The following is a 72,089-nucleotide window of genomic DNA, read 5'->3' as shown; positions in this document are numbered from 1 at the left end:
ATCCAGCCAAGTGTGCCATAGCAAAGAGGGAAACAGAGTATCTGGGCTTTGTCATCAGAGGAGGATTGGTGAGGCCATCCTGTCCTGCCCCCTTCCTCAGACAAGAAAACAACTTAAATCCTTCTTGGGTATGTCTGGTTGGCATCACAGATTTATCCCTAATTACTCTGTTAGAGCTTCTCTTCTCACAGACATGACCAGTCTTCGGGGGCCCAAACATTCTACAGTGGTCTAAAAAAGCTAAGCAAGCATTCAGAGACATTCAGCAGACATTAAGTAGAGATCCTGTGCTCCATTGCCCTGACTTCCAGCAGGAGTTTATCTTACAAACCGATGCATCAGATAAAGGTCTTGGTGCTGTGCTCCTTCAGGGTTCTCCAAATGGGTCATCCAATCGCCTTCATCAGCCGAAAACCTTTTCCTAGAGAAACCCGTTATTCCACAATAGAGAAGTAATGTCAGGCTATAAAGTGGGCATTGGACTCACTTCGCTACTATCTCTTGTGACGACAGTTTGTACTGGAAACTGACCACAAAGCTTTAAAATGGCTGGAGAATATGAAGGACGCCTATAGTTGAACAACCCGCTGGTACCTTGCCATACAGCCCTACAAGTTTGAGGCAAGGCAAGGCAAGGTAAATTTATTTATATAGCACAATTCAGTACAGAGACAATGCAAAGTGCTTTACATGATTAAAATATAGGAATAAAAGCAAGTAGGGATAGAATGTAGAAACAAAAAAGAACATTAAAAACAGTAAAACAGTTTAACTAGAACATTCAAAGGCAATTTCAAACAAATGTGTTTTTAATCTCGATTTAAAGGAACTCAGGCTTTCCGCACTTTTACAGTTTTCTGGAAGTTTGTTCCAGATAAGTGGAGCATAGGAACTGAATGCTGCTTCTTTTTGTTTAGTTCTGGTTACAAGTTCTGTAGTTCTGTTAATAATAGGCTGAAGCCAGAAGACCTGAGCGGTCTGGATGGTTGATACACTGATAACAAGTCTGTGATGTATTTAGGTGCTAAGCCATTCAGGGATTTATAGACTAACAGAAGTATTTTAAGGTCTATTCTCTGAGATACAGGGAGCCAGTGTAAGGACTTTAGAACTGGGGTTATGTGCTCTACTTTCTTAGTCTTAGTGAGGACGCAGGCAGCAGCGTTCTGGATCAGCTACAGCTGTCTGATCCACTTTTTAGGCAGACCTGTGAAAACACCGTTACAGTAATCAATTCTACTAAATATAAACGCATGGATTAGTTTTTCCAGATCCTTCTGAGTCATTAGTCCTTTAATCCTGGAAATGTTCCTCAGGTGATAGAAAGCCGACCTTGTAATTGTCTTTAGATGCTTTTGAAGGTTCAGGTCTGAGTCCATCACTACACCCAGGTTTCGGGCCTGATCAGTGGTTCCTAGCTGAAGCGACTGAAGCTGTGTGCTAACTTTTGATCTCTCCTCTATTGGTCCAAAGATTATTACTTCAGTTTTGTTTTTATTCAATTGAAGAAAGTTTTGGCACATCCATGCATTGATTTCTTCTAGGCATTTACTCAGTGCCTGAACTGGTTCATAGTCACCTGGTGACATGGTGATGTAAAGCTGTGTGTCGTCTGCATAGTTATGGTAACTGATGTTGTTTCTTATGATCTGAGCTAGAGGGAGCATGTAGATATTGAATAGGAGGGGACCCAGGATGGACCCTTGGGGAACCCCGCATGTGATTTTTCTCATCTTTGATGTAAAGTTACCTACTGATACAAAAAAGTCCCTGTCCTTTAAGTAGGATTTAAACCAGTTGAGAGCTGTACCAGAGAGACCGACCCAGTTCTCCAGGCGTTCTAACAGAATGGAGTGATCGACAGTATCAAATGCTGCACTGAGATCCAATAGAACCAGCACAGTGGTTCTTCCACAATCTGTCATTATATGGATGTCATTAAACACCTTGATAAGGGCAGTCTCTGTGCTGTGGTGAGCATGGAAGCCAGACTGGAAAACGTCAAATCGGCTGGTCGTTGTTAAGAAGGTGTTTAATTGTTGAAATACAAATGTACAAATAAGTAATTCAATAATCTTACTGATAAAGGGGAGGTTTGAGATGGGCCTGTAGTTCTGGAGTAGAAGTTTGTCTAAATTGTTCTTTTTCAGCAGTGGTTTGATAATTGCTGTTTTTAGGGACTGGGGGAAAACACCTGACAGAAGGGACGTGTTTATTATCTGAGTCAAATCAGACGCCATGACAGGTAAAACTTTTTTAAAGAAAGCTGTGGGTAGAACATCACGGCAGCAGGAGGAGGAACTTAGCTGCTGAATGATCTGCTCTAAGCTTTTGTGGTTTATTTGGCTGAATTGGGACATTTTGTCAGAAGTAGTTCCAGCTGAATACGGCATTGGTTCTGGTGTTGATATGGAAGTACAAAGTGATCCTCTAATTTTTTAGGATTTCCTCAGTAAACAAGGTACATCACATCCCTGGCAGACAGAACATTACTGCTGACTACTTGTCCCGCTGTGCCAGTGAGCCTTCAGAGGAAGGGGAGTGTGAGGTGGATGATCCTCCCACCACCACATCATGTTAGTATTTTTTCTTTCCTTATATTATATTACAGTTTATATGTTTAAGTTAGTTATTTCATTTAGACAGGTATTTTCTAATGGGTGCACACTTTAGTTTATGTCTGTCTGAATGGTTTATCTACACTTGTTTTTTGTTTGAGGTGCTGCTGATACAAACCAGCTGGAGGAGGAAACCTGGAGCATACCATTTGTTTTTTGAAAGACCGACGGGGGCAGACTTGTTTCAAGTTGTTTTTACTGTTTCTGCTAAGTAAAAGTTAGTTTTGCTTTATTTGTTTCATAGAATGCTTTAGTTAATTTTGTATTTATTTGTTCTTTTGTTATGCCGTGCCTCCCTCATGTGGTAGACTTAGGTTACTCCATCCCTATTTAAGCAGCCTTTTGTTATTTGCTTGTAGGTCAGTTTTGTTTGTGTTGAGTTAGAGTTCAGTTGACCTCAGTTAAATTGGGCCCAAATTTGTTATTTATCCTTTGATTTATTCTTACATTAAATCTTTGTTTTGTTTACTATTTTTGGAAGAATTAAATGGAATTCTTTTCTACTTTGAAAATTTTTTTTGTACTTGTTTGAGTCTGGTCCCTCACATAACCCTCATTTTTGTCCACGTGTCCTCCAATACATTGGGCCCTTTTGGGACATAACAGTGACCAAGACTCTTAGAACTACGGCCTAGGGTGTCCTGGTGCCAAGAGCACATATGGGCACTCTTATGCTTGAACATGGTGTTGGTTATGGACAATACATGAGCACAGAAGTCCAACAGAACACCCCTCAAGTTCAGATCAGGTGGGCCGTTCCTCCCAACCATACCCCTCCAGGTCTCACTGTCATTGCCTATGTGAGTGTTAATATGGGTTATTTATTTAGCATTTATTTGCACACTTATTTAACTAGCATTTGTGATTCTGTTGAGAAAGCATGTTCCATCTTGAGATCAAAAAACGTGAGTTTTTTTATGGCAATAAAATCTTTTTATGCCTTTAATTATTTGTCATTTTTATCCCCATGGTATCGAAAATGTTATTGAGTATCAAATAGTTTCCTGGGGATCATAATCAAGTTTGAAATTTTTGTATCGTGCCTAGCTAGTTTGCAACACATGGAAATAGCTAAGCTTTAGGTAAACCAATAGATGAGTATAAATGAAAGACCTACATAATAATAATTTGTAGAACCAAAAGCAAAGTTTAGGCTTATATGCTGGCTAAACGTTTAGCCAAGGCTAGCATATTTAAACACCTAAAAGAGAAATCTGTGAAATTTAGATTATATTTTCTAAGTAAGAGGCAATGGTTGCTTTTTTTGTCTGGAAAAAAACTCCTGAAATGTGTATTAGCACATGTTATATACTGATTTGGCATTAGGGCTGCGCTGTTGCCTTGCAGCAAGAAGGTTCTGGGTTCGAGTCCAACCCTGGGTCTTTCTGCATAGTGTTTGCATGTTCTCCCTTTGCATGCGTGGGTTCTGTCCTGGTACTCTGGCTTCCTCCCACAGTCTAAAAACATGACTGTTAGGTTAATTGGTCTCTCTAAATTGTTCTTAAGTGTGAGTGTGTGCGTGAATGGTTGTTTGTCCTGTTTGCGACCTGTCCAGGGTGTTCCCTGCCTCTTGCCCATTGAACCCCTGGAGATAGGCACCAGCACCCCTCATGACCCCATGAGGGATAAAGCGAGTAAGAAAATGAATGGATGGATGCTTTGGCATTACAAATCTCATGATCCTGGTGTGGGAGTGTAATGATCTTGGAGGGAGATGAACCTGGTATTCAGCCAACACACTAGCAATGCTTTTAACGGGGTTTATTAACAGAAGAGAGGATGAGTAGGAATCAGACAGAACAGGATCCAACGTATGGTACAGGGCGGACATCCAGGCAACACTTGAAAGTAACAGGCAAACTGAGAAGAGGCAAAACAGACAGAACAGGTTAGCTGACGGACAGAATCAAGGTGCTGGGATGCTCTTACCAACAGTGGAGAACTGAGAAACGAAATGGCAACAAGTGACGAACCAACGGGGAGCAGATAACTAAAGCAGGATTAAATAGACGAACAGACAGGTGAGCGGGGTGAAACCAATCAAGGACAGCGTAGAGTGATTAAGGGAAATGACAGGAGCCGGGGAATAAACCAAAAACCGAGGATAATAATGAAAACAAGGCGCAGGCTAAAATCAGAACTAATACAGAAAACAGAACAACAAACATAATGATCCGGCTAAACAGGAGTCCAAAACCATAAAGCAGAAAAAGGCAACAAAACCAAATCATAAACATGAACCAGAACATAACATTACAGGGAGAGGGAATTTGTGTGCATGCATGAGATCGTTTCTGAACAGATCTTTGCTGGAAGGTGTGGCCACAAGCTGCAGACTGCACGCACTAATCTGAAATCTTCTCATCAGGCTGTGGAGATGTCAGGAGCTGTGAGATGCCATGTCTTTGCTTGTTGCTCAACCTACCTAGGTATGTACAGGGGTTGGACAATGAAACCGAAACACCTCTCATTTTAGTGTGGGAGGTTTCATGGCTAAATTGGACCAGCCTGGTGGCCAGTTTTCATTAATTGCACATTGAACCAATAAGAGCAGAGTGTGAAGGTCCAATTAGCAGGGTAAGAGCACAGTTTTGCTCAAAATATTGCAATGCACACAACATTATGGGTGACATACTAGAGTTCAAAAGAGGACAAAGTGTTGGTGCACGTCTTGCTGGTGCATCTGTGACCAAGACAGCAAGTCTTTGTGATGTATCAAGAGCCACGGTATCCAGGGTAATGTCGGCATACCACCAAGAAGGACGAACCACATCCAACAGGATTAACTGTGGACGCAAGAGGAAGCTGTCTGAAAGGGATGTTCGGGTGCTAACCCGGATTGTATCCAAAAAACATAAAACCACGGCTGCACAAATCATGGCAGAATTAAATGTGCACCTCAACTCTCCTGTTTCCACCAAAACTGTCCGTCGGGAGCTCCACAGGGTTAATATACACGGCCGAGCTGCTATTGCCAAACCTTTGGTCACTCGTGCCAATGCCAAACGTCGGTTTCAATGGTGCAAGGAGTGCAAATCTTGGGCTGTGGACAATTTGAAACATGTATTGTTCTCTGATGAGTCTACCTTTACCGTTTTCCCCACGTCCGGGAGAGTTACGGTGTGGAGAAGCCCCAAAGAAGCGTACCACCCAGACTGTTGCATGCCTAGAATGAAGCATGGGGGTGGATCAGTGATGGTTTGGGCTGCCATATCTTGGCCCTATACTTGTGCTAGATAGGCGCGTCACTGCCAAGGACTACCGAACCATTCAGGAGGACCATGTGCATCCAATGGTTCAAACATTGTATCCTGAAAGAGGTGCCGTGTATCAGGATGACGATGCACCAATACACACAGCAAGACTGGTGAAAGATTGGTTTGATGAACATGAAAGTGAAGTTGAACATCTCCCATGGCCTGCACAGTCACCAGATCTAAATATTATTGAGCCACTTTGTGGTGTTTAGGAGGAGCGAGTCAGGAAACATTTTCCTCCACCAGCATCATGTCGTGATCCGGCCACTATCCTGCAAGAAGAATGGCTTAAAATCCCTCTGACCACTGTGCAGGACTTGTATATGTCATTCCCAAGACGAATTGACGCTGTATTGGCTGCAAAAGGAGGCCCTACACCATACTAATAAATTATTGTGGTCTAAAACCAGGTGTTTCAGTTTCATTGTCCAACCCCTGTATGTTCAAGGCAATATAGTCTTCATGTGCATTTTTTCGATTAACATATGAGAGCGTTGTTTTTTTTTTTGCAAATAGTATATTGCGCATCAATCTTTTTACATGTTTCATTCACAGAGTTCATAAACTGAATTCCTGTGACATTTCTTGTTTCTTGTCAATGTCGCTGTAGTAATTTGAAGAGGACCATTGACAATCCAGCCCAGTTCGAACGGCATATGGACCATAATCTTCACTGTGGATGATCTGCCATGGTTCCGTAGCCTTGTCAACATCACATCCTATCAAGGATCCAATTTCAGCCTCTATATGTGGCAGCTGTAATTTACACTGATGGGGCCACCTTCCCAGATCGTTCAGCACTGGAATGTCAAAATGTGTGTAGACATCAGGCAAGTCAAAATGAATCTTTCTTTCAATCCAAATGTTGTTAATAAAAGGATGTCAGTTTTAGGCCAGTTAATGCACATCACATATAAATAAATTAAGAATCAAACAGATCAAACCCCTGTCACACGCATGAGCGGTGACTTCGACCAACGAGGTAGAGTCGGCTAAGCAGGACGTCATTTCAACAGAGCAACAGGTGGCTGCGTTTTTAAACTCAAGGGGAATAGACACATGCCACCCACTTCCAAGAAGGAGTGCAAGCAACACACCAGAGGTGATATTAAAATTTGTAAGCAGAAAACACAAAGTAGCTCTGCTCAAACAAGGTCCTAAACACAAAGGATCCAATGTTTACATTAATGAACACCTCACTAAACAAAACACGGAAATTGCAAAAATTCAAAACTAATGGACAGAAAACTGTAAAGTTTTCATGGAGCTCAACGGAACACCTGAGCAGACACAGATCCTTGTCGTCAAGAGTATGGAGGAGCTGGAAATGTACAAATAAGTAATAAGAAATAAGGTAAATACATGAACATAAACTCAACTACAATTGATTACTCAGAAGACTTTATACAAAGGATCACACATTGTGATAATTTGGAGCTACAGACCTAAGGCTACACAGATTATGTCAAGTCAAGTTTGACTCAAAGTGCTTTACCTCATAAAAACATCAGAAAACATAATAAACACATTGAAACAGACACTGGTTGTGAGACCAGTGACAAACATTAAATTGTATGAGGCAAAAACATCAATACACATCAAATGTGTTGGTCAATGGTCCTGTTATTATGCGCCGAAAGCAACTCTCAACAGGTGGGTTATCAGTTTTGATTAAAAAGAACTCAGTGTTTCGGCTGATTTGCAGTTTCCTGGAACTTTGTTACAGATTTGTGGAGAATTTAAACTAAATGCTGCTTTTCCATGTCTGGTTGAGGTCCAACAGATCAAACACTGTGTTTCTTCCACAGTCTGAGACCACCAACTTTGACAAGGGTGGTCTCAGTACTGTGTTGAGCATGGAAACTGGACAAACACAAAGCAGCTGGTTATTGTAAGGAACCTATTTAATAGTTGAAACACAGCTTTTTCAATAATTTTACTGAGAAATGGCAGTTTGGAGATTGGCCTGTAAGGTTGGAGATTACAACACACAGGATGTGAAATATAATATTGACCCAGGTAATATTATCCCCTACAGTTGACAGCACTTGTCTTTATTATACAGAGATGTAGTTCAAAGCAGGCATGGACTAGTAATCGGGCGCACCGGTAATTTTCCCGGTGGGCCGACATGCTGTTTGGGCTGGCAGACCCGACATGTATATTATTATTATTATTATTATTGTTATTATTATTATTATTATTATTATTATTATTATTATTATTATTATTATTATTATTATTTTTATTTTTTTAAATATCGGCCTCGTTATATTTGCATAATGCATGAAGAAAAATAAAATCAGCAGCGCAAGAGTCTGTTCCGATCATCCGGCCCTTACCACAGGCTACTGCAGCCCATTGGTTATCATCCCTGACAGTCTAAAGGGCTAGGCCAATCATAAAGTAGAAAAACACCTTCACGCTCCATGTGGAACTTTGTGCAGCAGTGTTTACAGTAGTAATGGATAAGAAACGCAAGGGAGGCGCATAGAAACTGCGCGAAAAAAAGAAACAAGTTCTTTAAACGGACGCTGCGAAATGTGTCAAACTGACTGACATGTTCTCAACAGCAGGCCCTTCATCTGCTCCGGTGTCTGATGTAAAATATGGTGGTGGTGGTTGTAGTCAGTGACGTATGTGAGGTAGAGTTCATAGCTGGCGAGGCACTGACGTAATCAGAGTCAGATTTACAAATATATACACTCTACAGAGTAGACTCATTGCAAAGTGCTGAAGGAGACTGATTGAGCCAAATCAAATCACCAAGAGACATGGAAAAAATATTGATTCTTTGATGAAAAAAACTAATACTAAATTATTTGTCATTTGACTGGTAACAGTTTATGAGTTATGATGGATTTCTGCATGTGTAACACATTTAAAAACTATAACCCACATTACGCACATTTAATTACAAAAGCAAAACATGAATAATTGTCGCTGTCTTACCTCTACTTATAAATTAAGTCCATACGGCGCTCTTTCTGAACAAAAATATTGGTCATTTTCCGGTAAAAGTCCTCTTTATCTTCTTCAGTTTTAAAACTCAGTCTCAATGGAGATCACTGCCAGGGAGGAAAGCCTTCCCTGATCAGTCCTGTTCTGGCTGTATGTTTTGAGTATTTTTAGTGCTTTACTTGTTTAGCATAACTCGCTAATAAAACATCCATAACTTGCTGTCACTGTACAGTTTTGGGATCACAAGCGGTGTCCCTTGAGCGCCCCCTGCCTAGAGGCCAAGGAACTGCCGGCCACACCTACAACCAGTTCTTTGCTGTTTATGATCGGCCAGCAGCACGAAAACATGTTACCTGCACACAGTTTGATGACCAAAACACAATAAGCTATCCACATACATTAAATTGTGGAAAATCAGTTCATAACTGTTTGAACAATTGAATTTATGATCTAGAGACAGGAAGATGCATTCACAGAATGGAAGCCAGCGCAGTTAACATGGGATTGCGCAATCTCAGGGATGCCAAGCTCGCTGCGGCCTCACCGGCTTCACTATCAAGCGCCACCAAGGATTTACATGAAAAATAGAGAAAAGTCTGCGATTTTAAAGAAAATATGATCAAAAATGAGGAAATTAGATAAATAAAATACTTATTACAAATGACTGAGTGAATCAAATTTTATATTATGTTATTATATATATTCTTTCTTTCCATGATGACAAGTAAGGCCTGGCTGAGTTTACATTTTACAGTGTTAATAAATTAAGACTTTGGAAGTATTTTAGGTGTCCACTCTCACTAATTTCCATTAACCTGGCCTCAAGGTATTGCACAGCTGGTATACACGTTCAGTACACAAAAAAAAAAAAAAAATGTGGTGGGCCAGTCTAATCCAAAATGCCAGGGCCGATTTTTTGTCCCAGTCCACCCCTGGTTCAAAGGGAATATACAACTAACTGCATGTGGTTATGAGTAGTGCTGGAGAAGCCAATATTCAGAGTTACGTTTTTAAATAGTTTTTTGCAAGGATGAGTAATGATAGACTAGGCAGGCAAGCATAACCAAACTGGGTGGATGAGTAATGGATGATGAGGCAGGCAAAACCAAACAGACCAGGAGATGCTGGCAGTGACAGACTTGAACCAGTGATGAAGGTAGGAGCTGACCAGAACAGGCGATGCGGACCAAAGAACCACTAGAATGAGCAGAGTAAGCAGCTGGAACTCATGAGGAGACAGGACAGACTTGTGCAGCACGCAGACACTGGCATCTTACAACACAGTGAGGGCTGAACACAAACAGAACAGAAGAGGCCAGCTGGCTGCTCTCACAGAAACTGGTAGAGGCACGGCGGCAGTGCAGATAAAGCAAGGCGAGACATTGTGGCAAGGAGTGGTTAAGTGAGGCTGGTGTAAATAGCGAGAATGACAGGTGGACAGGGTAAGCACTATTTAGTGGCAGCAGGTGGAACTGATCTGAGCTGATTGACTGGTGACTGAGGAATGGACTGGGCTGATTGGATGGTGACACATGGCTGTTGACTAAAGGGACTGAAAACTAATAAATCCAGAAAAGTCCAAAAATAAAGACAAAAACCCAAAACCATGACAAGAGCTCTTTACTATTCAGTTCAGTAGTTGAAGTCTTTAAGCTAAATTTGAACACAACAAGCTCTACCATTCCAACATCGGTTCAATGCTATTGCTATATCTGAAACATGGATAACAGAAAGTAAAGGAGGTAATTTCGAATTGAAAGGATATTAAACCATATAAACAGGCAAAATAAAGGAGGTGTGGATTGGCCCTGTTTGTGGAAAAAAACCTGAATAACAGGATCAAAGGCAAGTGGACGATAACACTGAACAATTTGTTGGAATGCATAACTATTGAGCTCATAATGGAGGGAGGTACAGAGTACCTGGCTCAAATGTAGAGTTACTTAAGGACTGGATGGAGGAAACATTTACAAGGAGAAATAACAGAATGTATATATGTGCAGATATTAATATTGATTTGCTTAATCCATGTAACCACAGTCCCACAGAAGAATTTCTGAATACTATTTACAGTTTGAATTTCCTTTAAAAAATAACTAAACCGTCAAGAATTACAACACAGTGCAACTCTTATTGATAAGAGTTTACCAATTACGAACAGTATGGTAAGTCGTTTGTTGATAAATGATATTACAGATGAATCACTGATATTTACAATAATAAATCAACCTAGTAAAAATAATAACTCGGAGAGAAATTAAAATTATAGACATATGAGATCAGTGTATCAAAGCATTTGAGAATGATTTAATGGAACACACTGGACTGCAACATATAAGACAATGGAGACTGATGAGGCATATGAGTCTTTGTTCCTCCAATTTATGTTAAACAGCTCCCATTAATAATATTAGATTGTTCTTGTCAGGCTGCCAGAGTAATTCATTCATCATTAAAACACATTCTGCATTTGAAGGTCTATATGTTATGATAACATTTACATAAATCCTCAAATTCATTCAACCTAGTTTTCATTTAACCGTGTTATTTGTTCATAATTAATGTTCTCCTTGAAATTAAATAACACACCTCTACTACCCTGGGTTTGCTAGATTATGTCAGCAAGCCCAGGGACACTTTTCAAATGTCATTCGTCTCTACTTTCTTTCATGTTTTGTTTTAATCCAAATCCATGTGAAATTTTAACATGTTCTACATTTTCAACTGAGTCACTGAGACACAGTAAAATAACTCAGATTAAGCCAGTTTTCTGGATCAATCCTCTGCCGACAGACCTAACGCTGCTTCCCTGTAAGGTGCAGCCATTACACAATATGAATTTATAATTTAACGTGGATTGTATTATTTAGAATGATTTATCTATATTTTAATATTGATATTTGTGTAAAATTGTAGTTAAAGAACAACAAATGCACAGAGACGTCTGTTCTTTTTGAATTACCAAAGTTGTTCATTGTCATTTTTTAAACAACAGCAGTTAAAATTTATATAAGATCTTCCAAATATCACATGCAATTTCAGGGGTTACTATGGGAACAATGATTCCAAGTTGTCTCTTTGCCATGGTTACGTTTAGAAAACAAATGATTTAAAAAAGTTGCATTTTGCTGAAACTATCCAGGGTTGATCGATAAATTCGGTGCAGTGATATTTAATCACATCAGCGCTCTCAAAGTGATCTAAAAAGTCTTCAGGCAACACTCAGAGTTTGACTGCGATTGAAGTGAGGGTAAGAAATCAAAACAATCCTTTAATATCGACATTATTAGTTCAATGATTTGAAAAGTAGTTATTGAACCTCTAAAACTCTTCACTTAATGTTTTCTACAGTTGAGTTATAGTGCTTTGCTAAAGTATTCACACCCCTTAATTGTTGACAAAATACAGTTTATTTCATCAGGATTAAATATGACAGACTAACACATGGTAGTGCATAATTGTAGGGAAGAATGAAAATATCTACCCCTCCATCAAGCCCTCCATTTTCTGCACCTGCTAATCCTTGTGGGGAGGATGGTGTGTATCTCCAGAAGTCACCGGGTGGGTGGTGGGGTATACCATGGACAGGTTGCTAGTCAATTCGAAGAAAGAAAATTGTTGACGTTTATTTTATATATATATTTTTTTATAAAAGTCTATTAAAATGAGTGAATATTTGAAACAGTAAATATTTGAAGAAGTGTAAACATTTTGTTGAACCACTTTTCTCTGCAATTGGTTTAACTTTTTCCCATTCTTGTTTGTGAAATACTTAAAAGTCCAGTCAGAATGTATTGAGGGCATCTGTGGAAATAATTTTCCAAGTTTTGTCACAGATTCTCAATACAACTGAGGTTTGGACTTTGACTAGGCCATTTTCAGTCATGTTCTTTAGTTTGGCTGCCCTGCTGGAAGGTGAACCTCTGCCCCAGACACACATCTTTTGCAGCCTCTAACAGGGTTTCTTCCAGGATTGCCCTGAATTTGGCTCCTTCCATTTCCCCATAAAGTCTGACTAGCTTCACAGTTCCCTTAAAAAAAAAAAAAAAAAAACAAGTCCCACGTACTTCTGCAAGGCAATGCAAATCAATGACTTTATCTAATGACTTTTATCTGATGAAAAACCACATTTTGCATTTGAAGGTCTATATATTATGATCAAAATGAAACATCAATCCTCGAATTCATTAAACCTAATTTTCATTTAACCGTGTTATTTGTTCATAATTTATGTTCTCTTTGAAATTAAAAAAACACACCTCTATTACCCTGGGTTTGCTAGATTATGTCAGCAAGCCCAGGGACACTCTTCAAATGTAATTCGTCTCTACTTTCTTCCATGTTTTGTTTTAATCCAAATCCATGTGAAATTTTAACATGTTCTACATTTTCAACTGAGTCACTGAGACACAGTAAAATAACTCAGATTAAGCCAGTTTTCTGGATCAATCCTCTGCCGACAGACCTAACGCTGCTTCCCTGTAAGGTGCAGCCATTACACAATATGAATTTAAAATTTAACGTGGATTGTATTATTTAGAATTATTTATCTATAATTTAATATTGATATTTGTGTAAAATTGTAGTCAAAGAACAACAAATGCACAGAGACGTCTGTTCTATTTGAATTACCAAAGTTGTTCATTGTTGTTTTTTAAACAACAGCAGTTAAAAATTTATTTAAGATCTTCCAAATATCACATGCAATTTCAGGGGTTACCAGGCAACAATGATTCCATGTTTTCTCTTTGCCATGGTTACGTTTAAACATAAAACAAAACAAAATGTTTTGAAATAGTTGCATTTTGCTGAAACTATCCAGGGTTGATTGATAAATTCGGTGCAGTGATATTTAATCACGTCAGCGCTCTCAAAGTGATCTAAAAAGTCTTCAGGCAACACTCAGAGTTTGACTGCGATTGAAGTGAGGGTAAGAAATCAAAACAATCCTTTAATATCGACATTATTAGTTCAATGATTTGAAAAGTAGTTATTGAACCTCTAAAAGTCTTCACTGACTGTTTTCTACAGTTGAGTTTTAGTGCTTTGCTAACGTACTCACACCCCTTAATTGTTGACAAAATACAGTTTATTTCATCGGGATTAAATATGACAGAGTAACACATGGTAGTGCATAATTGTAGAGAAGAATGGAAATATCTACCCCTCCATCAATCCCTCCATTTTCTACACCTGCTAATCCTTGCGTGGAGGATAGTGTGTCCAGAAGTCACCGGGTGGGTGGCGGGGTATACCATGGACAGGTTGCCATTTATTTTACTTTATTCTAAAAAAAAGTCCATTAAAATTAGTGAATGTTTGAAATAGTAAATATTTGAAGAAGTGTAACATTTTGTTGAACCACTTTTCACTGCAATTGGTTTAACTTTTTCCCATTTTTGTTTGTAAAATCATTCAAGTCCAGTCAGAATGTATTGAGGGCATCTGTGGAAATCATTTTCCAAGTTTTGCCACAGATTCTCAAAACAACTGAGATGTGGACTTTGACTAGGCCATTTTAAGTCATGATCATACTCTGTTCTCTAGTTTGGCTGTTGGTTTAGGTTTGTTGCCCTGCTGGAAGGTGAACCTCTGCCCCAGACCCACATCTTTGCAGCCTCTAACAGGGTTTCTTCCAGGATTGCCCTGAATTTGGCTCCTTCCATTTTCCCATAAAGTCTGACTAGCTTCACAGTTCCCTTCTAAAAAAGAAAGTCCCACATACTTCTGCAAGGCACTGTAAATCAATGACTTTATCTAATGACTTTTATCAGATTTTGCATTTGAAGGTCTATATGGTCACCGTGTGAGGCAGAGACACTTTCTAAATGTCATTCCTCTTTACTTTCTTTCATGTTTTTTTTAATTCAACTCTGTCAGATGTGAAATAATCAATAACATGTTCTACATTTTTAACTGAGTCACTGAGACACAGTAAAATAACTGAGATTAAGCCAGTTTTCTGGATCAAGCCTGTTCTGTTTGAATAACCAGAGCTGTTCATTGTTGTTTTTTAAACAACAGTAGTTGAAAATTAATATGGAATGTTCCAAATATCACATGCAAGCTCAGGGGTTACCATGGAAACCACATTTCCATTTTATGTCTGTGCCATGGTTACGTTTAGAAAACAAAATGATTTTAAATAGTTGCATTTTGCTGAAACTTTCCAGAGTTGATAGATAATTCAGTGGAGTAAATTCATATTTAATTACGTCAGCACTCTCAAAGTGATCTGAAAAGTCTTTAGACAACACCACTGAAGTAAGGGTAAGAAATCAAAACAATCCTTTAATATCTACAATTTATTGTTCAATAATTTTAGGTATAGCATAAACTCTGATATTATGTAGCATGCATATTAAGGTGACAGCAGCTCAAGCATTTTTTTTTAAATTGACATGATTAAAACTTGACTACATGTTCTTTATGGGATTTTTAAGGGAGCGACATGCTCCAAAATACAAGATTAACCTCACAAAAAACACTGTGTTAATCTATAAAACAACAGCAGTCGCATTAGGTTTAGTCCGAGGATTTCTGAGCAGGCTGCTATTCCACCAGAGGATGGCTAATTTAATAAAATAAAACAACCCAGAACCCAGAGTTAGTTTCCTATAAGTGCATGTTTGGACAATGAGGAGAGGCAATGTGAGACAATATGGCTGACAGCGTGGCTAGCTGATGATGGGATCAGGTTTATAGACACTAATGTCCAGCAAAATGATATGGTTATTTCACCCCGATACATTTAAAACATTTCTAGTTTACAGTTTTAAATCTTTACACTGGTCAACCCCAGATGGTTGTATTGAACACTGATTACAAAATCCTTTTAACACACTTGATTTGTTACACCTTGAATCTGAAAATGGGTATCATGAGCAGGATCAGACGCTCACCCAGGCGGCCATTCATTCAGGAAACAACGCTGACAAAAGATTTAAGTTTATTTAAATAGATTTTCTATCTATACAGATATGAGGAAAATGTCTCTATGTGGAGAAAAATGGTTTATTCTACCTCTTTGGAAACACAAATAACAGTGTTTATGGTGAGAAGGTAAACAAGATGTTTCTTGGTTGATATCAGCTTAGTTTAGTACAGTTCAATTCAAAAACAATTCAGAGGTTTTTATTTAGGACTCCAATAAAGCCTGGACAACAAAAAAAAGGCCCATTGTGCTCATACAGAAGGATGTGTATTCAGTTGTTTTTCCTGGGGACTGTTTTATGGTTGTATGGCTGTTTATTTAGTATGTTGTATGAGTAAAATTTCAATATCGATATTAATAATGATGGTTTAAAATCTTCACGGTTTTATTTCACAATCATGCCTCCTAGATGTTTGAAAGCAACCTTCAGTTCTCTTTGACTCTCCTCCAGTTTCAGCCTGTTTGGTGGTGTCTTCTGCCACTAAAGAAGAGGGTTCCAGTCATGATGACTGGGACCCAAGGTCCAAGGAGGGAGCAGCCTAATGCAGAGGTCAACATGGCTGGACCAGGAGAGCAGCAGCCCGACCAGACCACGGCCCCCCTGAGGTGTTTTGGTTGGAGGCCAGCCGTACCGTTCCGTCAGCGGCTCTTTCAGTTTGTCTTTAGTACATATCCTTTGCTGATGGCTTCAGTCGCCATTTGCTAAAACCAATAACGCTTTTCAACTCTAACCTGTCTAACACTACTTTACATTTTTCAGTCTAATCATTTTAAAAAGGTTGGTCCAGTGTGTGAGCCTCAACCTCAGTTATAATGAAACTGTTTCATTTTGTTTTGTCCTTAACTTCTGACACTGGGTTAAACTGCATCTCCATCCTGATCATCCTTATCAACTGCGTTGTTCAAGGAATTTTCCAACCCTGCATTTTCCAGCAGGACCACCTGCTGCAGGATGTAAGATCTGAACTCATTTAGCCACATGTAACCATGAACTATTGTCACTGCCTGTCTGTAAAGCACGACGTTTCCTTCTTTCCAACCAGATTTTGGTATGCTTTGTCTTTGCCTACTTCCTGGCGGAGATGCTGATCAAAGTGACGGCCGTGGGCCTGACGGCCTACCTCCAACACAACTGGCACAAGTTTGACGTCTTCATTCTCTGTGGAGAGTTAGTGACCTTCTATTACTCATGCCGACTCTGTGTTGCAGACACAAACTTGACAGAAATAAAGTAAACAAAACACAAAACCCTGCCTTTACTCTCCTCAGACTCCTGGATTACGCTCTGAATGCGTTGGGGTTCCACATTGAGATCTGCTACGTGCTCACCCCATTGCGACTGTTCAGCAGGGTAGACGGTAGGGTTGCCAACTCAGCACTTACAGAATACGGGACACCTTTGAGTGGGGAGGGGGGTCATTCTCAAATAATGTCACATTTACCTGGAGACAGCTCGACAGCAACTGCAATACCAATCATTTTGGTAGATGACAACGTTCAGAGAGCTTCATTTCTACATGCTTCACTTGAGAAACCCAGGATAGAACAGCTTAAGAGCTTAATGCAAAAAGCAGACTTAAAAACTTATTTTCTAAAGTCGCAAAGTCAATCATTCAATACCAATAATCAGACACCCAACTCACCTTCACACACACCCTCTGCAAACACACAAGCAAGATCCCCATTCTTGTGAGAAACAAGTGACTTGCTCCATGCAAACAAGCCCAACGAAGAAACTACCACACTAATACAGAGGCCACTTGTAACCAAATAAACGTAACCTACTTGCACAGTCCTCTTGCTTACAAGCTTGTATCCAACACTGACATTTCTCAGCAATCCTCCAGGGTTTTGGAAAAATCAATGAAAAACTTCCTTCATATGGTCACAATCATCATATCCTGAGTCCCTCCAGCAGTTACCAACACAGCTGTGTTTTGTTGTTGCCATAATATGTTTGTTGAGGTGATATTTAGGACAGATCTGTTCACTGTTTGACTGATACAAGTAAACTATTCCAGCTTTGCCGCTCAACGTTTGAATGAATCTGATATCCCTGTGGCACATGAACACTGAGCTGTTCTAAATGTAGCAATTTGACAAATTTTTATGCCCCTGTCACTACCCGATCTGTACCAGTAGCTCGATCTACACCATTAGCTCCTTTGCGCATGCGCAAAGAGTATAACTTCCGGGTCGCCGTTGATTGCGCTTTATTAGTTTAAATAAACAAATCAAAATACAATAAAAGTATTCCCATCCTTTCCTATAAAATGCTATGTTTCACTTTATAACAACTGTCATTATTTTCTATGACAAATATATAGTATTAGAAAATAACTTGAGTGAGCTGTAATGCATTTATGTTGTCAATGCGCCCTTGGGTGGACCCATCACAAACAAACGATGACCTTGTTGTTATGGTAGCCACATCATTTATTTATTGCAAAAACATAACTGCAGGTGAGGAAAGACTGCAACACGTCCTTGTGCACCTGCATGGTCCTCCTCATCTAAAGGTCAACTAGGGAAATTCCAAACTATCCAGAACAGTGCTGCCAGGTTGGTTTTACATTGTTCCATAAGAACAGTATGCACCGTCAACGTTCCTGGTTAATTGTAGAGTACAGATTGGCTTGCAATATATAAAAAAATTTAGAAACATTGTCTATTCTTTTCAACCTGTTTTCTTATATAACCAAATTGTCAGATCTGATCAGGTTCATTTTTATGTGACAAAATCAGCTAATAGTGGGCAGATGATGTTACCATGTCCAAAATTAAATGCCTTAAAGAGAACCGTTATTTATCGTGCCATCAGTTATTGGAATAATTGCCCACTGAATATACATGAACTGAATAGTAAAGTATCTTTTAAATACTACTTGAGAATGCACTATTTAAATTTGTGAGTAATGAATTAACATATTTATAGTATGAAAGTGAGAATTAATGTAATAGATATGAATGTAATAACTTATTCAATTCAATTTAATTAAATTTTATTTATATAGCGCCAATTCATGAAACATGTCATCTCAAGGCACTTTACAAAGTCAAGTTCAATCATATTATACAGATTGGGTCAGATTATACAGATTGGTCAAAAATGTCCTATATAAGGAAACCAGTTGATTGCATCAAAATCCCGACAAGCAGCATTCACTCCTGGAGAAGCGTAGAGCCACAGGGAGAGTCGTCTGCATTGTACATGGCTTTGCTGCAATCCCTCATACTGAGCAAGCATGAAGCGACAGTGGGATGAAAAACTCCCCATTAACGGGAAGGAAAACCTCCGGCAGAACCGGGCTCAGTGAACGGTCATCTGCCTCGACCGACTGGGGGTTACAGAAGACAGAGCAGAAACACAACAAGAGAGACAAAAAAGCACAGAAGCACACATTGATCTAGTAATCTGTTCTACATTAGATGGTAATAGCGGGTGATCTGTCTTCTCTGGATGATGTCACAGTTAACAGAACGCCAGACCAGGTGTACCTACTATGAAGATAAAAGAGAGAGAACAGAAAGTTAAAGCAGAAATGACAACACGTAATGCATAATTGAAGAACAGTAGAACTCTACAGAGTGAGAAAATTAGATCCTGATGTCCTCCAGTAGCCTAAGCCTATAGCAGTAAAACTATAAATGTAGCTCAGAGTAACATGAGCCACTCTAGTTATAAGCTTTGTCAAAAAGGAAAGTTTTAAGATTAGTCTTAAAAGTAGACAGGGTGTCTGCCTCACGGAACAAAACTGGGAGTTGGTTCCACAGGAGAGGAGCCTGATAGCTAAAGGATCTGCCTCCCATTCTACTTTTCGAGACTCTAGGAACCACCAGCAGACCTGCAGTCTGAGAGCGAAGTGCTCTGTTAGGAACATACGGGGTAATCAGAGCTCTGATATATGATGGAGCTTGATTATTAAGGGCTTTATACGTTAGAAGAAGAATTTTAAATTCTATTCTTGATTTAACAGGAAGCCAATGAAGGGAAGCTAAAATTGGAGAAATATGATCCTGCTTGTTGATTTTCATCAGAACTCTTGCTGCAGCATTTTGGATCAGCTGAAGGTTTTGAACTGTATTTTATGGACTTCCTGATAGTAAAGAATTACAATAGTCCAGCCTTGAAGTAACAAATGCATGGACTAGTTTTTCAGCATCACTCCTGGACAGAATGTTTCTAATTTTGGCGATATTCCGGAGGTGAAAAAAGGAAACTCTGGAAACCTGTTTAATATGGGATTTAGATGACATGTCTTGGTCAAAAATAACACCAAGATTTTTTACTTTTTTACCAGAGGCCAAGTTAATGCCACCCAGATTAAGTAATTGGTTAAGAAGTTTATTTTGTTTATTAAGAATGATTTCTGATGACATCTATAATAATGTCGACAATGTTTAATTGTTAAAGGATTTTTGTTGTGTCTTGTGGACCCCAGGAAGAATAGCTCGTCCCACTTTTGGTGACAGCTAATGGGGATCTTTTTTAACACTAAACACTGATGGAGTGCACTGTTAAATACAGAGAAAATAAAATATTCAAATTAATTTAAATTTCCGCTCTGTGTGACGTGTGCACACTCACAGCAATATGTTCTTCCGGCACAGATCGAATAGTGACATGCCCTTCCCATCCATTTGAGACACAAAGCTGCACCAGTCCTTTTTTTCTTTTGTTTTTCATTTTTTTGTTGCAAAATTACAAAATACAGAACAACGATAGGGCAAATTGTACATGTATCTCAAATCAATTCAACATCGACTCAGATTAAGCCAGATAATGACTCCCTTTCAAATTTAGGAGCCAAGATCATAAAACAGAACACCAACAAGACAACAGCAAACAATTAAAGTATGGACAAAGAAGACAGTGAATGTGTTTCAACCCATTCACAATTCGAATCCTGAGTAAACAAAACATTATTTTGGGAAATAACATTTTAATGAATGATTTTCTCGGTGAGAATCTGTAAACGTTAGGAACACCCGATTTATTAATGCGATTATACCTCCGGGAGTTAGGGGTCGCTGTAGCGATGGGTCACTAAAATCGGCTGATCCTATAGTTAACAAAACGTCTTTAAATCGACATTAATATTCCATATTATTGCGGTTATAATGCTCATAGCACTAACGAACAATGGCGGAGCGAAACAAAGCAAGCCTTATGTTTAAAACAGCTTTTCTTAAATAACCGGAAGTCAGAAGTTACCAGAAGCTAACTAGCATTTTGGCGAGCGGAATTTTGGCACTAACTTTAAAACTTCGGCATTAGTTTTAGTCATAATGAGTGAGCCGTTTAACATAAACATTAATATACCATCAATGTATGAAACCCTTGTGGAGATAACGTTTGTTATAACCATAAAACAAACTCAAATCACATCGGCAAAGCAATGGTACAGAATGCTAGTATGAGCTACGTCCGTTAGCTCTTTGTGTTTAAGAACACCATGTGGATGCCTTACACAAACATTTCCAAATGACCATTTACCCTCTCTGCCTCAAACCTGCTAGACCTGTCGGTGTCTCGTGCAAGTTCGGTCCACTTTGGCCATTATTCATTTTGAAGTACTGGCCTAATCCTGCTTAACTCTGAAGGCCCATTTCTACCCCCGTTTAAGATTTGGCAGTAAATGAGAAAAACATTGATCAGAGGTAAACATTGTAATATGCATATTTAATTCATTAGGAATTCCCAATGGAGACAAAACATTTGTTTACATTACCAGTGTACCTACGTGCTTCTTCCAGGCATTGCAGCTTTTGTCTGATCTAAGTTTGCAAAGACATCCTTTTAATACATTGACTGCCCTCCTCCGTTGAGTTCGGGAGGGAGGGGGTCTGTGGGCTATCTGCCTTGCCTGCCTATGTGTTCCTTAAACAAAGAGACTGTTCTACTCTGCAAATGGTCAAGCCAAATGACCTACCCCCTGCGATAAAACCCAACTGCATGTTTTCTCTTACCCTCAAAGGGGAGACAGTCAACAACCCTGCATTCCTTAGTTCATCTATATGAATACAACTAATATATTTATTTTCCTTCAACACCATCCAAGGAAGAGAGCAGTGATCCAGGAAAAATCATTGGTCTTTCCAGCAGCAGACATGCAAATCTGCAACTATGAGCTAACCAAAAGCGTGGTAGGGGCAGAGAGCTCCGACGTCCTGCAGGCAGCCTCTAGGCTCTCAGCTTGTCTGGTGAGAAAAGGCAACCAAATCCCGTTGTCTCGAGTCCGCTTTACTGCAACAGCTGACAAAAATAAACAAAGCTGTTTCTGCATTCTGTACTTTGCGGCTGGTTGTGCAGAAGTCAGAGTGCAACTTAGCTTCCATCTGGTCGGTGAATCTTCAAACTCAGTCAGGTCCTCCGCTATGCAGAGGACTAGAATTTCCCCTTTTTTCACTCCATTCACTCTCAAGGGCAGATGAGTTTCACAGAAGGCCCGTTCTGTGCAGCTTGTGGGCTTTTGGGGCCTTGAGCCCCATGCCGGGCCTGTGCAGCTGGCTTCCAAGCCAGCCTTTCTCCTCGAGGGCTTCAGGGAAGAAGGAGTCGTGATGACTCTCTGGCCAGGAGTGCTTTGACCTATTAGGCCCGTTTACACTACACTTTTTTAACCAAGCCGAGACCAGTCCGAGCTCGGTAACCGAGATAACTCTTGTATGTAAATGGTCAGAAGACTGAACCGGACTGCGCTAAACATAACCGGACCGCGCTAACTGCAGACCAGTTCCTGAGTAGGTCTCGGCCTGTTTTTTTTTATGGCCCGGTTTTCTGATAAAGAGCGCATGAGCAGACAGCGTCATCCTCTTACAGTCAGCTGACTGTCCGCGGGTTTTCCGGCGTGTATGGCTGCACGTCCCGATTCACACTCCATTCAGACAAATTTCAGACATTCATAATAATACTAGCTTCCTTACCGTGCCACACGGTTTCCAGTGATGATTCTGCTTAGCAGCGTGATGAACCTCAGTGTCTGTCGTTGTTTCCTGCGTCTGTACATCCTGAATGTTACAGGCACAGCCGTTTTGTTTTGCTGCTTCCGCCATCAATCCCAGAGAGCGGTAGTACCGCAGATCGCCACTAGGAGGTGAGGAGAAACCAAGGAACCGGGATAGTGTGGTGTGTAAACGGTCGTCTTATCTTGGTTAACTGATCCAAGCTCAGACTGGTCTCGGCTCGGCTCGGTTAAAAAAGTGTAGCGTAAACGGGCCTATTTTCTGTGGGGAGTGGTCTGGCTCAAAGCAGGGAATCCTGCTGTGAGGGCTGTCTGCTTTCAGTGTGAAATACCTTTTGGTCCTCCCCCATGGTACAGGTTCAGAATTCAATCTTACTCCATTCATTCTCTCATCAAGGCATTAATATCATGGCACAACACTATAATCTATTAAGTCTAATACTAGACTGAGTGGATCGACCCTTCAAAAAATTGTGATTTGCCAATAACAGCTGAGAGGCCTTTTTAATGTCTAGCACCAATAGCTCCTGAGAATATTTTATCATTGGGAAAAGTTATCAGTCTCAAGTTGTCTAATTCACTTTGATATTTACCAGATTTAGGGAATAATGTTATTAACCCCTGCTTCATACTTGCTGTCAGTTCACCTTCGACCAGACACTCTTGAATTTCCCTTAAGCCTAGTCCAGAAATGCAAATTGTTAGGCCATCTCTTCCTGGGATTTTATTCAGGGACATTTTGGCAATAGCTGCGAATAGCTGAATTTTTCTGCTGTCTACTTTTTTCTAGTCTGCAAAAAAATATGCAGAACCCCACCCCCCAACCATTTGGTCTTTTGATCTTTTAAAGGCACCTTTTGCTTTTTCCAAATAAAGTTTATCTAGCTGTTTTTTATCTTGGTTACTACCTTCCGATGAGCTGCAGCACTGGGAATATCCTTTAATATGTTGCTTTCCATACTCTTTTCTTTCTCTCTGTAGTTATTTGCTAAAATAAATGGAGAACATTGATTTTAAATTTAATAAATTCCCATTTCTTTATATAATTTTTAACCCCTTTCAATACTATAGATAATTTCCCTCACCTTTGAACAGTAGTCCCCATTAACCAAAATGCTTGCATTAAATTTCCAGTAGCTCTTATTGTATGTTCCCGCGGAGGCAAGGCAAGGCAAATTTCAGTACAAAGACAGTGCAAAGTGCTTTACATGATTAAAATATAGGAAAATAAAAACAGAACAAAATCAAGTTGGAATAAAATTTTTAAAAAATTAAACAAAATAAAACATGGGAAAATGGAAACTAAAAGCAACTATTAAAAAACATTATATTTGTAGGACGACAAACTTGAACTAATGATGTTTCAGTAAAACAGTCTAACTACAACAGTCAAAGGCAATCCTAAACAAATGTATTTTAATCTTGATTTAAAAGAACTCGGGCTTTCTGCACATAGGGTTCTAGTGTTAGGGTTATACAGCAATGGTCTGAGAGTGGTGCATTAGAAATGGATACAGTTGAAACAAGCCGGGATATTTCACAACTAACAAGCTAGTAGTCAATTCTAGATTTAGTATTACCATTTGCTTTAAACCATGTGTACTCTTTTGTATCGGGATTTATATTTCTCCAAACATTGCCATAAAATTACAGATAATCTCGTTTTATCGCCCCCCCTGATTTATTGGAACCATCCTGTCTCCCCACTGGTTAATCCAGAACCTTTCATCCACTCTGCAGAATGAGCTTTTGTAACAAAAAACAGTGACAGTTTTGCCTTTTACAAAACAAAAACGGGCCTTACTTTTCATAATCTCCTTGATGCACCAAACATTTAAACAACGTAATGAAAACTCAGTATACATAACAAAAACACTTAGAAAAAACAGCGAATTGCAGGCTGCAGTCAAAAAGACATTTGAGGGCTGTGACTGTGGCTTGATGGGTTGAGTAGTCGTCTGGCAATCAGAAGGTTGCAGGTTTGATTCCGGCTTCCCCTTGTCGTATGTCAATGTGCCCCTGGGCAAGGCACCTAACCCCAAGTTGCCTTCCAAGCTCCCTCTCAGTATGAATGTGTGCGCGTTAGTGAGAGAGAGTGTGGCTATAGTGTACAGCACTTTGGGTGATCAGCATGACTGGAAAAGTGCAATATAACTTCAGTCCATTTACCACTAAAGCCCAAATTAAATAAAAATAACTTAATTGTGCTGTAATCATTTGCCGACATATTGACCCCCCCCCCCCTGTTCAAAAAAGCTATCTGTGCCCCTGGTTATCAGTATGACTGGAGATATGATGTAAATATTCAGTCCATTAACTGTTAGCCAAATGTTTTACAGTAATTGGTCTGCCTGCCAATTGGTGTGGTGTCCATACATTCATCTCATATTTAATGCCTACAATAGAAAAATATTCTGTATAACTGGTGGATTTATACTAAAAACAGGCGTAAAGTTGTAGCCATAATAAATAATCCAAATAAGATTGTAACCAATTATTAAATCAACAGTGAGATTAAATCCCAGGAATTTATGTGATGCCATTCCATCAATAAAACTTGCATTCAGTAGTAAAGCTAAGTAGACAGAGACCCATAAAAATTCTGTAAATCAAGTGAGACAAAGAGCCTGAATCCCGCCTGTGTTCACCTCTGCAGAGATGCGGAAACTGGTGTCCATGCTCCTGGGCATCCTGCCCATGCTGGGAAACGTCCTCATCCTCTATGTCTTCGTCATCTACATCTTCGGCCTGGTGGGGGTCCAGCTGTGGGCGGGGGACCTGCACTACCGATGCTTCCTGGGAGAGGACATTGCAGCGTAAGAAACCTTCCTTCTTCCTCTGGGTTTCATTACATCTGCAGGAAAATATTTAGTCCGTGAATTATTCAGGAATTTAAAACTTTGAGAATTCTTCCTGATATTTACTAAAGACCAAAGAAATAAATGTGGAGCTTGGTGAGAATTGTGAACAAGCCCAAAATGGCTGCAGTCCAACAAACAAATCAGAAAATAATTGTTACAATATGTCATTATTTTAATTAAACCAGAAATAATACGTTTGCATCAAAGGGAAAAACATATTTAAAAATTTTTAATTATGTATTATTATAGAATAATGGTTATATGTGAACATTCCCTTTATTTGAATTGTCTGCATATTAAAATCACATATAGTTACCTCTTTATTTATTAAATTATATTACAGTTGGGTAAAATGAAATTATCACTGCGACCTACCAGAGTCTACTATCTTCTTTATCTGTCAATTTCAAACCAATCATCTTTAAATGTCTTTAAATTAGTTTATTGTAAATGTGTTTACCATATACTAATAAAAAAAATTAATAGTTTACTAATATTAAATAGATTTTTGCAAGTATAACTGTTTAGGTTATTTATTAAATTAATTATTACGTATTTAGGTTTCAACCATATTGATTTTGAAGTATTATATTTTACATTCTTAAAAAATAATTATTTTTTAGATTCCTGGTTTCATACTGCGCTACTGTGTGAAAATAAGGAAACTGTCAGACCGTGCAAATTTTATTTTCAACTTAAATAAGAACAAATCTGTCAAAAAACATTAGATACAACTTTTAATAATCTTTTTAACTGTATTTTTGTCCATTCTTATTGCCAGTACATAGGATTTATAGTTTGCCTGAGTAACATGTACTGAAATTGAGGAAGTTTTTTTGATTCAGACCAAATGTTATTTATCTGTTTGAGTAAATTTCACTCAGACAAATTTATTGTGTATATAGTCAGATTTTTCAAATCTCTGCATAAGAATACAGTGCACAGTAAGTAGCGTTTGGGGTCTCTTCAGCTGGGAATGTTTGTTCTGATGCATTGCAGCCTTTTCATAGCGTTCATCTTTAATGTGCTTTTATCCACCCAGGCTGTATAACAGGAGCCTGAGTCCGTACTATGTGTCCATGCCTGGCGAGAGAGTTCCTTTCATCTGTTCTGTCGAGAAGACAGGCATGCGTCACTGCTGGGACATACCTCCTCTCCGTGAAAACGGAAACACCTGTTTGCTGACTGCTCCCCAGCAGAATCCGACAGGTCCCCTCGGGGCCAATGTTAGCGGCTGTGTTAACTGGAATGTGTACTACAATGTGTGTCGTTCCGGAGGACAAAACCCGAACTTGGGCTCCATCAACTTTGACAACATCGGCTACGCCTGGATTGCCGTTTTCCAGGTAAACCATCTGTGTTACAAGACATTTTCCCCCACGTCATCTAGAGCTTCATGACAACAGAGCAGTGCTCCAGGTGCTGTAGTTATGCAAAAAAAAACTATTTGCTTTACAAAGGGACGCTTTATATGTATGAAGCCTCCCTTGATTTTTTTAGGCGAATGCAGCTAACCGCTGCCAAGGCCTATTGTAATCAAAGGGTTTCTTATTATTCCATTGCCTCCAAGAACAGCTTTTTGGAGGTCTAAACATGCATGAAAACTCACCAAACTTATCAAAAGTTGTCCACTGAGTAAAAGATGTTAATGTAATTAAAAATGGGTGTGGCCATATTGCTTTACAGGGCCGCCAAAAGAGTTGGACCAAACCATAAGCTGTAGAGGTTTGAAATTTGGTATATAGTTAGATCACTCAAAATCACGAAAAAACCTCTTGGTGGTATGCCTTAAAACCAACAGGAAGTCAAAGGGTAAATTTTGGCCATTTTTTACATCTACACCTCTCAAACTTTAACAAACTCCTATGGATTTTGAGCTATCGTCTTCTAATTCACTCAGTATGCAGTCAAGGCCCTGGGGATTAAAAGTTATCAAAATGGTGGGGGTATGACAATGTATAGGAAGCGTAGCCACAGCTTGAACATTACCTACTCGCCAAAACATTTGAAACGTTTTAATTCTCGGATAAAAAGGTTGAATTAAACAAAAGCTGGTATGATGGATCGCTTTCAGGTGCCCGACCATCCTATGTGGGTCAAAGTCTGACATCATCAAAGTCACGCCCCTTCAGAAGAGGAGGCCACTTTTTTCACTTGATGCTTCTTTGACCTCCTTGACCCACTTTGATCAACTTGAAACTGCCTTAATAGACAGATAACATGTTGGTCTCAGATCCTTTGGAGCACAGTTTTCACTGGAGGGTGTGGTAACGGCGGCGCGGCAAAGTTTGGCTCTAATCTCCACAATTTCCATCTGATCTGCACCAAATTCGCTATGATGGATCTTAGTCCAGGCCCCAAAAGATATGTAGTAAAACAAGTGGTGGGCATGGCGTAATCTCTCCACAGCGCCACCTAGCAACACTAAAAGAATCAGCCCCAAGCCACGCTTTGACCAAAGGATTGTGAAATTTGGTAAACATACATTAATTCTCAGAACCCACAAAAAAGTGTCTTGGACCGATGGTCCAAGCCCAACAGGAAATCGGCCATTTTAGGTCAAACCCACCATTTTGTCTCTTTTACTCATATAGTGTCAGAGCGAACTCCTCCAGCAGCTTTGGACTTAGAACCTTCAAAATCACTCAGTATAGTCGTAAGGCATTGGGAATCAAAAGTTATAAAAAGCTTTTTGATGCATCAAAGTATGTGTGTGTGACCAAGCCTCAAAATCTGACTTCTCGCCATAAAAGACAGAATTATAATAACATCCACAGTGAGGTTCCCTGCAGCGTGACCCTTTCTATGAGTCATCTCACAGATTGCATTCATCTATCATTGGATGACATCAGTTTAGCCCCACCCTCTGAAATGATTCTTCACAATAACTTGATCTATCCTCCCTCCTAACTGGAGTAAGATGATTCTTCATGGTTGGGATACGCTGCTTCTCTTGCTTAAGATTCATTCATTCTGCTTTTTTTTTAACATTAACCCTTTGAGACCCTCATACTGTTGTTGAGATGCTGGTTATAGGTTATAAGAAAGTTTCATCTCTCTTTTACTATTGCAGATTTTCATTTCCTTTTTTGACTTTTTTATTCACCAAATCTTCACCTTTTATATGTTCTGTCTTTTTCCTTCAGGCTGTCTCTCTGGAAGGCTGGACAGACATTATGTACTATGTGATGGACTCATACTCCTACTGGAGTTGTATCTATTACATCATCCTCACGATTGTAAGTCTATTTATTTAGAGTTTTGTATGCAATCAAGATTTTTTAAACCTCACAAAACCTTAGGGACTGGACCATAGTGTTTTTATGGACTAATTTGAAAAGAAAAGTGATGTTTTTATGTGATGCTCATCAATATAACTGTGATTTTTTCCCTTCTTAGATATACAGTAATGCTATATTATACAAAGAGATTACCTAATTGCTTTGTTAATTTAACTGAAATTCAATTAAGCTTTCCTGAAACTTAAAGCCTTTAAACATTTGAATGAACCCATCAGAAGTTTCTTTCTGATTCAAGGGAGTGGTTCCTCTCCACAGTCACACCATGCTTGCTCAAGATGAGAACCACTGCAAAGTCCTTGGCTGCATCAGAAATATTTAAATCATAGCTCCTAGCTTCTGTCCCCTGGGCTTTATTGAAGTCAACAGTAATGAGGCTATTATTTGTGGGAAGAAAAAAATCTCCACAGAGAAGTGTTCCAGCAGGTAGAAGTGAAAAAAGGATGTTGAAAAGCAGAACGCAGCAGACTCCAGGTTCACTATGACATCTATAAAGAGAGACTTTACAGATATAACTTAAAACTAAAAAATGCAAGGGAATTTGTCTTCTGAGATCATCAACTAAAACATTAATAATGCTCGTGCCTTATTTGCCACGGTCGACAGGTTAACAAATCCCCCTCTGTCTGGGGCATCTGACCTCCATTTCATCAGAGCCTGTAATGAATTTGTTAACTTCTTTGCTGAGAAAATCCAAAAGATTCTGGAGCCTGTACATCCATATCATGTTCAGAACCAAAGCTGTCTCCAACTAGAACTGATCTTGACAAAATGTACCAATTCAGCCAAATAAACTATGAAAGCTTAGAAGACAGTATTCACCAGCTAAGTTCCTCTTCCTGCTGCCTTGATGTTCTCCCCACAGCTTTCTTTAAGAAAGTCTTCCCTGTCATAATGTCTGATTTGACTCAGATAATAAACATGTCTCTTCTGTCAGGTGTTTTCCCCCAGTCTCTAAAAACAGCAATTTTCAAACCACTGTTGAAAAAGAACTGTTTAGACAAGTTACTACTGCAGAACTACAGGCCCATCTCCAACTTCTCTTTTATCAGTAAGATTATTGAAAAAGCTGTATTTCAACAATTAAACACCTTCTTAACTATGACCAGTCGCTCTTACATTTTCAAGTCAGGTTTATGTGCCCAGCACAGTGCAGAAACTGCCATTGATATGGTGTTTAATGACATCCATATAAATGCAGACTGTGGAAGAAGCACAGTGCTGGTATTATTGGACTTGGGTTCAGCATTCAACACTGTTGATCACTTTATTACAGCACCTGGAAAACTGGGTTGGCCTTTGTGGTACAACACTCAGCTAGTTTAAATCCTACTTAAAGGACAGGGACTTTTTTTGTGTCAGTAGGTAACTGTACATTCCTGATGGCAAAAATCACATGTGGGGTTCCCTAAGGCTCCATCCTGGGTCCCCACCTGTTAAATATCTACATGGTCCCTCTAGCTCAGATCATAAAAAACAACATCAGTTACCATAACTATGCAGACAACACACAGCTGTATATCACCATGTCACCAGGTGACTATGAACCTGTTCAAGCACTGAGTAAATGTATTGAAGAAATCAATGCAGGATTTTTTTGGACTGATAGAGGAGCAATCAAAAGTTAGCACACAGCTTCAGCTAGTGACCACTGATCAGGCCCAACTCAAGGGTGTAGTGATGGACTCAGATCTGAACCTCCAAAAGCATCTTTACAAGCTCGGCCTTTAAAGGACTGATGTATCAGCAGGATCCTGAAAAACCAATCCATGTGTTTACCTTTAGTAGAATTGATTACAGTGTTTCACAGGTCTGCCAAAAAAAGTTGATCAGACAGCTGCAACTGATCCAGAACACTGCTGCCCGCGTCCTCACTAAAACTAAGAAAGTAGAGAACATCACCCCAGTTCTAAAGTCCTTACACTGGCTCCCTGTATCTCAGAGAATAGACTTTAAAATACTTCTGTTAGTCTATAAATCACTGAATGGCTTAGCACCTAAATACATCACAGACTTGCTGTCAGTGTATCAACCCTCCAGACCACTCAGGTCTTCTGGCTTCAGCCTACTATGCATTCCCAGAACCAGAACCAAACACGGAGAAGCAGCATTTAGTTCCTATGCTCCACTTATCTGGAACAAACTCCCAGAAAACTGTAAAAGTGCTGAAAGCCTGAGTTCCTTTAAATCAAGATTAAAAACACATTTGTTTAGGAATGCCTTTGACTGTTCTAGTTAAATGGAAACATCATTAGTTTAAGTTTGTTGTCCAACTGTTTTTAAAATCATTTATATTTGCTTTTAGTTTCCATTTTCCATGTTTTATTTAGTTAAATTTTTTCTACATTTTATCCCAACTTGCTTTTATTCTGTTTCTGTTTTCCTATATTTTAATCATGTAAAGCACTTTGAGTTGTCCTTGTACTGAAATGTGCGATACAAATGAATTTGTCTTGCCTTGCCTTATTGTGGGAGAGCTTCGCACTGCTGTGTCGATTTCAGACAGCCTGTAACTCATACATCATTATGCAATGGAAACGCACATGGATAATGCGAGTCGAATCTGGGCCTACAGCCATTAGAAAAAGATTGGAACCAGGCTCCTTTCCTATCTCCTTCCTTACTGACTGCATTATTCTGACAAAAATACTCATGGTGAACACTGACGCACTTCTGCTTTGACTGACGAGTCCTTGCCAATTAGACAGTTTGGGATGCAGCCCACAACTCACTGCAATCAGCTGCCTTATAGATATCTTTTTACAACTAAGTGAAACTGAATTTGACTGTATTTTATTACTTGAATCAAATTAGACCGTTTATGATTTAACCTGTCTACACAAGTAGATTGAATTAGATAATTTTTTAACAGTATAGGTCTATACAACACCACATGTATTGAGTCTGTTTGTCTTGTATAATTTCTTTAGATATCTAGTACATTGATCCTAACTAAATAAACTGAATTGAATTGTACACTTAACGTCTCATACAAGCTTTGATTTGTTGTGTATGTCTTGATGAAGCTTGGCTCCTTCGTCATGATGAACACATGTGCAGTCGTTATCGCCACCCACTACTCAGAGGCCACGGCAGTCGATGCTGGAGAGCCGCTCCCCGGTACTCTGAGCCTCAACATGGTCTGGACCACGCTGAGAAACTGGCTTGTGCAGCTCTACAGCAGGTCAGATACTAGTTGCAAAAATAAATAAAGAAGGAAGCTAAGCTCAAAAGAATGCACTAATATAGAAAATACCTAAAAAATATGACAAATGAACCACTGTGGCAAAAGTCAAATGGCAAATTACACCACAGAATATAAGATAAGATAACATAAGATAAGATAAGATAACATAAGATAGGCTTTATTGGAGAAATTCACTTGTCCCATCGGCTCAATAGTCAATAGTCAGAAGAAGGTGCCAAAAGTAGGAAAAGATGCATCAGTTATATACAGTGTATTTTCATATATAGATTCACGGTTATATACATGTATATATATATGTAGGTGGGGGTCTTCTCCTATATATATATTTATATATATATATATATATATATATATATATATATATATATATATATATGTGTGTGTGTATTGACATATATTCACTTGGTGATAGCAGCAGAAGTCACTTCTTTCAGGATTATTGCACGGGTTATAGCACAGTGTATTAAATAGATTATTGCACATTAGTTATTACAGTCATGGTCACAGTTATAGTGCAGCATTGTATAATCTGATAGCAGCAGGGATGAATGTCCTGCGGTAACGCTCCTTTTTACAGACAGGGTGTCTAAGTCTGGCACTAAGGGAGCTGCTCAGCTCCTCTACAGTCTGTTGCAGGGGGTGGAAGGTGTTGTCCATGATGGATGTGAGGCCACCACAGAGTCATAAAGGTCTTAAGCAGAGGCCTGCTCACTCCAAAGAACCTCAGCCTCCTGAGGAGGTGGGGGCGGCTATGGCCCTTCTTGTATAGAGCGTCGGTGTTATGTGTCCAGTCCAGCTTATTATTGACGTGAACACCCAGGTATTTGAAACTCTCCACAGTTTCTACGTCCTGCCCCTGGATGTTCACAGGTGAATGAGGTGGGGGTCTTCTCCTGAAGTCGATCACCATCTCCTTGGTTTTGCTGGTGTTTAAACACAGATGGTTCTTATCACACCAGTCCACAAAGTTCATGATGACCGACCGGTACTCCAGCTCGTTCCCCTGAAACACACAGCCCACAATGGCCGAGTCATCAGAGAACTTCTGAAGATGGCAGCTGTCCGTGTTGTAGGTAAAGTCCAAGGTGTAGAGGGTGAAAAGAAATGGAGACAGAACGGTGCCCTGGAGGGCCCCGGTACTGCAGAGTGCTACCTCTGACTGACAGCTGTGCAGCCGTACGTGCTGAGGGCGGTCAGTCAGGTAGTCGATGGTCCAGTCAGCCAGATGTTTGTCCACCCCAGTGTCCTCCAGCTTCTCCCTCAGCAGCACCGGTCTGATGGTGTTGAAAGCGCTGGAGAAGTCAAAGAACATGACTCTCACAGCGCTCCCAGTGGTCTCCAGGTGGGTGAGCGCCCGCTGCAGCAGGTAGATGATGGCGTCCTCTACTCCGATGTTGGGCTGCTAGGCAAACTGCAGCGGGTCCAGGGTGGGGCTCACTACGGTGCGTAGGTGAGCTAGGATGAGGCGCTCCATGGTCTTCATCAGGTGGGAGGTCAGAGTGACTGGTCTGAAGTGGGCTGGTTCCCTGGCGTGCGGTGTTTTGGGAACCGGTACCACACAGGAGGTCTTCCACAGGGTGGGTACCACCCCCAGGTTGAGGCTCAGGTTGTAGATGTAGCTGAGGACCTCACAGAGCTCATCTGCACAGGTCCTCAGCAGCCTGGGGGGATGCCGTCCAGTCCTGAGGCTTTCCTCTGTTTCAGCCTTGTCAGCTGCCCTCTCAACTGCATTGGTGTGACTGTGAGGGGGGAGGAAGGCAGGACCGAAAGTATGGATGGGTCAGGGGTTGATGAGAGTGGCGGCGGGGGGTAGGTCTCTGGAGGGCTGTGGGTTGGAGACGTGTGGAGGGTTGACGTCCTCTGCCCAAAGCCGGATATGTTCTTCAGGCCTCTCCACACATCTCTGATGTTGTTCTGCACCATCTACTCCTCCATCTTCTTCCCATAATCCTTCTTTGCCGCCCTGATCTTCCACTGGAGCTTCCGCTGGACTCTATGCTACTCCTCTCTGTCCCCTGAGTAGAAAGCCCTCTTCTTCTGGTTCAAGAGGACTTTCAGCTCAGGGGTCACCCATGGGGGGTTGTTTGGAAAGCATCGTAGCCGTCGTGTAGGCACAATGCTCTCCACACAGAAGTTTATGTAGCCAGTGATGCATTCAGTCAGGCTGTTGATGTCATCACCAGGAGAGCTTTGGAACATGCTCCAGTCTGTGGTTCTGAAACAATCCATCTCTCACTGGCCTCATCTGACCAAACTTTCACTGACTTCTTCTGCGCTATTGTCCTCCTCACCAGTGGAATGTAATGGGGGAGCAGGTAGACGAGGTTGTGATCGAGGTCACAACCTCGGCAAAATATGGCAAAATCTGAACAAAATAAGAAAAAACAAAACCACCACCTGGAGTTTGTAACTATAGCATGAATTAATAAATATCAATGTAATGATTTACTCTAAATATTCATTAAATTGTGGGTCTTTAGGCCAAGTTAAACTAGTTTTAGTCAAGGAAAACATCAGAACTGCATAAATAAATGACTGCATGTCAGTTCAGCCTGAAAATCCCTCCTGGTTCCTGGGTAACTCATCTTCATCTTATTGTTGTTTTAATCCCTTAGTTTGTGCAACAAGTGGAGTTCCAGTGACAGCCGGAGCAGCGCAACCCCGTCCAAGGTGAGAGCACCAACGAACCGCCTCCACCAGATTTTATCCGCTACTAACACAGGGCAGACCGACCTGACTCTGTCATCTAACAGATTCCATACTGGCAGCCATTCCAGAAAAAGCTGGAGGTGATAGTGACAGGCCAAATATTCAACAGAGTAATCATGGCTGCCATTTTCCTGAACATCCTCTGCATGGCTGTGGAGCACCATAACCAGGTATGACATTTTTGAAAAGTTGTTGGCTGGATGTCAGAAGAACAGCTGATCTGTGATTGTGAGTCCTCATAGAGTCACATTATTGTACAACTGTTAGGGATCATGATCATGCTGTTTTTATCTGTCTCTGACACGTCTTCAGTGCAGTTTCAAGCTAAGGTTTCAGGCCTTGTCTCATCTCCATCTCCATACTCTCTGTATCACATCCTCCTGCAGCCTCCCCTGATGACCATGGCATTGCAGATCTGTAACACTGTCTTCGCTGCTCTCTTTGTCCTGGAGATGATTCTCAAACAGCTCGCCTTCAGGTGGGCTTACTTCCAGGACTGGAGCAACGTGTTTGACTTTGCCATCGTCATTATCAGGTATGATCCCATGCAAGTGGGTGTCTGACCTGGCTTGTAGCATAGACTCAAGACGGGTCATTATCCAGTGAAACTCAAATAAACTGGATTCAGATTCCAAACGTTTCTCTGTTTCAGAGTTTTATGTGTAATGTTAACTGTAGAGCAAACTAAAATGTTTGTGCCTTTCAGTTTGTGGGAACTCGGAGCCCAATCTGACAGCAAGCTATCGGTGATTCGTGCGTTTCGAGCGCTGCGGTTAGGGAAGCTGGTGCACTTTCTGCCCTACCTGCAGAGACAACTGCTGGTGCTGAAGAGGACCATTGCGGAGGCGGCCATGCTCTGCTGGCTGCTGTTCTTTGGGATCTATCTTTTCGGGTGCATGCTCACACTGAGTCCTATATCTAGCAGAGCAAAGATGAGTAGTTTTAATTTGTATCTGCTGTGTCCCTGCAGCATCGTGGGAATGCATCTGTTTGGTTGCAAGATTGAGAGCTCAGGTCCAGATTTTAGCTCCAACATCGACGACATGGTTGATAACAGGAAGAATTTCGACACGCTCCTCTGGTCCATGGTCACGGTGTTCCAGGTCAGAGTCTGGTATTAAAGTTGCTACCATTTTTGTATAATTTGTTGTATATTCATATTTATTTGTTTATATTCCTGCAGGTTTTGACTCAAGAGGACTGGAATTTTGTCCTGTACAACACAATGGCATCTGTCTCTGCCTGGGCTGCTGTCTACTTTGTTGCGGTCATTATTCTGGGAAAGAACGTGGTCCTCAACATCCTGGTGGGCATTGTTGTGGAGAGCTTCCAGAACCAGGTCAGAACCTGTCCAATCGTTTTCTCCCTTCACTGAAAACACACAGCTGCCTCAGATTTTCAGAAATGTGATTCATGTTGTTGGTTTTCTGCTCTTTGATCTAACAGCCAGAAGAAGTTCTACCCCCTTCAGAATCTGGTTCTGCCACGTTGAACACTGATGTAAGTTTGAACTTTTCTCTCAGCGCATCTTAAGATTTTTCACACCCCATGAACTGTTTCACATAAAATGAAAACGCAAATGAAAAGTGTGGTTTGCATTTGTATTCAGGCCCCAGGCCGACAGGTTTCCCTGTACTTACAGCTCCCAATGGAGAATTTCTCAACCAGCTTTGCACGTCTACAGACAGAAAATGTCACCTATTCTTCTTTACAAAATAGCTCAGGCAGGCAGGCAGACAAGAGATTATGTGGCAGCAGCATTATGTCTTGCCACAAGTTTCCATTTAGATTTCAGTCTGAACTTTGACTAGGCCGCTCTAGCTTATGAATATGCTTTGATCTAAACCAGGGGTGTCCAGGTCTAGTTCATTAGAGCTACTAGCCCTTCTCTAACACCTGAATGAACTGAGTGGCTCCCGAGATGGTCTGCAGTTTCCTTCTCAGGTATCAGGCATCGCCGTGCTATTAGGGAATGCTAATTCAGTTTAGCAGAACAAGTGCTGCACTTTTTTCTGTTAGGTTTAACACTCTCTTGGCTTCTTTTTGCCTCCCTCCATGAATGCTAACTGCACTTGGCGTCCACGTATCAGCAGTGCAGACTATTATTAGATGAAAGGGGAGTGTTTTTGCAACACCAGTACCCACCTGAACAGTTCGCTGAGCAGTTAAACTGTATTTGACAAAGTCTTGAGGCAGATCATTTGCCTGAAATAAATTTTAACCAAGTTACTCTAATCAATTAAGGAATCATTTCAGCCCTAGTTCTTTCATGATGCTGTTTGTTGCTATTTATTTATTAATACTAACATTAGTTAATGCACAGGTGAATTCTGCTGATTCGGAAGTCAAACCCAGACGTTAGATTAATGGGAGCTGAATAGAAATGCATGCCTCACTTTTGTCCATAAAATCTTTGAAGAAATACCATTAAGTTTATGGTTGTAAAGTAAGCAACTTAGTTCAGCTGGTCTGCATGCTTTTGTAAGGCTCTGTACATATTATGGCTTCTGATCAGACCCCACACCCTATTCACCATGCAGAAACATTTGCAAACATAATTTTCTTTTCCAGGATCCTTCAGGTATCAGCCAGGGTCCTTCAAACTCTGAGTCCAGCTCTGGTCAGATGCAGTCAATTCAGGTGGAGGAAGCCGCTGTAACACAGACGGACCAGGACCATGTAAGTCTGTGTGACAGGCAGCTTTCTAGGGCTGCTGTTGAGCACGTTGAGAAGCTAATCCTGAAAGAATGTTTTTAAACATTTAGGGACCTTTAAACATTTAGGGACATTTAGGGAAGCTACACTATTTAAAAAAAGAATATAGAAAACGATACCAAACAAACTTTTAATTTGTATATATCAACCATTATACAATTTGTGTCATTGTAGCCTCATACTTCAAAGTCTTTTATTCACATTCTGGATGAAAGACAAACACAAAGTTGTGCATTTTTCGGATGTGGAAGGAGAACGGAACATGGTTTAAAATAATTTTAATTTCTGTAAATTGTAGAAAATTTTGGCCCTAATTCAGAGCCCTGAGGGACACCTTTTGTCGCATTCAAGTAATGTGGGAAAAGACCTGTGAGCTAAACACACTGCTTACGACCAGAGAGATTATTTCATTCATAAACAGCCAACTGCTTAGTCTGAGCAGCCAACATCTAAAATCTGCTGGCATCAGATGACACATGGTCTGCAGTATTACCTTATCAAGAAAAGTCCATGAAAGTCAAGCAAGGACACAGAGTTTATTCTATCCTGGGGTATAGTTAATACAGACATTAAACAGCCTCAGTTTAACACACTAGGCAGAACAGCTTCAAAGTTTTCCAGTTTTGTTTTCTATGCTGTCAGGAAGGTGAAACCAATGTCTCTGATGTGTGACTGTTTAGGGATCTATGGGCTGGATGAGGAAGATGCAGCGCTGGTGCAAAGACCGTGAAGATTGGTCCCTCTATTTGCTGTCTCCACAGAACTGGCAAGTCAGAGATGCACACCCACTAAGACACAGAAATTCACTGTCAGTGTATTCAGCACAGGATAGATCTGATATTAGAAGGAATTTTATAATATGCTGAGATAATTATTAATGCAACTTGACCAAAATGGAGCCATGGTTAAATCGGACTGTGGCTCTGCATGGCTTAGCTCTGATACACATTCTCTCTCTTTTTCTTCTTCCATTCGTATAAAAACATTAAATTGTCTGTTACTACTCATAAACACTGAAACTTACAATCAGTCTTCATCTTCTGGACTTAGGCACAAACAGTAGTTAATGCTGTGGCTCCCCAGCTAAGGGAAAGGTATTTCTCTAACAGATAGTGGTGCTTTAAAGGTGTGGAAGACTGGGCGCATATTGATTCAGCATGGCTGTCCACTTAAACTGAAAGATCACCAGAATAATCATGACCCTGGCACTGGAAAACACTGCATGTTGTCTTCAAAACACAGCACCCTTATGGGGAAACAGGATGGTGGCAGCATCATGCTGTGGGGAGGCTTTTTTTTTTTAACAAGGACAGAGACTTTGGTCAGAGTTGATGGGAAGATGGATGAAGCTAAATATGGAACTGTCCTGGAAGAAAACCTGCCAGAAGCTGCAGAAGGATTAAACCAAGCGTGAAGGTTCAACTTCCAACTGGAAAACAACCCTGAACATACTATACTATAGACTAAAGCACATTCATATGTTAGAATGGCCTAGTCAAAGCCCAAATCTAAATCAAATTGAGAATCAAATCCAGACTTAACAATTAATGTTCATAGATGTTCTCTGTTCAATCTAACAGAACTTGAGCTGTTTTGGTCAAATATTTTAGTCTCTTGATGTGTAAAACTGATGGAGGTCAATTAAATTAGATTGTGTTGAAATTGATTAAATGTTGCTCTATGAATCATTGCTTTTACTTTTACTGAAGACTTATAAAACAGCAAAATGAGTGTTTAGATAAATTTCCTGCAACCTGATAATCAGATTGTCTCATTTAGAAGTAACTTGATTGGTGTGTTGAAAAATAATTGCACCTTCCCCTTTAAAATAATCGTCTGTTTTGCTGAATCCAGCTGTTTTATAACTGGATTTGCATTTTCTTAGGTGGCGTCGATTTAGCACAAAGGTTGTCTCCCATAGGAATTTCGACATGGTAATCCAAGTCTTTATCATGATTAACTGCGTCACCATCGCCTGGGAGAGACCTTCCATCCAGCCAGAGAGCATGGTGAGAGAAATTCACACCCACACCAGTTCCATTCCCACCCACAACACCAAAACACTGCACGCACACGCACGCACACGCACACGCACACACACACACACACACACACACACACACACATACACTGCTATTCATAGATGAGCTGCACGTTACGATCTGATGACCTGGTCCAGATGAGCGGTGCTTTGTGAAAGAAGTACCAAAACACACCAGCACCCAGACAGGCCACTGAAAGGAATCAGCTGTGTAATATAAGTTGTATTAAGTGGAGCACATGTTTCCCTTAGGAACGTCAACACTTGGATCAGATCTCTCATGTCCTCTCAGTCATCTTTCTGCTGGAAATGCTTCTCAAGGTAAATTTACTGTATGTTACTTTTTGAACTCCTGTGGGACTTTAAACGGGCGTCAGGGCTTCTGGATCCCCTAGCATCTGCCTTGGTGCTCTGGAGGCCGGGTCTTTGGCTCCTCACAACTGCCATGGAGCATTCTTCTTATGAAAAAATCTTACATACACAAGCACATGCTTGCACTTGGATTCTAGTAGATTCACTTCTTATAAAGAAAATTCCTATTCACATCTTTAGCTGTCACTTTATACATTTCGTATTTAATACTGTATATTCTTCAGGGATCGTATCAATCATCATCACTGATGATTACCTTACAGTAATCACCGTAAGGTATTGCAGGTACCTATAAGGTATATATAAGTATAGTCAGTGTGCGATTTGCAAAAAAACCAGAGGGGGGGATAATTTCAAAAGTTGTATTAATGAATCAAAGTTGTATTAATAATGGTTAGCTAGCAGGTGCTCTTTCAGGTAGCTAGCTAGATCCAGTAGGTTAGACTTTTATTATAAAAAACTTGCGCCATCTACTGTCGGGACTCAGGAGTGGGTATTAATTTACTTTAACCGCTTTGAGCAGAAAATGTAATAATACTCTTTGAATACAAACAACAAAATTAATTTACAAATGTTAGGGACACAAGACATGTATTAATATCAATTTTGAAAAATCCATCATATTCAGGGGTTAAAGCAAAAACAATCAATTTGACTGAAAACATTTTCTAGTCAGCCCATATATTCCCGGGCCGTGGACGTCATGCCACCTTAGTAACCTCATTTGCTTATTGTAACAAGTCCACTTTAACCAAATCTGACAGTTCCATTGACAATTCCTGTATGTCTCCCACCTTCCAGCTTCAGAGCCTTTGCAGCATCAAGGACAGCCCTCTGCATAATCTTCTTCACTTTCCACATCCATAACATCACCTGGTTAACTTTCATATTTGCAGCATCAAGCAAGTTCTTCCTCCGCACTTTTGCCAAACTGGTCCACAATCCACTCACCTTTCCACTTTACAATTTCAAAACCCTCCATAACCTGCAGATAAGTGAAAAGACAGCAGCTTGCATCATTACATCATCTTCTTCACACCTGTACATTAACTCTACTATAACATTCAATATAAATCAATCCTATATACTCTGTGTACCCACCTCTCGCTCATTGACTGCTGGAGATGGTCAACAGCCCCTCCACGACCCTCTTTGTTACAGAAAAGCACAGGTGGAATAATATTTATAATTTTTTGTTTTACTTTTTCCGAATCAGACCCAGTCAAACCGGGACATCGTTTCACATTCCGACCCTCCTTCTTCTTCTTAAAAAAAGCGCCTCATGCTAAATTAGCCTATCTACAGCGTTACTCTTTCAGTTTTAAATAAAACATAACAGCAACAGACACACTTACCGAGGGAAGTTGTTGTCAGCTGTTTTATGCACTAAACTTTCTGACCTGCTGCTTTACATAAATCCAAAGAAAACCTTTGACTACCGCTACTTTCATTCATGCATCTGTGGTCAGTTTGAGATTTTCTTTTAAAAGTTAAAATGATTGAACACCGATAAACCTCAGACTGGTAGATTTCCGCTTTGCAAAGACCCGCCCTACTCTCCTTCTGATTGGCTAATGTCCTAGCTCTGCCAGATTTCATTGGTTAAGCGCAGCTTGTTTAAAATCTTGAATAAAAAGTCTACACGGAACATTTTGCGCTTATTTTCCAAATGACGAAAGTCCCTCACAGCGACGGAGAACATTAAACCCTGATAATATAACTTATTCAGATCAGAAGGGGGAGGAATGTATCCCCCCCAGGGATAAAATGCGAATGACTAGACGGGGAAATCCACCCATCCCCCCCAGCAAATCGCACCCTGAGTATAGTTGTCAACCAATACATCTTGTAATCAATAATACTATATTTTTTTCACCGATTTTATCAATGCATTGCTTGTCTGTACCTGCAATACCTTATCAGTTGGTTTTGCTGCTCTTTTTATATCTCTCTTTGCAGGTGAAGAAGCAGACTCAGAGGATGTTATATTGTGCTCTCCCTTTCCTCTCCTCTTGCTCTATCACCTTTTCTTCTCCTTCAACATTTTGTCTCATCTTTGTCTCTCCTTTTTTCCTCTTTTACCTTCCCATTTAAGTGTCCATTGAACATGAAATAGTCCCAGCATAAAATTTGATAAAACTACTTGCATATATAAATCAAGCGGAGCACTATGGCGAAAGCAGTAAGGCTCCACTTGTGAAAGTAAAATCTGTTGGGCTCGTTTTGGCATTAAGACAACAATTCTTATTGCCACATTCCCAGACAGGACACAAAAAAATAAAAAATGGAAATGCTTCTCAAGGTAAATTCACTTTGTTTCTTTTTGAACTGCTGTGAGATTTTAAACATTGTATTACAGACATAATGGATTGTTTTTTAAACCAGATCTCAGCGCTTGGGCTGGTGTTTGGGAAGGGGAGCTACTGCCACAGTCTCTGGAACATCATAGATGGCTTTTTGGTGATCACATCTTTAGCTGACATCTGCATGGAGCTCATGTCATCTGAAGCGGACAGCTCCCTGGACATCCTGAAAGTCCTGCGCCTGCTGCGTACGCTCCGTCCCCTCAGGTGCGTCGTTTATGTGTTCAAAATGGTCGTATTTCTGGGGATTTATGCTTAACTGTGTCTGCGGACGGGTGTATTGACAGATAGACACTAACTTGTTTGTGTTTGTGTGATGCAGGATGGTCAAACGAACACCCAAACTGAAGCTGGCTGTGGAGGCTCTGCTGGCATCTGTTAAACCCATGGGGAACATCATTCTCATTTGTGGCATTTTCATCTTCTTCTACAGCCTCCTCGGATTGCAGGTTGGTTGGTGCGCACGCTCAAATGTCTTTTAAAATGACCCAGTATCACCTGGACTCAGCCAGACACTTCTACGGTACTTTAGAAAACTATTGATGCCCTTTTAGGTTTTCAGGTTTTGTCAAGTTACAAACTGTAAAGATTATAATAGCACACAGTTGTAATCCTCCCAGTCCTTTGCCCTGGAGAAGCAGTCTTCTTTAATTGTTGACTTCTTAACGTGTAACTCATCCACGAACCAGAACCTTACCCCGCCCAATCTCATACTCCAAAATATGCGGAGCGTAGGCAACACCTTGTGAACCAGGAAACGTGTTGAGGGGGTGAGAGCTGGGTGTGGTCTGGGCCACTAGTAAAAGCTAAATAAATGTTAAATAAACTAACTGAATGCCAATCTAATAAATTGCTCCCCTGAAATTGATAAACCACAAAACTCAACCTTTAAACTCCAACTCGCTACAGAGACACAAAACAGAGCTGCTTTTATAGTCCACATCAGTTTCTCCAAATGGCGTCACAGAAACCTTTGAACCAATAGCAATATTGATGCGAAATTAGATGTAAGACCACTGTTTAACCCTAGGAAAGAGCCACACTGACGGTTTTAGACACAAAAGCAGGATCTAAACATGCACTAAATTATCAAAATAATAACCAGGATATGTAGACGGCACTATAAAACCATGTTAACAGTTATTTTTAGCAAAAAAAAGTTGAGTTACCCTTCAAGTAGGAAATGATTATTGAGCCAGAAACTATACTTTAACACATTTAATCTAAACAAGCCAGAGGAATGATACAGCTCAGCACTGGACTCTCATATTAATCACGATGCAGGAAAAGGTCAAATTAGGAAGTTAGAGCACCAAACTCTTGGTTATATCAGTTTATATAGTTTAGCAAGGAGACGCCTCTGCAGGTGTGGTCAATCCCTCCCATGTTATCTTTGGGATGTGTGTCACTGTTAGACTGTGAAATAGCATCAACTCCAGGTTTCTTCCACATGACCATACTGCCCCGAGATAACTGTCCATTTGTTGATGTATGCCACATCTGTGATGTCCTCCGTCTCCGCGAGTCATCTGTTGTTTCCCAGTAACTGCTTTCCACAGCTCTAGCATCTGTAATCTCATGATCTTTAATAAAACTCTAATGTTGTTATTGGGATTTTATGTTATAAACCAACCAACACTGAAAGCTAAAAAAAATCATAACCATCTGAAAAAGTTGGCAGGTATTTATATTCAGCACTGTTTACACTGATACCCCTCTTTAAAACCAATGGTAACTGATCACTATTTAGAAGATAGTGTTGAAATTGGGCCCACCTGTGTGTAATCTTATCTCAGTATAAATCCAGCTGTTCAGTTAAGACCAATGAACAAAAATCTTCATGAAAGCCAAGGAACACAGGAGACAGACCACAAATAAAGTTAGTGTCATGATTGGAGTTTTGTTATTAGTTTGTTTTGTACTTCTTTCTATTTTACCGATTCTGTCTTAGGTTTAGGTTCTGTCTTAGTTTTGGTTTATGAAATAGTTTGAGTTTTGTTGTGGTTTGCTTTTGTTCTTCGTTTTATATTATCAGTCAGGGTCCTGCAAGCTTTTATTTCAGTTCTGTTCACTTGCCACCTCACCTCCCTGTTTTCACCCAATCAGTTTGTCACTCCCCTGTCAGCAGTCACCAACCTATCAGTTCGGTTCTCTGTCAGTCACTCCCCTGCCTCTGATTAGTTCCACCTGTTTTATCGTAATTAGTTTCTACTCAATTCACCTGCTCACTCCCCTATTTATACCTGCCTCTGTCTCCTGCACTGTGCCAGATTATTGTCTTTTGAGCCACTTGGTGAGTCTAGTCCAGCATTGCCTGTTCTGTTTGTTTACCTGTTGACCTGACCCAATTAGCCTCCGGATTTCTGAGACAGCCTGAACCCTGTACCTGATTTTTCCTGCCCTGTTCTGACTGCCTGCTTGTATTACCTGACCAGTTTCTGTTTTTGGAGTTTCTGAGTCTGCCTGATCCTTGCTTGTTTATTCTCTTCTACTGGTGTACCGACCTTGGATTGTACTCTGACCACTGAGCCTGCCTGTCGCTGTCTTACCAGACTGCCTTTAATAAACTCCTCTAAAGCTCATCTGCTTGTCTGGCCTAAATACTGGGTCCTTCTGTCCCCGTTCGTGACAGTTAGGAAGTTTAAGCAAGAGTTTAGCTTGAATAAAACATCAACAATTTTGAACATCTCACAGAGCACAAGTCGAACCATCAGAATGGAAGAACCCTGAACTCACACATGGTCTTGGCAGAGTCATTATGTGAGGTCTAACCAGGACAGGGAAGATGTTCAGAGTTGATGGGTCTAAACGAGGAGCCATCCTGGAAGAAAACCTATTAGCGGCTGTAAAAGACTTGCAAAAGACCTGAGACCGGGATAAAGGTTCACTTTCTAGCAAGGTTAAAGCTTAAACATGTCAGAGCTACAACAGAATTGTTTAGATCAACGTCCGTTCACATTAGGATGGTTCAGGCAAGGCAAGGTTATTCATAAAGTATTTTTCAGTAGCAAGTATATTCAAAGTGTTATACATGAATGAAACAAAAAAACAGGAAAGAAAAGCATTACACATTGCAGTGGAATTGTAGTAGTAGGTCAGATATATAAGACAAGTTGGACTACAAACTTCATTTAAAGGCAACTCTAAAACCAGGTTTTTAACCTGGATTTAAACGATTTCAGGGTTTCAGCACACATGGATAAGTTTTTCCAGACCCTGCTGAGACATTAGTCCTTTAATCCCGGAAATGTTCTTCAGGCGATACAAAACGGACTTGGTAATTGTATTTAGATGCTTTTGGAGGTTCAGGTCAGAATCCATCACTACACCAGATTTCGGGCCTGATCCGTGGTTACTAGCTGAAGCTGTGGGCTAACATTTGATTGCTCTGCTATTGGTCCAAAAATTATAATTTAAATATTAAGGTTTTTGGACCTGTGGTTTGCTTATTCTATGGCAGCTTAGGAGAAGACTGTTTAGAATGAAAGTTAAAATGTAAAAAAATCCAACCAAACAAGCAGGGAGCAGAGGCAAAAGCATCCAAGTAGGCGGTGACCAAAACCCAATTAATCTCTGGCAAAACTCAAAAAGTGAAATTCCTAGATGCTCTCTGGGCAGTTTGACTGAGCTTTTGTGCAAATAAGAATGAGAGTCACACCCCAAAGGACAGCTGGAACTGCAGAAAAGGATGGCCTGCAAACTATTGACACAAGGGGGCTGAATGAGAAATGCATGCTGCAAATTTCGCATTTCTGTTTGAAAAATCTTTTGAATACCAAGTAGGATTTTCCATCTGGTTTATAATAATGCTCTACATTGTGTTGGTCTATGACTATAAATTCCCATTAAATACAACAAAATTTGTAGTAGTAGTGTCTCAAAATGTAAAAAGGTTCAAGGTGTATGAATACTTTACAACTAGAGATCACTCTCCAGCAAGGTTAGTTCATTTATAGGACACTAAGAGCTTTCCTATTTTGCTGCATCATCAGTATAAAAGCCTACGAGGTTTGAGGTAATAGTCTGATGGCTACGGTTGATTAAACTAAACTCTGTATTTATGTCTTCCCCTCCAACTGAAGCTGTTTAAAGGGAAGTTCTTCCACTGCGTGGGTGGGAACATAACCAGAGTCCTCAACAAGTCTGACTGTCTGGAAGCCAACTACAAGTGGGTTAAAAAGGAGTACAACTTTGACAACCTGATTCAGGTAGGAACTGAACAGTAGGGAAACAAAGCTGAGTCACATTTTCTTGGCTGTTTAATACACACCAGTGATAATTTGTGCTCATTATTCATTTGTTGGTCAGAAATGTCCTGTGTCCTAAAGCAACATTTAAGCGACTCCAATAATCACTTTCTCTGTGCTATTTTTCTTGTCAGGACATTTTCATATAAGCGACATCAGCAAGCAAAAAAAAAAAAAATTCTAAATTTTTCTCCACAATAACCAAATATTTTGATAAAAATGTGTGTGACAGATAAACACAAAGTAGTGCATAATTGTGAAGTGGGAGGAAAATGGAGTCAGACTTTTCATTTTGCATGTTCTTCAGAATTGATTTTTGACACGTAAATTAAAAATTAATGTTTACGGAAGTCTTAATCAGCTTTAGGTGTGTATTTTGACTGGGCCATTCCAACACATGAATATATTTTGATTTTAGCCATTCCACTATCCCTCTGGCTGTGTGTTTAGAGCTGTAGGATCATTTCTGCCCATGTCTCAAGTCTTTTGTTGCCTCCATCGGGTTTTATCCTAGGATGGCTCTTTTTTAGCACCATTAATATTCCAACCAACTGTGATCAACTTCCCTGTTCTTGCTAAAGTAAAGCATCCCTGCAGAGGCATTGTAGCATGCCTCTGAGCATGTCTGAAGCCAGATGCTGTAGACAGGCTCGACTTTGTTGCTGAAAATGTGTAATAAATAAAGATGACAAGAATGTACTTCTGAGTTTAGTAGGTTTGAAACATGACAGTTTAATTTTATTTACATGTCAGAGGTTTGTTAAAATTGTGTTTTGTACACAAGTATATTTTTTAGTATGATGAAACTTTTTTTGCGTCATCACTCCCAAAAGGTGGACATTGTTTTGCCAATAGCATAAGATATATTGATAAAAGGTATTTACTCCAAAGGGGAAATGTTTTAACTCATGAAGAGGCACTTAGATAAAAAATAAAAAAAAGAATTAGCTTGAAGCTACACAAGGGAAGTGAGACTTGGTCTTAGATGTAGACTCAAAACTGAGAAACCTGCTCGTTGTGGTACCACTAGAAGTGTATTATGTTTGTATTGTTTACCATGGCAGGGCTGGGCCTCTTGTTTTACATGTATGTTTCACAGCTTGTATTTAGTTGCTCTGTGAATTCAGGTCCACTGCTAACAGAAATTATTGAAGTAAAAGCAAGTTTATAATTTCCGTACATAAATACTGACATTCTGATTCTCTCTGATTGTTGTTTAGCTTTCTTATATCATTGTGATTTTACTACTTTTAGGCAAATTAAATAAGTATCACTTTCTATTTCAAAGCAGAGGCCTGAGCTAAATGTTGCTTTTAAATTACAGATAATTTTTTTTATCTTGTAATTTGAATCCCAGTTCATGGAAAACCATACGAGAGCTGACTTGACAAGCATTGTTTTCGCATGTCCCTTTCAGGCCGCCATATCTGTGTTTGTGATGTATTCCAAGGATGGCTGGGTTAACCTGATGTATGACGGGCTGGACGCAGTGGGAGTTGACCAACAGGTACCTCACAAAACCATCAACAGAGACATAGTAATGTAACAAACAACTCTTGCAGGTTTCACGGTATATATTTTTTTAAACTTGGTAACTTTGAAAAGTAGACGGGTTTAGTTTGGAAATAGGAGCCTGTAGGAGATAACATCAAATTTCTGTCCCTCGCTCTGCTGTGACTAAGCTCTGCCTCCCCGTCTTCCTGCAGAGGATGTAGTAAGCCACAGCAGCTATAGAACAGGCTCAAGGTTACCCAGAAAGGGACATGTACCGGTTCTGATTTGGTTTCTGACAATAACAGCAGAGACGAGAGATTCTTGTGGGCAAAGCAACCTTCTCCTCAGATTTAATATTTTGAAGAGAAAAAACATTATTGCACCAAGGGTGTGTGGAAGAGCAGCAGGAAGCATGCCGTTTCACAGAGACCAGTGAAGGAACTTTGATTGTTTTTGTCCTCAGCCGCAGCCCAACTACAACCTCTGGATGCTTTTTTACTTCATCTCCTTCATCCTGATGAGCTTCCTTCTGCTGGACATGTTTATCGGGGTGATGGTGGAAACCTTTAACAAATGTCAGCGGGAGCAGAGAACAGTCAAAGAAACCGAGAGTGACACAGACAGTGGTAAGACTGGTTACCACCTGGCTTATCTTTAATGAAAACTAGCATCTCTGCCAGCTCAAGATGATCTTTCCGTTTTAGAGGCATCAAGGTATCTCAGACTCTGCTAATGGTTGTATGTTTTCTGTTTTACACAACTTTATGTTTGAACACCGTTTGGACATTTGTTATGTTCCAACTAAAAGCTACAATCATTTTCTTGGGATTTTGTTTGACATACATGCATTTGTGGTCAGCCTCTTCACCTTAAAAACAATCTAGTGACACAGCATCCATATCAAATTTCCTCTTTTCCATTAAACTCTTCTTTGTGTTGGTCAGTTACATACAAATGAAACTAAATACACTGACGTTTACTGCTACTACATGGCAGAATGTGAAGAAGGTCAAGGCGTATGAATACTTTTGCAAGGCCTTATGAACATACCTGTGAACTGGTGTGTTGCAGAGCATGAGGAGGTGACGTATTTCCTCAACTATTCCTGGTTACGTCTCAAAATCCTCAACCTCTGCAGAAATGAGTCTGTGGAGTGCTTCATAACGGCCATCATCATTGTCAGCTTGCTGCTGATGGGTGTAGAGCACTATGAACAGCCTGAGGTAACACACACACACACACACAGACAGACTAAAAAATTGTGTCTGTTTCAGCTCTCGGTGGTCAGGGTTGGTAACTGATGTGTGTGTGTTCAGTCTGTGCAACAGTTTTTAGAGTGGGTCTTCTATGTCATCACCATCGTGCTGGTCCTTGAAGTTGTGTTGAAGATCATCGCTTTTGGCCTAGTGAGGTTCCTGAAAGTCGGGTAAGAGACCCTTTCCCTCTGCACCTCTCTCTCCCTTCAGTTGGCTAATCCTGGAAGCACCTGACTCATCTTATGTGTGTTTAGATGGAACGTGCTGGACGTCTTTATTGCCCTGATTTCTGTCATCAGCGTCGTTTTGAGCCAGCTCAAACTCTCTGACAACATGCCCATCAAACCCAGCATCTTCCGCGTGATGAGAGTCCTCAGACTTGCACAAGGTACAAAAACGGACTCTGAAGGGAAATGTCCTTAGTAAGAAAGGATTCACAGGTCAACCCAGCTGTTGAGTTGAGACTGGTTCACCTGATGCTTCTTGTCTTCTGTTTAGTTCTCAAGACCACCAAGATGAAGGTTCTGCTTAAAACCATCACCAGAACCTTGTGCCAGGTAAAACACACACTGTGGGATCTTTTCTCAAGGTGGTCCGTTAAAACTAGGGCTGCAACAACAAATCGATGAAATTGCTAAAAATCGACAATTAAAAGCGTTGGCAACGAATTTCATAATCACTTTGATGTGTCGCCCGATTAATGCCTCACTCGCCATGTCGTAGAGCCGCTTATCTCACCTGCAGGAAGTTGCCAATGCTGACTGGCTGCAGAGCAGCGCAGAGCAATAAACTACGAGGAGGTGGTATTTTCAAATGCTGCTTTTTGTAATAGACTCCACTAATGACGACAGAGAAAACAGCTCAAACCAAGTCCTCAAAAGATAGGGAGCATGTTGCGCTCCACAAAACCAAAAAATAAGTAACGTGAAATTTGACATGGCATAATAGCTCCACAGTGATGTTACTGGACCTGAGACAACATGGAGTCATTGATGAGGGCGATAGGAGCTCAACAGCAGTGATGTAATGTGTGTATATGTAGCATGTAGTATTTACATAAAATGCAGCTTGTGCTAAAACAGTCTGAAATGGGCTGGTGGTTTATCTGATTCTCAGAAGTGGTGTTTTTGAACTGGTTGCATCGTTATGCCCAATTATTTCCCCTAGATACACTAACACAAGGGTGACGTTCAACCAAACCGCATTGACACCAGTTTTATAGCTTCACTTTTGTTGTGTTAAGTCGCTGTTCATATAGACAACATTGACTATTAAATGATTGACTTACAATCTAACTTCTTTATTTGAAGCAAAAAAAAAAATTGCCTATTATTGTGACAGAACCAAAACTGAAGTAGGTTTGAAATGTGTTAATTTGGTCAGGAACAACGTTGTTTCTGGAAGGTTTCATCATCATGTCAGGTTTTAGAGGGCAAATATAGAACCAACTAAAGATCAGACCGGGCCCTGAGCTCGGTTTGCTTCACATTCGGCTATAACTGATAACAGAAATATCAAACCTTGAAGCTTCTTTTTTTGCACAATAAACCCGCAATAGCCCTACATTTGTTATTTTTAATAATTATTTTTTTCGACAGTAGTGGCCTTTAGTCACACAAATCAGAAATTAGCAAAGAGGGGAAAAAGGGGGGGGGCATGCCTCAAAGGTCCTCAGATAAGCCACGCACACTCCCATCCTAGTTGTTCTTTTTTAATGTGAATTTAAACCTTTAGATTTATAACTATTTTATATTTTTATAATGACTTTTCAAATACCTCTTGGAGCAAACTTAAAATAGAGCTCCTTCCCTGTAAACCTGACTATAAATATGATGTTTAACGTCACTTATATTATGTCATGTTTAAGATTAATAATAATGAACACAGTATCACAAGAATGTGTGTGTGTGTGTGTGTGTGTGTGTGTGTGTGTGTGTGTGTTTGTGTGTGTGTGTGTGTGCGATCATGTGTGTATAAATTGTTGCCGTGAGAGGTTCCAATCTTTGTAGAAAACCATTGGATCTTGTTGGGTCCCCAATACTTAGATTAAATAATAAGGAATTGGACTCATAATTTATTTCTCATTAAAAGTACAGGAATTTGTTTTGAAAGGACTTATTCTGTGTGAATTTCCTGACCTGTAGATTGAAGCTGCTCTTTGATTCCAGGTTGGAAACCTTGGCCTCCTGTTCATGTTTTTCTTCTTCATCTACGCTGCGCTCGGAGTGGAGCTCTTTGGAGGTTTAGGTGTGTACCACGGCTGACATAATAAACATAAACACATCCGCTGCTCAGGAGGTTGGTACTGTAGAATCCATATTGTTCATTCAGCTCAACCCAGTTCCTTAATATAGAGGACTCCCAACAACTGCTGAAAGGCTGAAGGACAGTGGAAGAAAGACAGATCCGTGGTCTCCACCAGGGATAGACAAGAATAAAAACCCAGTTTTAGTCTAACATCATCCCCAGCAGCAGCCTTTGGCCTGTGGTGTTATTTGATACAATTAGGTTTGTTTCAAACCCACCCACTTCTGTTTAGCTTGATGTCTCAGTCACTACTAATGAGAATTTGATCCCTTGTCCTGGAGAAAGCGGTGCCTGTTAGAGATGTTGATGGTACGGTGTTTACGTACTGGTCTCTGCTGTCCGTGCTGGTTCTGCAGTTTTTAAACAGTTTATAGGAGCAAAACAGCATCCACCTTTCAGAGCAACATGTCTGGTGAAGAAGTAGGTAACTCATAACTTTATAATGTTCTTAGTAAGATATTGTTTTGATCCATTGGGCTTCCTCTTCCCCATTTTGTGCCTGGCGGTGGCATTTTATGGGCAGGGAGGGGCTAACCCGAGACAGGAAGCTATTCACATGGACGTTCATGCACACGCAGCCGCACTGGCTATGTGAAAAAGAGCCTGGAGAACAACACAGAGAAATCGTGTGTAACGTCATACCATAGTCCATCTAAAAAAATACCTTTAGTTCATCACAAAACACTTTTTTAGTTATTTCTAAAATAATGAAATTTAGCTTGTTGCTCCTTTAAACCAGTATAATTTTCTCATTTGATCATAATTGGGCAACACATAGGAGCTACTAATTGTCCCCTTGACTTTTTTCACACCAGGTTGTTGACAGGGGTTTTCAACATCACTGTTCCAACTCTTGTCTTTTTTTAACTCATGTCTTAGCTCAGGAATTGAGCCTACTGTATGTTTATCTTTTGCCCTTCTTTTCCTAGGTTTTAGACATTTTCTTTACTCAACTACATTTTAAGAAAATAATTAGGGTTTTAGGGGAATTGCAGTCCGGCTTCAGACTGCAACATAAGACAGCATCTCCCTAATTAAAAGTGCATAGTGACTTTGCTTTTTCCATTTATGGTAGGTGCCTGTCCCGGTGCTGCTGGACCTCACTGCAGCCTTTGATACCATCTGTCATTCTGTCATTTTGTCTCAATCAACCCACTATGTTAACCCACTAGGTATCTGGGGCTCATCACTTAAATGGTTCACATCCTCTCAGACAGACAGGTCTTTCACATTTATGATTAATAATGTATCTTCCTCTAGTGCTTCTCTGTCATGTGGGGTGCCACAGGGTTCCATTCTTGGTCCTTTTTTTCGCTATCTGCTGCAACTTGGAGCGACCCAGAACTTCTTCTTTTTAAATTAACAAATGAAAACATTTTGTTCAGTGGGATTGCCACCACTAATGTCAGCACTCTGATTCTTAAATGTAGTACCACTGTAAGAAATCTGGGTGTGACTTTTGACAAAGATTTTATATTCAGCAAACAAGTTGATTCAGTTGTGAGATGTATTTCTTTATTTACAGTCTTCTAGGTTAATTTAGGCCTTTTTAAGCCGTACTAATCTTGAGAGGCTCTACACATTTTTATTCAATTCAATTCAATTTTATTTATATAGCGCCAAATCATGAAACATGTCATCTCAAGGCACTTTACAAAGTCAAGTTCAATCATATTATACAGATTGGGTCAGATTATACAGATTGGTCAAAAATGTCCTATATAAGGAAACCAGTTGATTGCATCAAAGTCCCGACAAGCAGCATTCACTCCTGGGGAACCGTAGAGCCACAGGAAGAGTCATCTGCATTGTACATGGCTTTGCTGCAATCCCTCATACTGAGCAAGCATGAAGCGACAGTGGGAAGAAAAACCACCCATTAACGGGAAAAAAAACCTCCGGCAGAACCGGGCTCAGTATGAACGGTCATCTGCCTCGACCGACTGGGGTTACAGAAGACAGAACAGAGACACAAGAGAAACAAAAAAGCACAGAAGCACACATTGATCTAGTAATCTGTTCTACATTAGATGGTAGTAGCGGGTGAGCCGTCTTCTCTGGATGATGTCACAGTTAACAGAACGCCAGACCAGGTGTACCTACTATGAAGAGAAAAGAGAGAGAACAGAAAGTTAAAGCAGAAATGACAACACATAATGCATAATTGAAGAACAGTAGAACTCAATATAGTGAGAAAATTAGTTCCTGATATACTCCAGTAACCTAAGCCTATAGCAGTAAAACTATAAAGGTAACTGAGAGTAACATGAGTCACTAGTTATAATTTTTGTCAAAAAGAAAAGTTTTAAGATTAGTCTTAAAAGTAGACAGGGTGTCTGCCTCACGGACCAAAACTGGGAGTTGGTTCCACAGGAGAGGAGCCTGATAGCTAAAGGATCTGCCTCCCATTCTACTTTTAGAGACTCTAGGAACCACCAGCAGACCTGCAGTCTGAGAGCGAAGTGCTCTGTTAGGAACATACGGGGTAATCAGAGCTCTGATATATGATGGAGCTTGATTATTAAGGGCTTTATACGTTAGAAGAAGAATTTTAAATTCTATTCTTGATTTAACAGGAAGCCAATGAAGGGAAGCTAAAATTGGAGAAATATGATCCCTCTTGTTGATTTTCATCAGAACTCTTGCTGCAGCATTTTGGATCAGCTGAAGGCTTTGAACTGCATTTTGTGGACTTCCTGATAGTAAAGAATTACAATAGTCCAGCCTTGAAGTAACAAATGCATGGACCAGTTTTTCAGCATCACTCCTGGACAGAATGTTTCTAATTTTGGCGATATTCCGGAGGTGAAAAAAGGAAACTCTGGAAACCTGTTTAATATGGGATTTAAATGACATGTCTTGGTCAAAAATAACACCAAGATTTTTTACTTTATTACCAGAGGCCAGGTTAATGCCACCCAGATTAAGTGATTGGTTAAGAAGTTTATTTTTTGAGGACTCTGGCCCAAAGATTAAAACTTCGGTCTTGTCAGAATTTAGATGCAGGAAATTTAAAGTCATCCAGCTTTTGATGTCATCAAGACATGACTGCAGTCGAAGTAATTGATTGGATTCATCAGGATTTATGGATAAATATAGCTGAGTATCATCAGCATAACAGTGGAAATTAATCCCATGCTGTCTGATAATTTTGCCTATCGGAAGCATATATATAGTAAAGAGAATTGGTCCAAGGACTGAACCCTGTGGTACTCCACAGGTGACCCTAGAGTTTGAGGAAGATTTATTATTAACATGAACAAACTGGAATCTGTCTGACAGATAAGATTTAAACCAGCCTAATGCTTTCCCCTTAATCCCTACAGTATGTTCAAGTCTTTGTAGGAGAATATTGTGATCAACTGTATCAAACGCAGCACTGAGATCTAACAGGACAAGTATAGACACAAGTCCATTATCTGAGGCCATGAGAATATCATTAGTGACCTTCACCAGAGCTGTTTCAGTGCTATGATGAGCTCTGAAGCCTGACTGAAACTCCTCAAGTAGGTCATTACTTTGTAAATGTTCACAAAGTTGATTAGCAACTACTTTCTCAAGAATTTTAGATAAGAAAAGAAGATTAGATATAGGTCTGTAATTTACTAACTCATCTTGATCAAGAGAAGGTTTCTTAAGTAAAGGTTTAATAACAGCTACTTTCAAAACCTGTGGTACATATCCATTTACTAAGGATAGATTAATCATGTCTAAAATAGTGCCACCGATCAAAGGGAATATGTCCTTAAACAACTTGATTGGGATTGGGTCTAACATACAGGTAGAAGGTTTAGATGAAGCTAAAATTTTAGATAGCTCAGAAAGCTCTACTGCTTCTAAACAGTTCAAACACTGCGCAGATTCTAAAGATTCCTCCAATGCTGCCTCACTTACTGAGGATGAGGTAATCATGTTTGGGAGGATGCCAATTATTTTATTTTTAATGGCATCAGCTTTATCAGCTCAATAATTTGTTGCTGTAACCCTCTTTATGTTGGTCTCTCTCAGTCGCCCCTCAACAGATAAAATGTGGCAACATATCTTTTAACTAAATCCTCCAGAGGTGGGCACATCATCCCTGTGGGGTTTTCTCTCCACTGGCAGCCTTGTTTTTAAAGCTCTTAATGATCTGGACCCATCCTACAGTTCTGATTTGAGGTTCTGCATGAGGGGTTGAGCCATGCGGTCATCGTCCCAGCTCTTCTTGAATTCTCCTGAGGACTAGATATAAACAATGGGCTGATCGTGCCATGAGGATATTATTAGTGACTTTCACCAGAGCTGTTTCAGTGCTACGATGAGCCCTGAAAGCATAACTGAAGCTCTTCAAACAGGAAATAGTCACATGCTTGATTAACAAATATTTGTTTAAATAGTTTCACAAAAGAAAGGAAGATTGGATACAGGCCTGTAACTTCTTAAGACATCTTAGTCGGGAGTAGGTTTACTACAACTTTAAAAGCTATTGGTATGAATCTGTTTACACAAGATAATTATATCTAGAATATGAACTCAGTAAACTTGGGTAGAGTCAAAAGAACAAAACAGAGCCTCGCTTTATGTTATTGGAGTGAAGTTTTGCTAATATTACCAACTAAATGAGCAGTGAAGCCCATTGGGTTGTCACACAGGTATATCACATAAAGGTGGAGATAATTAGAACATCCTTACTCAGCATTTTGATGGAGATTTGTCCTTTGGTGTGTCCCTGGCTGCTTTCTTGCCCTCTTGTCCAAATGTCACCTCCTTTGAAACGTGATTAATTTGTTGTTGTTCTGTGTTGATCAGAATGCTCTGAAGACTTTCCGTGCCTTGGCCTGCACCGCCACACTAACTTTGAAAACTTTGGGGTGGCCCTGCTGACGCTGTACAAAGTTTGCACTGGAGACAACTGGAGCGGCATCCTTAAAGTATGAATGACTTGGGTTAGGGTTAGACATACCATGTGGAAATTGTTTGTTAAAGTTAAGCTGTGCTAATTGTTACAATTAATCTACTAATATTTAATATTAAATCATTAAATATTCAAATTGTATAATCATTTGGATATTTATTGTATTATTTTATGTTTCTGTATTGCAGTGTGCCATATAACAAAACTAACTTCCATATCTTTAAAGGACAAAATTAATTCAGTATATTGATATATTAAAATATAAATAATTACTGATTAAATAATATACATTAACTTTGGATTGTTGGACTTTGACACTTTTGACTTTTTCCTTCTCTGCCATGCAGGACACCATGAGGGAGTGCCGGATCGGTGACAGTAACTGTCCCAGCTACCTGTTCTGGGCCTCTCCCATTTTCTTCTCCACATTTGTCGTCACGGTCCAGTTTGTGCTTGTAAACCTGGTGGTGGCAGCAATTATGCAGGCGCTGGAGGACAGCACAGAGGTAAAACTGCAATTTATGGACCAGCATAAGCTGGAAAGACTTCATGACCGATTTAACATATATTCTGTTGAACTCAGAGTTTTACATCCACTTACACAGACACATTTTTTTATTTTGTGATGTAAAATCAGGCTAAATATTTAGTCAGTTTGGGTCTCTAAATTATTTAAGGATCTTCAGCTCTAGATGATTTTTTTATGAATTTCCTCAATGTCAGAGGCCTGCATTTCCTTAGTAACAAGTAACATTTCCTAAAGTTTTACATTAAATTTAAATTAAGTCAAGTTTTTGACTTTACAAGAACGTATATTTGTAAGGTCAGAGACTGATGTTGGACAAGAAACACAGGCTTGCGATTTTCACTTTAATTCATCCTAGAGATGGTCGAGGTCGGGTCTCAAATTCTCTCTCGCTCATCCATGTTTTTACGGACCTAACTTTGTGAACTGGTGGAGACAGATTATTCATCCCTCCAGAGAACATGCCTCCAGTGCTCTAGAGTTCAGTGCTGGCAGGTTTTACAGCATTGAACTTTTTAATGTAATGTTTGTATGCAGCTGGTTAGAAACTGTTCATTTTTCTTTGAGCTAAGCTAAAATGCACAAGAACTTTGGAGTTCTGTAGCTGTTGACTTAGCAGAAAGTTGTAGACCTCTGCACAATCTCTACCCCAACACCCACTGACTCCATTTTGTACTTTTATGCCACCTTCAACTTTGTTGCTTCAGTGTTGTCCACTTTGTTATAATACTGCTAACAGTTAATTGTGGAATATTTAGTAGTTCATTTCATTGAGGAAAACAATACAGGAACATTAAATCCAGCACAGACTCAGATAAAGACAGACAATGACTCCTGGATAGGTGTTGAAACTTTTTCAGAAAAACTGATCAAAAGTCCAGTTGCCTGTTTTTCATAGTGTTTGTATTCATGCATGAAAGTATGTCAGTTCTGACCCAACTTTAACCAGTGTCAGAAAATAGAATTAGATAATGTTTCATTTCCAACTTAAATAAGAAATCACTAAACTAATGCAAGTTTGTTTCTTGGAACAGGAGGTCAAAAAAGATCGGCAAGGTCTACTCCCTCCAGTTATTGTTCAACATCAGCCGATCCAGGTCAACCCAGAGGAGAGTGGATAACTCTGGACAAGCACACAGTTTTTTTCTTCTAAAACTTAAATAAAGTTTATTTACTAAATGTATGTACCTACTTTTGACATATTTATACTATACTTATGTGTGCATAAGAATAGTATACTTATTTACCTATACACCATTTGTATACTTATTGTATGGCCTTACTTTGGTAATCATAAGGTTTACTAATTTTAACTTAACATATTTCAATATATGTTTAATAAGAGCAGTTTTAACTGATTTTTACAAGATGCCAAAATAATACTTCTGAAATATAGATTTAATACCAATTTAATAGTGAAAAGGCCAGGTTTAAACGCTACAGAGATGTTGTAACATGAACTTCAACAGGTCATGGTTCGAGATCATCCATTGTGACTGAATTAAAGGTATACTATGCAACCGGGGTTGATTTTCCAGCGAGGCTCCCCCCAGAGGGTGAAAGTAAAAGTGCACTGTCATAAAGATGCTCAGCTGTTCTGGTTTCTCCGTCAAGCCAGGCGCTGTTGTTTTGAGCTTAGCAGACAGGCGAACACAACGAAAAGTGGAAAAAACGGCAGTACAAACAATGACTAACACAGTGAAGGCATGAACATCAAGCTTCCTGCAGCGCTATCTTGGCGAGGCGGCCGCCGCCGCCTCGCCAAGCCGCAGCCGCGGCCGCCTCGCCAGTTTTATTATTATTATTATTATTATTTTTTTTTTTATGTTGGCGAGACGCTACCGCTACCGCCTCGCCAAGCCGCGGCCGCCGCCTCGCCGCAGTAGCGTCTCGCCAACATAAACAAAAATGAAATAATAATAATAATAATAATAAAACTCAATATGCTTGCATGTGTATTTGACGTTAGCACGCGGTTCTTTGTTGTTGCTTTCGCGCGTGCATATAGTGAATGGCAGGGCAAAAACACATGGAGTTCTCGCCGTAAAGCGAGACTTCTGTGTGTGCGGGCCGTGAGCTCTTGCAATTGCAAGTGCGGTATTTCCCCCACAGACCCCCAGGGCGGCCGAGAAAACCTTTGTTCGACCTGAAATGACTCATTTAATCATCCAAAACGGTATGGAACACATTAATTAACTGAAAAATGTTGCATAGTATGCCTTTAAAACAATTCTGCATAAAATAGTAGGCCAACATATCTCCAAAGTAATGTAAGGCACTCATTTTACATTTATGCAAAAGCTTGAAGGCAGCTGTTGCAGCCAGATGTGCAAGCAGTTATTAGTTTTAGGGGTTTGTGTCATCCCCCTCATTGTGCCATGTTGGTTAGGACAGCTTATTCATTTAATAAGTGAGACCATTTTGGTTTCACTCAGGTAATTTGTGTTTGGTATCAAAATTTGTTCCATGGTCCGCATAATGTAGGCGTGACCAACAAGGCGTGGGGGACAGTAGATTGGGTTAATGCAGAGGAAAAAAAAAATTCTCAGAACCCGATTGGTTCTGGGGACAATTGCAGTTTCACGACAGAATACAACCTGTGGGCCAATCAATGTTTGGGTTATGCAGAACTAGCCAGGGATGACCTAGGATTACGGGATGCTCCGGGAAGTCTGCTGGAAGAAACTTAATCATCTCAGAATGATGGTCGGGGAATGTAATCTTGACAGGTTGGGTGTGGTGAGACACTGAACACAAATGACGTCCATCCAGAGCAGTGGCCTGCAGATGTTCCTCAAGGGGAACAACCCTTAGGTTTAACCGTTCTGCAAAGCGAGCATTCATCAGGTTAGCATCAGCATCAGAGTCAATATAAACCTTCTGTTCAACATTTTTCTCAGAAGTGGAGAGTAATATAGTAGGACAGACAAGATCTAGTGACCCACAAATGGCTGAATTTCATTCCAACTCACTGGTAGCCCACGGTCTGCTCTGCCAGAAAGATGGCTGATAATAAAGGCAATCTTGGCTCTCTCCGTAGGGCAGGAGTGGGGCAGCAGCTCAAAATGGAGGCCGCATTGTGTCAAAAATGCACAACACTCACCAGAGTTCCCAGAAAATTTCTCCAGACGGGCAAGATGAGCAGAAGGGACTGAAGGCGAAAGGGCTGGGCAACAACACCCTCCTTAACCTGAGATGGTGCCGGATCCTCATTGATGGTAAGCTGGTCAGGAGAACGCTGAAACCTCTGAATCTGATCCACCAGGAAACTCAGTTGATCAGCGACTGAGGTCATGAACTGGCCTTGTTGTTCACTCAGCTTCTTAATCCCTTGCTGTAAGTGAGCCAGTTGCTCCTCCTGTTAGTGGATCCGTCTCCCCTGGGCATCCAGGGCGTTCAGCACTGAATCAGAGTCTGCTGAGTCCATTTCTGGCCAGTTCGTACTGTCATATGGCTCAGGAACAGAGGACTCAAATGCAAGACCTGACACAGTGGATTTAAACTCAAAGTTCCTTTAATACAGTCCTGGGTCAAACACCAAAAATCCAGCAGAAGCAGAGGTATCAAATACGGAGGCAAAGACAGGTCCAAATTCAGGCTGGGGTAAAAAACACTAGAAGGCTAAGTCTTACAGGAAAAAGGGCTGGAACGTTAGGGTCTAAGAACAAAGACGAACTGGCAAAAGGAAGCTGCATGAGTGAGAACTAAATAGTCTAACAAACAAAAGAGGAGCACAAACACCAGGTGAATGGCATTAGGCTGTGGCAGGTCCTGATTGCAGGGAGGAACTCAGGAAGTGAAGCTGCCTAAAAAGAGTGAGGAAATGAGTACAAAATAAAACAGGAAGTGAAAGGAATAGGTAATACAAGTAATACAAGAGACGCATCTAATCGGGACTGCCCCTGAAACCTTCAATGCCACAAGAGCGGGAGAGGACTTCTAAAAAACTCTCTCTTCGAGAGTTTCAAGGGCAGCGCCTGGGGACCCCATGTAAAGCGGGGTCTGGGGCAGTTTGGGGAACACACCTAACGGCTGCGCTTTTTAGCAGCGGCCGACTGGCTGTGTTCCTGGCAACGCAAGGCCTCAGTCAATCGTTATGGACGGTTGTACTGGAACTGAATTTTCGATTGTAATGCAAATTGCAGTTGACTAATAAAATTAATTGATTTGATTGATTGATTGATTTGATTAAATGTAAGTCATAGCATGTAGTCTATGTGTAATTCTGGAAATAATCCTGTGAATAGATTTTAGGTAAACCATAATGAGATCACGACGTTGGTTTGATGGTTTGTGTCCACGTATGATTCATTGGCCATTAGACCTGGGGCTTTAGCACCGGATGTTTTCTGAACAGCCTCAGTATTCCACCTGTAAGATGCATAAACCCTGGAAATTACATGAAGTTTAATAATCAGAATCAGAAATACTTTAATAATCCCAGAGGGAAATTGCTGATATTGGGATATTTTCATTAAAAACAGTCAGATTTTTTTCTTTTGTATTATATTCAATCCAATCACTGTCCACCATAACCTGACAATGAGGTAAAAGAAAAAGAAGTCTGGTTTGCACACTAGCGGCACCGCAACTGTGCGACTACAGGCATAGCAGGCAGGGATGGACTGGCAGTCCAGGACTGTTGACCAGCCTCATTCATTACTGAAACGTTTAAAACAGGGAACGTGGCACATTTCACTGCAGCAGCACCAGCAGAGCCAAGCGTAGAGTAGATAAACCAGACAAGTTAGGAATAAAGCCTGAATGCTGACTCTGAATGAGCTGATTGTAAGTTACAGCTGATCACGTATTCATCCAGCAAGACACCCCAGGGTCATCATAAGGAACAGAGAGCAGAGGGATCTTCACCTGAGCTACAGTTGAAAAAAAGAAATCAACAAAACATGCAATACAAAAGAAAACAAATTAGTGAGACAAAACAAAAGAAAGCAAACACATTAGTTTTGATAATTAGTTTAATAAAGAAACAAACTATACAAGAAAACAAAAGCACTTCAAACGATGGATCAAAATGGCGTCTAACTCCAAATGCCTTTCAATGGGCCAGAGGAGTCTTGCCCCGCTCGCTTAGCCTGTCCAGGCGGATCAGGCACACCAACTACTTAGGCAGCCGACATGTTGTAGAGAAAATAAAGACACACGCACCTCGCAGTGGCCTGCTCAGATAAAAAGCCATCCGCTTCGACCACCAATCAATTGCGTGCCTCTTGCTGCACCTGGTAACCTGACCCTAGCCAGATGAATTTCGCTCCATCAAGCTTCACTCACATCCATCTGGGACATCTTCCATAGAGAGTGATTTCTTCAACCTATTTTATTGTCCAGTGAATCAGGACACAGGGCTAGAGTTTCATAGATGTGACGTAGTGGAGAAGCGACCGTCAGACTGTTTTGATTCAGACAACAATGGCGGCTCGCATCGAGGAAGCAAGCGTTAACATTGATGCTGCTATTTCTTCTGTGTTGTCCAATCTACCTAATATTGTTTCATTAAAAGAACATCAGAGAACGGCTCTGAAGGCCTTTGTTGGTGGAAACGATGTTTTCGCCCTTCTCCTGACCGGATTTGGCAAGTTTTGTTTTCCAGGGCGCACCCATGGCGGAGCGGTTAGTGCAAACCATGTTAAGAGGCCTTTAGTCCTCGACACGGTTGGCCTGGGATCAACTCCAACCCGTGGCGCTTTGCCGCCTGTCTTCCCCCCTCTTCCTGTCAGCTCACTGTCAATAAAACGTGTGCCATTAGAGCCACAAACACATTTAAAAAAAAAGTTTTGTTTTTTCCTGCGTCGCTCTCATCAGCGTCACGGGTTGGCTTCGGTGTGTGTGGTTGAAATAGCACGTTGATAAAGATGACAGACAAGTGGCTTATCCAATCATATGGAAGGATTTTTGATAAGGCCCAGCCTTCTGAAACGCCATTCCTATGGATCTGTCCCAGATGGATGAGTGGAGCTACGCGGAGCGAAATCCATCTGGCTAATGTCAGGTTAGCACCTGGTGCACAGAGTGGGGAGGGTGGAACACCATCCCACCACATGTACATGGGCTGACTTGTTCCTGGCTAAAACCACTAAAGTCACATTTTCAAACATGTCTGAGTTTACATGGTGCCCTGTGGCGCACACCTGTAGTTGGTCATTGGAACTATGCAACTATGCAGAATTCAAATCAGAATTTTGCTGAGTATTAAAACGTGGACTGTGGGTGATGGACTTGTGTAGCGCCCACTAGCGTCCTTGACTTTAATGGGGGTAGCTAACCTGAGTTCTTTGAACATAATGGTATCTGTACCCTCAGTATTCCACATATTTAACCCTCCCACCACAAAATGTACATATACAAATGGGAAGAAGCCCCAAAGCTCCGTTTACCTCCACTCATGTACAAACACCAACAACCAATTACAGTTACCCTTAGCATTCAGAGCTTAGGCCAAAGATAATGTCAGTGCACATAACCCAGCTGATTAAACACAAGCTTCAATAAAGAATTCAACAGTTTAATTTTGGATTATGAAAAATATCTTATTTTCAGTCTATAACTTAAATAGATGTGTACTCTTACCACTCTGAAACAAAAGGAAACTTAAAACCGGCATCTAAGAACGATTCAGTTCAGTTCATTGCAGGCTTGAATGTAGTGTACCTGCGTTCTCCCTTCCTTAAATGTCAATACATAAACTACTCATATATATGAGAACTAACAATAATAATAAATAACTAAAAATGTTCAACTTCTGAAAAAATTGAAGAAGGCGCCCGCCTAGTGGTGCGCATAACCGCAAAGCTTCTGTGTTCCTTGGTCGTAGGCTTTTATCGCTTGGGGATTTTAAATTAAATCTTCTGAGTGAAAAGGATTTGTCTTCATCAAAACCAGCCGACAGGAGAAGGTCTGCATCGAAGCACCATGGAAAATTGGTGTTATTAAAACATGATTAAATACTTCAATGTAGCATGAAAAAATGAAATATGTGAATAAAAATGTTAAAGGCATTACAAACTACTAAAGGAAGTACAAACTCTGGGCTGTGTCTCATTCCGAATACTTCCGTCAGTGCACTGCTGATGTGCACTGACCACTTACTGCCGTAGTGCCCACTTTCGACCGTTAGTAGTGTTCCAAAAGGAACACTTAAGTTAAAACGCTTACCGGAAATGACGGGATGACGTGAGGAACGCAACACACGTGAACGCAAATTTTTCAGCCCGCCAAAAATATATGCCGGCGTTTGTTTACAAATAACAAACGTTTACATTCACAGCATGTGGAAAATATATCGCCTCCGACGTCAACACAGGATCCTCCAAATATTGGCTGAACATGAGGTATGTTCGTGTACTTTACAAACACCTATCGAGTACAATGCCTCGTATTACCACCATTACTTACATTTATATGATTGCGGTGTCGCAGCTCCGGCTGTCTCGGCTGAATTGTCCGCCATTATTTTCAAAATGGGAACATCTTCCCGACGTCCCTAGCCCCTCCCTTTCCGCTTTGTAGTCAAGATGGCGTCCGTTTAGCGCGAGTAGGGTCCATCATTACACACTGCATTTTGTGCCCGTTTTTAGGGGGTCATCCGGGTACCTTCAGTGCACTGACTTTTTGTGTTATCTACACTATATACTTAAAACTAAGTGTTCGAAGTGTAGAAGTAGGCGGAATGAGACACAGCCTCTGTGAAGCAGAAGTTGGTGAGACCTTCCTAGAGCTACTTCCGGTTAGCAACATGCTAACCGTTAGCCACTAACATGGTTGTGTCCAGTATGACCGGGTGATGGTACTCTGTTAGTTTGGTCCAAATCCTGTACTGAGAAGTGGCTCAAAACGGGTGCCAATACTTAATGTCACCAAAGCTCACCAAAGGCCATGGGTCAGATTGGCCTTCTTTAGCAACTAAGCCTCACCAAATCTGGGCCCAGAACTCAACATTTGACCAAAATGGTGTGTAGCGTCATTTCCAACAGGTGGGTAGTGCTGTATTGGCCGGGGGGGGGGGGGGGCACGTCTGGGCATCCTGCCAGTTCCTGGTCCTGCCAGGCCAGGGCCAATAAGAAAAGCATGTGAAATCCAAAATGGGAAAGTGACTCATGGCTGATAATCACTGGAAAATTAAAAAATGTTAAGAGGAAGTGACTGTGCGAATTTCAGATTCCTCCATTCATCACAGCCAATGCAGGGGGTCTCAAAAGGTGCCATTGTATCCCGATGGAGGATGTCCCTGACCTCTCATTACATTACAAAGTTTTCAATAATAAGGAGAGCCAGCGAAATGCTTGTGGCAGGATTTGACAGGAAAAGGAGGAGGTTATGTATTAATATAAAATAAATTAAGAAAAAAATACATAAAATACTTTATGGTAATGGTTAATGGTAGAGACGTAATTCTTTATGCGTTTATTTCGTAACGGATCGAGGAACAAGACAATCTATGGGTTTTTGCTGGAAAAATGTGAATAGAGGCGTAAAAAAATCATGAAAACATGTGTGTTTTGGATTTGCAGATGGCATTTTTCAAAACCTCTCCATAGGAAATGAATGGGGAGGGTTTGGGGTTGTTGCTGGTCTAAGGTGAAAAGGATTTGTCTTCCTCAAAACCAGCCGACAGGAGAAGGTCTGCATCGAAGCAGTATGGAAAATTGGTGTTATTAAAACATGATTAAATACTTCAATGTAGCATGAAAAAATTAAATATGTGAATAAACATGTTAAAGGCTTCAATAAATGGTGAAATGTATTGTTTTAAATGCAAAAATACTTATTAAACCCAAAGGAAAATTAAATGTTGGGTAAAATTGTAAAACTCTCAAATTTCCATAATGGTTTTGATCCTGCAGCCTCTTGATTGGTAGCCAAACACCTAACCCACTGTACCAAAGACCAGTGCCATGCATGGCTCTAAATTATGGAGATTTCAATTGTGTTGAAGACGTTAAAAGTTAAATATGTGAATAACAATGTTAAAGGCATCAGAAAATGGTGAAATGTATTGATTTAAATTCAAAAATACTTATTTAAACCCAAAGGAAAATTAAATGTTGGGTAAAAATGTAAACCTCTGAAATTGCCACACCAGGTTTTGATCCTGCAGCCTCTTGGTTGACAGCCAAACACCTAACCCAAGGAACCAAGATCAATGCCATGTATAGCTCCGAATTATGGAGACCTCAACTGTGTTGAAGAAGTGGTTTTTTTTGGTTAATTTTGTTGCCAGGGTAACTGGAAATGGCGTCAAGTACAAAAAGAACACTTCACAATGTCAAGACGCACGTTTCAATTTATAGTTTGTGGGGGTAGACCCTACGGTTCGGCCTGTATTAACGGTGACGGAAAAATAAAATGGAATAAAGAAACCCTTGTTAGGTGGATAGTAGCAGGCTCCGCCATGCATTTTCAATGCATAGGCGGGCGCCTAATAATATAGAAACCCTTATGCATAGTAGTAGGCTAAGCCATGCACAAACTGGGGGCCCCGGTCAGAAAGGATATCAACTGGGATGCCATGGAGTCTGAATACATGTTTAATCAGGAGTTGGGCAGTCTGAAGGGCGTTGGGCAGTTTTCGAATGGGGATGAGATGGCACGATTTAGAAAAACGATCAATGACGGTTAGGATAGTAGTCATTCCTTGGGACATAGGGAGTCCGGTAACGAAGTCTAGGGTGATGTGAAACCATGAGCGCTTGGGAATAGGAAGTGGCTGGAGAAGACCTGAGGGGGGTTGATTAGAGGCCTTGTTTTGGGCACAAATAGGGCAGGCTTGAACATATTCTCGGACGTCATTAGTCCAGGACGGCCACCAAAACCTTCGGGACACCTGAGACTGAGTCCGATAAATTCCAGGATGAGCGGAGAATTTGGAGTCGTGGCTCCAGCAAAGCACATCGGGGTGCACAGATCTGGGTACATACTACAGTCCAGGCGGGCCAGTTCCAGGATCCGGGTCAAGCTTCAGCGACTGGTTAATGCGATCTTCCAACTCCCAATGCAATGCACCCACGGTGCATGAAGGAGGAAGGATAGTGGCTGGTTCTCTCTCGTGTTCTTGGAGTGTGAATTGACGAGACAAGGCGTCTGGTTTAATGTTCCTCGAACCTGGGCGATAGGTTATGGTGAGGTTGAATCTGGAGAAAAACAATGACCAGCGGGCTTGACGAGGACTTAAACACCAGGCAGACTGCAAATGATTGGTCCAGATGATTATGGGCTGCTCGGATCCCTCTAACCAGTGTCGCCACTCCTCCAACGCTAACTTAATAGCCAGCAGTTCTCTGTCTCCCACATCATAATTACGTTCGGCTAGAGACAGCCGATGAGAGAAAAAAGCATATGGGTGTAATTTACCTTCGGATTCAGACTGCTGGGATGAATAAGTATGGGAGCCTGTGAAAACCTGGTCTTAAGTTTGTTAAAGGAAGCGTCGGCTTCCGGGCTCCAGACATACGGAACCTTAATGGAGGTGAGGGCGTGCAGAGGGGAAGCTATCCGGTTATAGTCTCTAATGAAGCATTGGTAGAAGTTAGCAAACCCTAAAAACCTCTGGAGCTGTTTTCTAGGATCCGAGGTAGGCCACTCAACTACTGGCTTTATCTTTTCTGGGTCGGACCTAACTTGCCCACCCTCCAAAATAAGACAGAGATAATAGGAAGGAGCGCTGATGAAACTCACATTTCTCAGCCTTCACAAAAAGACGATTCTCTAAGAGGCGTTGTAGCACCAGACGGACATGTTGTTGGTGCTGTTCTAGACTGCTGGAGTAAATCAGGATATCATCTAAATAAACAAATACGAAAACATTCAAAAAATCCCAGAGAACTTCATTCAACAAGGCTTGGAAAACAGCTGGGGCGTTACATAACCCAAAAAGCATAAGTATGAGTATTCAAAATGACCTAATGGAGTCTTGAAAGCAGTCTTCCATTCGTCTCCCTTTCTAACCCGGACCAAATGATAAGCGTTACACAAGTCAAGCTTGGTGAAGATAACAGCATTCTGAACTGGTTCTAAGGCTGAAGACAACAGGGGAAGCAGGTATTTATTTTTAACTATTATCTGATTTAGCCCTCAGTAATCAATACAAGGCCGGAGGGATCGATCTTTCTTCCTTACAAAAAAGAAACCTGCACCTAAAGGAGAAGAGGAAGGGCGGATTAATCCAGCCGACAGTGACTCACCTATATACTTCTCGAGCGCCTGACGTTCAGATCTCGAGATGTTGTAGAGGCAACAGGAGGGTAGCGGAGCCCCGGGTAGCAGATCGATGGCACAGTCATAAGAGCGATGTGGAGGGAGTGAGCACACCCGACTCTTACCAAACACTAATCGCAGACCATGATACTGCTCGGGGACACAAGTGAGGTCGATGTTAAAACTGTCTCGGTTGAAAACTAATGTTGCCGGTAGGCAGAAACGGGATGACGGTGAGTCAATACAAGATGAGGGGGAGGAATTAACATGACTGTCCGCCGCCTTCCCCACTAAAGACAACGGACCCGGTCTTTTGGCTGCACCAGACAAGACTTGACAAAATGACCATCAACACCACAATACAGGCACTGATTCCCTGAGAACCGTTGCTGACGTTCTTTGCTTGTCAAGGGAAAATCGTACGAAACATTGCCTTCAGCCGTACAGCCGCAATGCTTTTGAATAGTGTATGTACGGATCGACACATACAATCAGTTTGCGTGTGTCCGTTACGCGGTAGTGTACGTACGCGCGCAATACAAGCTCCTACGTTTCGCCCGCTTGGTCCAAGTCGGTTCAAGTCGACATTGTTAAGTGAACACGGCCTATCTGCATGGGTTCGGGAGGTGACGATGGCGTTACCCCCAGCTGCTGGGACCAGATAACTGCGGTGGTGAACCTAGAGACCGTACGGGTCTTTCAGACTGGCCCTGGTTATGACTACATAAGCGGGAATCCAAACGAATAGCTAAAGCGACCAAACCCTCAAAAGTACTAGGTTCCTTGACTCAGGCTAACTCATCCTTTAAATTTTTATCCAAAGTCTGAAAGAATACTGCCTTTAACGTCTTGGCTTCCCAACCAGCGGCAGCAGCAAAAGTGCAAAACTCAACAGAAAAATCAGATACACGTCTTCCTCGTTGTTTCAAAGAGAGTAAAGTCCGAGACTGCTGTACAGAGTCTATTTCCACCAAAAAACAGTCTTAAACTCAGTAATAAATTCCTGGAAGGTACAACCAAACGAATCACAATCAGGAAAACGAGCTTCTGCCCATCTAAAGGCTCTACCGAATAAGAGACGTAATATGTAAGGAATCTTAACCTGGTCAGTAGAAAATGTGCGAGAAGATCCATTAAAGACGAGGTTACATTGGAAAATGAAACCACCACAATCCCCGCTGTCACCTGAGAACTTCTCCGGGTTCGGAGACGAACCCTCTGGGAGCGGATCTTCCCCAGACGCTTCAGCTGGAGGGAGGAGAGTAACCGAAGCCTGAGTGACAGGCGGACTTAACACGGAAATGAATGACGCCGTGAGCTGGCCGAGCTGAGCGGCTACTAGCTGGAGCTGTTCATGCGTTGAATTAACTGCTAAACCTAGCGCCTGTAGTTGTTCCTGCTGTGCGTCTAACTGCCGTCCGAAGGTATATGCTGGGCTTTTCTGGCCAGAGCCTTCTTCTGTCATGTTTTTCAAGTGTGTAGCCCACATGCAGATTCGAACGGAAGAAAAGCACACTTTTAAGATGTTTATTTGAGAGTACAGACTAGAGAGGATCGACAAGCTGAAGGACCGGTCAAGGTCTGAACGTCAGGGCTGAAGTTACTGCAGAAGAAAGAGGAAATTATTACCAGAGAAAGTCTATCAGAAGCTGTGCCGCTTACCATTTAGTCGAGCTAACCTGACCGGGTAAGTAGTGACAGGGAAACTCTGTGACCAGTGAGACCAGGAGACTGGGTGTTCGTCAAAGTCATCAGAAGGAAGGATTGGGCAAGCCCAAGGTGGGAAGGACCATACCAAGTGCTCCTGACCACACCAACAGCTGTGAAGATCGCTGAAAGACCTTCCTGGATTCACCTCAGCCACTGTAAGTTACAGAGAGTGTTAAATACCTAGGTTGGAACAATGGGGAAGTCCGATTACACAGGGGTTTGTTTTTTTAGGACCACTCGTCTCAACGTCGGTGAAGAAACCAACTGATCCCTGTTCTTTAGAGCCCTGGGTAAAATTAACATCTCTGCTAACCTAGCAAAAGAGGGGTTCCAATGGAGATGGGGCTTCCTTTGCGTTGTGGCTGTTGCGTGCATTATCTGTTTGAGTTCAGATCCGCTGAGTGAGAGGGGAAAGAGGTTCATCCACACCACTGCCATGAAGATTTGGCTGGAAAATCTCCCAGACCATCACCCAGACAACTTGTGGCAGATGTATGTGACGATGTTGGCTGAAGAGAAGAACATGAGTAACTGCTACGTATGCTCAGTGATGCCCAAATCAACCAGACAACCCACCCTGTATGCTAAGAGCAGAAGACGGAACGTGTTTCCTGAGGACTGCCCTCGTACCTGTGTTTGCACCTTGCAAATCACAGGGCATGCATACACTCATTGAATGGATCATACTGTGATGTGAAGTTATTTTTCACCTGCAACAACACCGCCCGGATCTTCCCTTTCACCAAGAAAGTCAGAAACTACGTAGGAAGCTGAAGGCCCAGGTGCACCGTGGTGATAAACATCCTGTGTGCATACTGTCACCCTTCAAACCTGGCTACAAGAAACTGGGCCAGGTACACGGGTGCCAGGCTCACTGATCTGTTTCCAAAACTCCACGTTAACCCGGGACTATGTAGCGTGGGCATCTATACCTACAGAAGGAGGATGGTTTGTGTGTGGTGGAAACAACATTTACCCATCACTGCCCCTCAGCTGGTCAGGTACATGTGCACCTGTGTTTGTTTCTGACCACACTATCATCATCTCAGCTCAGGCTGTTAAGGACCATCACTCCGCTAATAGGAGGAGAAGAGAGATCAGCTCCAGCTCAGGATTCCAACTCCATGATCCCATATGGGGTTCCAAAGTTCCCTCTGAACATAAGCACTGGAGCACAGTGAATAAAATAGGACTTTCACTTTTCCCGTGGTTTGGAGTTGGTAAATCTATGCTAAAGATTGAGACACTGGACTACAGAATAAAAACCCTGATGAACATGACGATGGACATCCACAAAGGACGAAACAAACAATTAAGTGAAATGTGTTTAATGGTACTGCAAAACAGAATGGTTTTGGACATGTTCACTGCTAGCCAAAGTGGCGTATGTGTAATGATTGGAGCATCCTGCTTTATATAGGGTAGTTCACGCGTGATGTCAGAGCTACATCCGGGCACGGTGGTTGGCAAAAAACAGAGCTGCTCTCGTGTACTACATGACAAAACGGGTGATTTAGAGCGTACTTTTAGTTAGTTTATTTTTGGAATCTAAACAATGCCTACGACTTGTTGTGCTCCCGGTTGCACACAGAGGCATTCCAAATCGTTGGATGTACGTTTCAGTCGTTTACCGAATGAAAAGAGCGCAGGCAGACACTCCCAATGGACTGGGGGAGCCATCATACTACAACAGAATTCGCAGTCTACACTTCATCTCCGGTAAATACAACTTAATTCTGCTCTAGTCATTGTTCTACTTAAATAGTGACGGAGGGGAGGTGGTGATCACTACACGGGCCGGAGAAGCGGCTGCTGCTGCTGTAGCAGCTGCTTCTCCGGCCCGCTTCTCCAGCCTGCTGCTGCTCCATTACGCCCCCGTTCACGGGCGCTAGTACTTCTGTGTTTACGCTGCAATAGTAGTAAACAATGTTTTTTTTTAACCTACCGGGCGGGTCTTCCTCTCTGCTGAGATGCGGTCTGTGTCCGACGCCGCTTTGTGCTGTTGCACAAACATGTGAACAACATCCATCCATCCATCCATCCATTTTCTGACCGCTTAATCCCTCATGGCGTCGCGGGGGTTGCTGGAGCCTTTTTCCCGATATAAAATAATTGTAGACGTCCAGTGGTTTCAGTGGCTTTCGTGC

The 72,089-nt window shown here is 41.0% G+C and overlaps 1 protein-coding gene across 1 annotated transcript; it reads left to right on the top strand.

The window, feature by feature from the left end:
• The first annotated feature begins 12,075 nt into the window (after nucleotides 1-12,075).
• LOC105918387 (voltage-dependent T-type calcium channel subunit alpha-1I-like) lies at nucleotides 12,076-58,283 on the top strand. Its single transcript, XM_036136757.1, has 33 exons — nucleotides 12,076-12,086; nucleotides 16,222-16,439; nucleotides 16,625-16,724; nucleotides 16,814-16,938; nucleotides 17,040-17,128; nucleotides 25,389-25,548; nucleotides 26,636-26,939; nucleotides 28,740-28,832; nucleotides 31,919-32,076; nucleotides 34,716-34,770; nucleotides 34,854-34,979; nucleotides 35,196-35,344; nucleotides 35,516-35,701; nucleotides 35,780-35,912; nucleotides 35,993-36,148; nucleotides 36,256-36,309; nucleotides 37,381-37,488; nucleotides 38,205-38,290; nucleotides 39,410-39,533; nucleotides 39,818-39,886; nucleotides 42,323-42,507; nucleotides 42,623-42,749; nucleotides 46,383-46,508; nucleotides 47,965-48,054; nucleotides 48,505-48,667; nucleotides 49,113-49,264; nucleotides 49,358-49,467; nucleotides 49,552-49,685; nucleotides 49,796-49,854; nucleotides 51,466-51,544; nucleotides 56,393-56,514; nucleotides 56,846-57,004; nucleotides 58,059-58,283. Exons 2-33 carry the CDS (start codon nucleotides 16,273-16,275, stop codon nucleotides 58,143-58,145), a joined length of 4,035 nt encoding a protein of 1,344 aa, XP_035992650.1. The 5' UTR covers nucleotides 12,076-12,086; nucleotides 16,222-16,272; the 3' UTR covers nucleotides 58,146-58,283.
• The last annotated feature ends 13,806 nt before the right edge of the window (nucleotides 58,284-72,089 follow it).

This window comes from Fundulus heteroclitus, chromosome 5 (assembly GCF_011125445.2).
Source record: "Fundulus heteroclitus isolate FHET01 chromosome 5, MU-UCD_Fhet_4.1, whole genome shotgun sequence".
Taxonomy (NCBI): domain Eukaryota; kingdom Metazoa; phylum Chordata; class Actinopteri; order Cyprinodontiformes; family Fundulidae; genus Fundulus; species Fundulus heteroclitus.
Note: the sequence above shows the minus strand (reverse complement) of the source record. Positions and strands in the feature narration are given on the sequence as shown.

What these genes read in the sequence shown, in the direction of transcription:
- LOC105918387 (XM_036136757.1), top strand. Translation starts at nt 16,273, where the DNA reads ATGATGACTGGGACCCAAGGTCCAAGGAGGGAGCAGCCTAATGCAGAG. An exon ending in AGGACCACCTGCTGCAGGAT is followed by an intron (nt 16,725 to 16,813) that starts GTAAGATCTGAA and finishes CTTTCCAACCAG; the next exon opens with ATTTTGGTATGCTTTGTCTT. An exon ending in CCTGGATTGCCGTTTTCCAG is followed by an intron (nt 26,940 to 28,739) that starts GTAAACCATCTG and finishes TTTTTCCTTCAG; the next exon opens with GCTGTCTCTCTGGAAGGCTG.